Source organism: Drosophila persimilis, unplaced genomic scaffold (genome assembly GCF_003286085.1).
Source record: "Drosophila persimilis strain 14011-0111.01,24,50 unplaced genomic scaffold, DperRS2 tig00000841-arrow-arrow-pilon, whole genome shotgun sequence".
Lineage (NCBI taxonomy): Eukaryota > Metazoa > Arthropoda > Insecta > Diptera > Drosophilidae > Drosophila > Drosophila persimilis.
The window spans coordinates 530,578-595,704 of NW_020825361.1; the positions used below are offsets into that span (position 1 = coordinate 530,578).

The 65,127-nt window shown below is 44.2% G+C and overlaps 5 protein-coding genes across 6 annotated transcripts; 3 read left to right on the forward strand and 2 right to left on the reverse strand.

Moving 5' to 3' along the window:
* The first annotated feature begins 4,572 nt into the window (after positions 1-4,572).
* Positions 4,573-5,387, forward strand: LOC6597540. Its single transcript, XM_002022634.2, has one exon. It carries the CDS (start codon positions 4,612-4,614, stop codon positions 5,344-5,346), a length of 735 nt encoding a protein of 244 aa, XP_002022670.1. The 5' UTR covers positions 4,573-4,611; the 3' UTR covers positions 5,347-5,387.
* Positions 5,388-16,775: 11,388 nt separating this feature from the next.
* On the forward strand, positions 16,776-17,794 carry LOC6597541 (thioredoxin domain-containing protein 9). The gene is made up of 2 exons (XM_002022635.2): positions 16,776-16,956; positions 17,025-17,794. Exons 1-2 carry the CDS (start codon positions 16,780-16,782, stop codon positions 17,496-17,498), a joined length of 651 nt encoding a protein of 216 aa, XP_002022671.2. The 5' UTR covers positions 16,776-16,779; the 3' UTR covers positions 17,499-17,794.
* A 16,423-nt stretch (positions 17,795-34,217) lies between these two features.
* LOC6597542 (zinc finger CCCH domain-containing protein 18) lies at positions 34,218-39,944 on the reverse strand. 2 transcript variants are annotated; one of them, XM_026993477.1, is made up of 6 exons: positions 39,918-39,944; positions 37,243-38,096; positions 35,518-37,180; positions 35,299-35,445; positions 35,095-35,223; positions 34,218-35,012 (listed from the first exon to the last, which is right to left on the reverse strand). In XM_026993477.1, the coding sequence occupies exons 2-6, from the start codon at positions 38,044-38,046 to the stop codon at positions 34,726-34,728; spliced, it is 3,030 nt and encodes a 1,009-aa protein (XP_026849278.1). In that variant the 5' UTR covers positions 38,047-38,096; positions 39,918-39,944; the 3' UTR covers positions 34,218-34,725. The 2 variants fall into 2 exon arrangements, with proteins under 2 accessions (XP_026849278.1, XP_026849279.1); XM_026993478.1 differs by lacking the exon at positions 39,918-39,944 and having other exon boundaries at positions 35,518-36,049; positions 36,146-37,180.
* Positions 39,945-41,374: 1,430 nt separating this feature from the next.
* LOC6597543 (protein ABHD11) lies at positions 41,375-42,711 on the forward strand. Its single transcript, XM_002022637.2, has 5 exons — positions 41,375-41,680; positions 41,762-41,935; positions 42,003-42,235; positions 42,296-42,433; positions 42,505-42,711. The coding sequence occupies exons 1-5, from the start codon at positions 41,414-41,416 to the stop codon at positions 42,650-42,652; spliced, it is 960 nt and encodes a 319-aa protein (XP_002022673.1). The 5' UTR covers positions 41,375-41,413; the 3' UTR covers positions 42,653-42,711.
* Positions 42,712-43,400: 689 nt separating this feature from the next.
* On the reverse strand, positions 43,401-45,745 carry LOC6597544 (protein unc-119 homolog). The gene is made up of 4 exons (XM_002022638.2): positions 45,601-45,745; positions 44,830-45,501; positions 44,581-44,753; positions 43,401-44,376 (listed from the first exon to the last, which is right to left on the reverse strand). Exons 2-4 carry the CDS (start codon positions 45,348-45,350, stop codon positions 44,258-44,260), a joined length of 813 nt encoding a protein of 270 aa, XP_002022674.1. The 5' UTR covers positions 45,351-45,501; positions 45,601-45,745; the 3' UTR covers positions 43,401-44,257.
* Positions 45,746-65,127: the final 19,382 nt, after the last annotated feature.

Genomic DNA, 65,127 nt, shown 5'->3' on the forward strand with positions numbered 1-65,127 from the left:
TAGCATTCTAAGGGCATAAAGCGTACTTATCGGCTTTTCCCCAAGCTGGCTCTCAGTCTCTCGTCTAAGGAGAGACACAGAGAGGAGAACCCGAGACCCGACTAAACAGCGTCTGAAGAGACCTGAACACTGGCGTTGAACTGCTTAAAATACCCAAAACCAAAATCTCGAATGTCCATTAGCATACGACGAATCCACCTAGCCTTTACCCCACTCCACACCCGCTCCCTGCCCATTTCTCCGGGAGAAGTTTCTTTCATTCGAACCACTCGGCAACTTACCACCCACTGTGTGGCGGTGGCGGTGGCGGTGGCTCTGGCGCTGGCGGTGGGGTCTTCGGGTTACCAGCCAACTCTTTGCCTCGATTTCGACCAGCAGCACAGACAGAGATGGAAACAGAAACAGAGAAAGCGAAAGATACAGGGACAGGGACAAGGACAGGGAGAGCACACACATTTGGTCAGGGGAAAATCTACACCATCTGCTACACCTTACACCTAACCCAACAATCCAATTCCAAGAGAACAATATGCTTCAGTGGCAAAAACTTGAAGGCGCTCGGCTTCGGCAACGGTCTTCGTCCAGAATTCCGGGATGGATGGATGTTCTCTGGGAGGAATGGGAGGCAGGGGAAGGATGGCAGCTCCTGGAGGTTAGAGCCATATTGCAATGTATGGCCAGGGCGCATGGAGCACGCAGGCCGTGAATGTGGGACGTGATGCTCGCTCGAGCCGTGCCTTGGCCTCGTCTTCCCCTTCGCCCATACTCGTACCCTGGTCGTAATTTCAAATTTAAATTTAACCTTTTGTCTTAATACGGCCAGGCGAACAAGGAGCACGAGTTTCATCCTTGGTCCCAGATCCTGTTCGGAGAACGGGAGTGGGAGCGGGCATCATAAAAACATCGTCAAGTCAAAAGGATAAGGCTCTCGTCCAAGGGCCCGGGCAATAGAGTTGTACGTACGAGTATGTGAGGAGTTCTCGGCCAAAAGGATTGGTCCATTGTACTGGGGCTTAGACCCATATTATTGAAGGACGCAACTAATTTACGGATTTGCCGGCAACCATACCATACAGCACACACGCATCCAAGGAATTGCTATGTGAATGGATTGGAATGGATTCATATGGCTCAACAGCCACTGGGAGTGCAAGTACTGCTCTGCTGGTCAGCGCACATATCCGTTCCATGGCTGCTGCCATGCTTTAATCAATTCTTTGGCAACCAAGAGGTGGAAATGTAGGAGACCTGGCCAGGAAAAGTTTCAGAGAACCGGAATACTGTGCAGAGGAGGCTGCACGGGAGATTACTCTCAAGAGACGGTTCTCCACCTTCTGGGAGCAGTAGTGTATAGAGAAGATGGACAAAGGGAAGTGCTGTCCAGAGCAAGTGGGTGTAGTCCGCGGGGAGGTGAAGGGAAACGTCCAAAAATCCAAAATGGCCACTTGAGGGGTGAGACATTGAATAATAGAGAACAAGAGAGAGGAGCGAGAGAGTTTTTGTAGTGGACTGGACAACTTGTACACACAAAACAGATGGGTGAAAGTAGGCGGAGGAGGCGAATGGCCACCAGGAGGGGGAGGAAAATCATCGAATGGAAAGGGAACGTGAAAGGGGCAGCAGGAAGCAGGAACAGAATGATGCAAACATAGCGACATCGGAGTTATCAACATAAAAGTCAATCTGTTGAAGGGGGTTGAATGCGAACTCAGTCCGTGCCGTGGCACGCGGGCAAACAAGAAGTGGATGAGAGGGTTGACCAGGCCAAAAGGGGGTGTGAAAAGTGGGTGTGGGTGTGGATGGTGGTATCCACCGAAGGAAAGCCCCATATTGACCCCTTTGTCGGAGGGAAGCTGTTACGGAACCCCCCTCGAAACGCCGAAACCGAAACCAAAACTCGAAGTGAGAACTGGACTCCGGACGTGGGCTCTCCCTCTCACTCTCTCTATTCGCCTCATTCCTTCTCACACTCTTTACGACTCTGGACAAGGACCAGGACCGGGACCAGGACATTGTATTGCCTTGTCGTTAGTGTTAGTGGCCCGGTGATGAACGGCCACTGGGTCTGAAGTGGCTGCCAGTTGTGTAGTGGGCCGCTCTGCGCCCGGGAAGTGGATTGAAATTGTACATATTTCACCTTGTCTGCCTCTCGCTCGCTCTCCCGTTAGCTCGTCGGCTGCCCAGCCATACTTTTGGATAACGATTGAATCGAATCGTACCAGTCCACCCCTAATGGCGAGCACAGAGACCAAAAGCTCCGGCTATCGCGGCCATTACCATTCAACCCTATGACTGGGAGTGGAACTGAGACTGCCTGGACCATGGACCGTAGACTTAGCTTGGCCAACCCACACCACACACCGTTCCACAAACACATTTATGTATAAATGCCTCTCGCCTGTGATATCAAACAGAGCTGGATGGAAAAACATACAAACCAAAAGGTTGGGATAAAGGGAAGACAATTGAAAATTCCAAGCTCTCAGAGTTGAACGGGGGAGCTGCTTGGCTTCCACAATTTCCACTCCATCCGTTGGCTAATTTCCATCTTTGGAACTGTATACATGAATTGCCCCCAAGCAGCTACTGAGCAAGTGTCACCACTCAAACTTCAGGGCTGAATGCGGTTCGGGGTTACCAAAGGTTGTCTTCAAGTTGAACAAAAGTCCCTTCAGTTTTCAGGCTCATACCGTACTTTTGCCAACACTGATTAGTTTATCAATCTACAGCGATCTGTGTACCCCCATGCCCCACCCGCTGGGTAGAAATGTCACCACTCAAACTTTTACGCCGAAAGCGAGGTTCGGTGTCACCGTTTTCCTACCTCTGATGATTTTATCAATCTAAAGCTTTATGTGCTGTCACATCAATTGCCCGAAACCAGCCACTGAGTGAATCTTTTCACTAAAAAGGTTACATGTTATTTAACGGCAGATCGTGGTCACCCGTGCACTTTTCAAGAAACTCAAATAATATAGATATTGAAGTCCTGCTATCCTTGTTTAATCTCTGAATGAATCTTGCCCCAACAAACTGCATGTTGAAAGGTTGATCGGCGTCACCTGCGGATGTTTTTGGGCCACTTGATGGGGCAGAAAATGGCAAATGAACCATAATTTGTCTGACATTCTGATCAGGGCTAATCGGCCCCCCATGTGGATAGCGAAAAGCCCTACAGTCTCTCTCTCTCTCGTGGCTATCTCCGATCAGGGCTCTTCACTGAAGTGATCTCGAGCTGGCGGCGAAAAGATCAAGCGAACAATGCGAATTACCTAATTGATGGCACTTCGTGAAGGGCACTTGACTTGATCAGTGCGTCCGATCAGTTGCTCAATCCGTTCGGAAAACCAAACCCCCATCCCTACTAGGGCCACTGGTAAAAGCGCAATGCCGATCTGTCCGATAAGACTTCGACGCGCACTAAGAGCGATAGAGTGATAATTGCAATGGGCTACGTCCGATCTTGGTGGCTGTCGATCTTAGTGTGTGTGCTGGTTGGTGTTGGTTGGAGAACGTGACGCGCCAGATTTGCGTAATTTGTAAGCACTTCTTCTACCCCTAACCCGCTCCCAGACCCATCCCATCCCGTTCTGTCCCGTTTACCGTCCTACCCCTACGCGGCGCATTAGGTAGGCAAAGGAGCGCGCTTTTGTGCGGATTCATTGCGCATAACTCACACAGGAGACAGGAGACGAGAGACTGTAGCTACCTGGCTATGGGAATGGAAATGGGAATTCAGTTATTCTGTTATTGGGACATCCAAGATCGAAGCGGGATGCATGCGTAACCCTTTCGTAAATCGAGTTAATCCCACAGATAGAGCCAGACCCGAAAACCATCCCGCATTCAGGTACACACAACTATCGTACATACATAACGATTATAATTGCCTCAATGGAAATTATTATCATTTTTCATTCGAGCCTCAGCCTGAGGCCTGAGGCCTGACATCTGCCAAGGGGTTGAGTGTCGCCTGATGGGTCTGGGTCACCATCAGAAAGGGTTCCCGAAGACGAAGACGCTGGCCATGATCGTTTTGCTCGTCGTTTCCTTTGGTTTCCTGAAGTGCCGTCGAAACAATGACCCGAAAATGTCACCGAGAGCACTCTGAGCAGAGGAAATGGAAGCGACTTGGTTCTTCGTTCCACCCGAGGGTTGGCTCGGATCGCACAGGGTCGCGGTCGCATAGGGTAGGGCACATCAAGGTGAGCATGTCACACTGCGAACTAACTGACTTATTCATCTTTATTAATTGAGCAGAGTGCAGGCAGAGAGGGAGCTTTGGACAGAAGCGAGTCCTTTGGCTTTGTTTTACCCCCAGAAAGCCATGAGAGTTCCATGACAAAGCGCAATGTGCCAATAATGGGAAGTACGACCTGTCACATGTCACCAAAACAAAGGCACACATTCCATTCCACAACGAAGTGCTCTCGAGAACAATCGGAGCAATGAAAATCAGAAAGAATGAAAGCAGAAGGGGAATCCCTAGTACTAGTAGCCTCTGGAGTTTCAATTGAAATTGGAAGCTTTAAAGCATCAAAATTGTACAGTACTAAACAAAATTCAATAGTCCACACAAATTTGAAAGGTCTCTTATTTAAAAACCGCACAATGCCAAAAGGAACCAAGCTGCGCTTTGCCCTGATCACCGAAGATGTGCTGGAGAAGTTGCGTCCGAGTCCCGAGCCTACCGTTCCTATTCGCAATGCCGTCAAGGAGGTCCTCAGCGAGGTGATGGCTGAGCTGAATATCAACCAGATGATCGAAGACAAGCTCGTCGAGCTGCTGGAGCGTCGGGGCATTGCCTCAAGCCAGAACACCAGCCCCGGCGGCTGCTGCAGCATGACCGGCCTTGCCCTCACCAAGAAGTCATCCAATTTGGTAGTGCCCATGTGCTCCATGTCATCCGAGTCCCCAAGGCCAAGCGAAAAGCGCAAGCGCCATAAGATTCAGGAGCACCCCCTGCTCCCTTCTGCGACTCATGTGGCTACCAAGACGGGCAAAATCAAGTCCCAAACGACATGCACTCAGCCCACACATCGGGAAGTGACCTTTGCACTTCAGGATACGTCCACACATCGTGATGCTGATGCAGCCGCTAAATCTCGTGATGCAGCCGCCACATATCGTGATCGATCGAATCGCACACATCGGAAAAATACAGCCTCCACACATCGAGATGCAGGCGCCTCACAACGAGATATAGCCGCCTTATATCGGGATATAACCTCGAAGATGGGGCGAGCCGAATTGAAGTCGCCTTCCTATCGGAAATCCCATCCCTATGGCGAAGAGCAGGAGTACGTAAACCCCAAGTTGCTGCGCAAAAAATTAAATGAGAACTAAAATGCCAAATTATCCCTAACAATAAGGAATCATTACATATACCTATGATTATTAATTAATTAATTTTTTCAAATTAAAATTTATTATAATTTGAATATTATTATCTTTGAATGGTCAATCGATGGGGTTCATTAGAGGGATTTTTGGCTAGGGCTAGGGAGAGACTAGTGACTAGGGGACAAGCCGACTAAGAACTATTAAGTTATTATTTTTGTAATACAATTATCAATGTCCCTGCTGTACAGATATAGAAACCCTCGTGAGAAATCAGTCAAAGACTGTTTGGTCATTAATATTGGTCACCCATGTTTATTAATTAAGGAATGAAATCAGTAAAAGAATATAATTTTGAGTCAAAGTATTGAGTATTAGATCTCTCGTTATCGGTATCTGATATCGACTTCATAATTTAATAAGTTTATGCTCTATCAATTATTTTTGAATTAAACTGATATCTTTATACCATATTTAAAAGTATTTCTTTTTTCTGACCCATTTTCACATCTCCTGGGAAATCTAATTTGCATCCAACATTACTTTTGATAGGCCTTCGATGACACTCGATTGTCATGGCTTCCCATTGGTAGGGCTAACTAAATTGCTCTTTACTATACATATTTCCATCCGTTCTAGTTTGAATATCAATTGCAAAAACATTCTCCTCCCGCCCCACTAGCCAGAGAAATAGGCAAAGTGAAAAAATGAATCGCCTGGCAATTGTGAAAATCAGCCTTTTCTATGGGTGGACGTCAGGGGGTTGGAATTTGGACGAGCTTCTGGGGCTTCAGGGGGTTAACAGTCATCGCATGCCCGAAGTCTTCGTCTCTCGCCTTTCGTCGCTTATCGTCGAGCAGCAGACAAGGGCAGAGCATCAATCAAGCGTTTCCAATGAATGGCTATCGACTGAATTAGAAGACCAGCGACGACTCTAACCCCCTCACTATGTCCCACCCCCGACTGCCAATGTCCTTTTGCGTCTTGGCAAATTCTAGAACATCACCAAAAAAAAAAACATTCACGAAGAAGACCCAGTCTCAGACAGGGACCCGGCACGGACCAGGCCATATTTTTGCGGCTTAATATGTGTTAAAAAAAAAATGGAAATAAATAAATGTTAAAAAATGTTTTCCAGGAGTTGGGGCATGACGCGGGGCCCAGGGGGCAGCAGTGGGAGTCAGAGGCAAGACCAAAAGCTGGGGACTGGGGCTTATCGCATGGATGTAGCCAGTGACAGGACATAACATAACCCTCGGTATCTCAGGCGGGCCATGCCATGCGTGGGTGCCCTCCCCTGCCACTGTGTGTGTATGTGTGTGTGAGTGTGACGAACGGTCACCCCGGACCGGAACATCACAGGACATGAGTGGAAGAGAGAGTGAGTCCTAAGAGAGAGAGTGGGAAATCGAGTCAAAGGGGTAAAAGATGCTGACTAAGTACTTTGGAAAATGGTTTACATGCCCGACTCTTGGCCATTGGCAATCCGGTCCGCCCCTCCATACCCTCCCTTCCGACACTGGCCACCCTGGCCACCCTGGCCCTTCTGATGTTCCCGTTTAGCGGTAATACATTGTCATTTATGTATGGTCTGCGACCCCCCGAAGGGGGAGTGTGTTGTGTGGAATGGGAGAAGAGCCCTGTCATGTGCTCCTCCTTTAGCTCCTACGCGTGGTACTGCTTCTCAATCCATTTGCCAGGCCAGTGGACAAGTGTTGGATGCCATGTTTATGTTTTCCCGTTGTCTATCATTTCATTTTTCTCTTTCTCCGTCTCACGGACTCACCGACTCTTTCTTCCGAGACATTTTCTTTTGAAGCCAAGTTCGCGTTTCAAATTTTCTCAGTTCCACTTTGTTGTTGTTTTTCCTGGAAGGAGGAGAAGCGAGTCGAGTCGGTAATATAAAATCCACAAACGCCAACAGAACTTCACATATGACAGCGGTGACAATCGTGGAAGGACCTAAAGGAGGAGCAGAAAATGGAGTAGGAGATGGATATGGAGGAGGGATAAGCAAGATGTAGAAGTGGAAGCAACGACTTGGACCAAGATGAGCGCTGCTCTGGATGTTTGTGATTTTTGAAGCGGAAAATCAAAGCTAAGCCCTGTTCACACTAGTAAGTGGCACTGTGTAGGAGCAGCAGTGACCAGAAGCAGTGACTATAGAAGTAGTAGTCACAGTATGACCAGGATGTGGCAGTGACTTTGGAATTACTAATGGAGCAGGAGTATAAGTAGCAGTATCAGTAGAAGTAACATTTTAAGTAACAGTGGAAGTAACAGTGAAAGTAGCTGCGGATGAAGCACACTGACATTCCCTACTTCCTTTCCCTCTTTGCTGGATGTGCCGCTAGTGTGAACGGAGCTTAAAGCGCGACAGGACGTAGCACTGCCCCATTGTACGCCAATATCTGTGTGTATACCCATATGTGTTTGTGTGTGTGTGTTTGTTGGAGCGTTCGAGTTTCAGAAAATTGCATTTTTTCATATCATTAGGTTTTATTGGTTTCTTCCTGTTAAATATTCCAAAAACTCCCCACGGTCGACGGTCCGCTTTTGTCTCGCATGTTGTCAAAACAACAACACGAGCACGCTCCAAAAAACAACCTGAACACATGCCCATAGATACGCACATATATAGTCATATACACATATGTGTATAGGTGAATGTATATACATATGTATACCGTAGAGCACGCATCATATCATTTGGTAGCGGATCTGAAACTGCGCCAACAGCCCGAAAAGTCCTGCGACAAGAGCCTTGGCAGGACGCCGGCAGCTCCACATGAGCCGGCAACTGCAAGCTGGCGATTTCCTTTCGCCATTCCCCAATCGCCTTCCGCCTTTGTAGTTCTCCTCCCCAGAGCTCCCACCTGGCTGTGTAGAACAATATGCAATCGATTTGCCAGACCCGCCCCAATTAGTGGCCCTCATTGGAGCGCACGCAAAGGGTTCGATTCAGTTCATGACATACGGAGTAGATATATATAGAGAGGACTCTTCACATCCCATTCCATCCATTGACCAACTGCGCAGCATTCTCGCACTATATTTGTCCAGGCAAACACATTATCGACTGTCGAATGAGGGGGGAGTGGGCCAGAGCTGTCGATTCCCATCCAGCACAGGTCGATGCCTATGTAAATATATGTACGGTATGGTATGGTATATGGTTTATGGCCCCTGCCACACGCCACACGCACGGACAGGACACACCCGTTCTGTGTCCCACATCATCGGCCTGTCCTGGCCACAACAATGCAAATAAGACAGCCTCAAATGGAGTCAACTTTACCTGCGTAAATCAGGATCTGCTGCTGTTACTGCTACTGCTTCTGATTGACTGCCTGACGTATGGATGGATGGATGGATGGTTGGTACGAAGTATATACATATATCCCACAGAAGAAGAGCTGTAGCTGGTCAAGAGCGTATTGGGGGATGGGTTAGGTTTCGGTTGGGTTCGGTTTTCGACCCAAATGCAAATAGAAAGAGAGAGTCTGCACAACGTTTCAATATGCCACCAAACGAGAATCCCCCGGCAACAGCCGAACGGGCAAACGGATGGACGGGTCCGTGTACCACCTGCAGTGGGCCCGGGTCGGACCGGTGCTCTCCTGTGGGCCCCCGGGGTCGTTTTGCGCTTCTCCTCCTGCCTCCTGCTCATATGTGTGCTCGGGCTCTCAGAGCTGTTGCCTTGTTGATGATGCGCTTCGGTGGACACCGCCCAACGGAAGAGGAAATGAAAAAAGGCAAGCAGCAGCCCGACTCTGACTCCGACTTTGAGTCCTGCGTCCTGCGTCCTGAGTCGTTGTCGTCCTTGCCAATTCCGCTTGGTTGGTTTGCAAAATTGTTCGAATTGGATACTCTCTGGCGACCAGAGAACGCCCACGCGCGCCGGGCACTGCCAACTGCCTAGCGGGCGGCCATGGGTCCACGAACACCCAACCACCCAGTGCCCCCTTCCCCCAATCGCCCTCCTCCCTCTCTCTCTCTCGCTCTCTCTCCCTCTGTATCTCTCTGTCGTTCGCTCCTTGGCATCCCCATCCTCAGTCACCCTGTCTACCGGGCGGTCTGGGCAGGTCCTTGCCATCGTTTGTCCTCTGTCGGGCATATGACCAAAGGAATCACCAAGCAAGGATGTCTGCGTGCCCATGCGAGGGCCTTCGGTGTGTGTTTGTGTGTGTGCTTATGGCCATGTCCTGCGTATTCATACGTGTATCTGTATCTGTGTGCGCCTTTCTCTTTCTGTGTGTGTGTGTGTGTGTGTAAGTAGTATTTGAAATTTTGCATATTAAAATATTGTCGTGCATGCAAAAGGTCGCTCCTTCTTATTCCAGGCAAAAAGGTGGACGGCGTCGCGCGTTTTGCGCTGCTCTTCTCTCTGCCGGCGCCAGCGTCAGCGACAGCGTAGGCGCTCGCGTCTCTGCCGCTGCACAGTGGCTTTGATCTGAACGGAGTTTTATTTGGGTTCTTCTACTCACAAGAGCAAAGTCACCAAACAGCAGCGTAAGGACCTTAGTTTAACAAAATAACTTTCCATGATCGATAGTTTATTGATAAATAATCGAATTTCGCATGGCTTCTCCTACTCGCAGAAGCTGATCCAGCAAGGAGCAGCGTCAGAAGCATAAGAAAATGTAAAAAATTAGCTACCAATCATCAAGACCTAATCGATAAATAATCGTTTATTCATCAGAATTGATTAATCTAAGAAATATCATCACAAAGGCCTAAGTAAAATCAATTTGATATTTGATCGAAGAGAATCTTGTTAATTGAAAGATCAACTTTTTAGTCAAATCATTTTCTAATCGTTATCTAATTACAGGTTAAAATATTGGTTATGCACACAGGTCACTGGACACTGGTTTGTAGCCCTTCTCTCTTTTTTCGGCCCACTGTGCGTCGTTGTTATTAGAACTGAAACGGACTGTGGATGTGGATGGGTATGCCGCATGGGGGGCATGGGGATGCGACAGCACTGGCAACAACACTGGGACACAGACACATCGCCTGTGGTAACACAATAACGAATTTCCGTAGCAACTTCATCGCCAAGTCCTGTTCTTGCTTCTGCCTCTGCTGCTCACGCTGCTCCTGATGCTCGTTTTCGCTCCTGCAAGTATTGCTGTTGTTGCTGATGGTGATGTCCTGCCTCCTTCTGAAATGTTATCCACATTACATGGTTCGCTCTCCTTCAGATCCAGGTCCGTCTTCATTTGGAACTTTTCTCCGGCTTTTTCCCGTTGCTGTTTCCCATCGCCCATCGCCCATTGCCCTTCTATTTATTTGTTCCTCCATTTTCTCCATTGCGTTTGTTACATTGGCGGCTAAATTCTGGCAAACGACTGCAAGGACAAGGACATTGTGGGCGGGTGTGTGTTAACGTAGGACGAAAGGGAGAGGACCCAGACCATAAATGAAATTGTACACTTTTCCGATGCTGCACTTACAGGCAGACAGACAGCCAGACAGTCAGGGAGACATATAGCTAGACAACACATATGCCAATAATAATAATAATAATTGTACCTAATAATAGAGAAAATAAATACGATAAACAAACAACTGTGAATAGGAAAAGTTGCCGAGCAAACGACGACGTCGCGGCGTCGAGGAATGGGTGTGGAAATAAAACCGAAAAAACATTCTGATTTGTGGGGAATGGTACAAGTGCTCTGGATTCCAATGTGAAAACATACCGAACTTGATGACTCCAGGTTGGATCGGATCTGTCTTCCAACTCTAAGGATGAACCGACAGCGAACCCACTCTTGAATTTGATCATAAATCCTATTGACAGACACGGGAAAAACACTTTTGTGCCATTTGTCGAACGCCAGTTCGATGGGTTCCGATATGTCGATCCTTCGATTGCGTCTTGAGAAAAGGGGCAAAGATAAAATCCGTTACATCGGCCAAAAAGGAAGCAGGAAAAAGGGGAGGGAGGATCGAAGAAGTATCAAAAGAATTATTGCACAAGACATTCGCGCTAGACCCCACCCTAAAAAAGCATCGCATCCCATTCGGAGACGATCCGAGAGGAAACATTTTAATGGATTTTCATTTTCCCTTTTCATTTTTTATAGATCGTGAGAAAGTTGTTAACCCCTTTCGAGGCCACATCCATAATTTATAATGATTAGGTACCGTTTGGAAAGGAGGGAAAGGTAACAGTTGCCAGGCCGGAGCGGTGCGGAGCGGGCGCCTTCTTTTCCAGCGAAAAGAACAGAGAGGGAGATCCTTAAAGGATAACGGAGGCTGTAGACCACGACAGAGGCGTCATCCCTCAGCGAGGGGTCCTTTGCCTGTGGTCCTCCGCCAGCTGTGCCTCCGCCGAAGGCAGGAATGCAGGATAAAAGCCCTCGAGCAGACAATGCCCTAGCAGGCGCAATCCCCTAACGAGATGATTGATCCACAATCGGACCAAAAAAACTAAGGGCTTAGCTCTCGAAAGGATTGCGTGAACTTCTCAAGAGTATATGATAGTATTGAAATCGGAAAATCGCTGAGATCTGAAAAATGCATTGCAAGTTATTGCAAGCAAAATTTCATAAAGTTCTCAAAGGTGCCGAACTGCAGCATTAAACATACTTCAAAGATCATTACTTAAGTTGGAAATTAATTCTTATTCTTTTTTTAAATGTGGTAAAACATTGTGGAAAATATAACTATTTGCCACCCATTGTTAATCCTATTCCATGGTATACCATTCGGAGTCACCCACACCGATGTGGGTCACCAGACTCTCAAACTTCATAGACAATCAATAGACAAAAAATAGACCTAGCCATTGATGGATTACGAATCCAATTTCGTGGTATACCATTCGGGGTTACCTATAAGACTATAAGCCGCATCTGGGTCATCAAACTCTCAAAATTCAGAGTCAATCAATAGGCCCACATAGATCGGTCATCGATGCAGTCGGTCATTAACCTCCCTCACTAATCAATGGCTATTGGGATGTGGATTGACCCCCAGACTCGGAGTGACCCCCATTGTCCACTCGGCACGTAATAAGCGCCTATAATTCGAGCCAATTCATTAATCAACCAATTAGTCAGCTCTAAGTAGTCGCTGCCAAAACACACCATTCGAAACGGAGAGGGAGAGGGAGTCAAGTCCGTGCGAGTGCGAGTATTATACCATAAACGTATAAATATCAATTTGATCTGTCAAATATTGACACATCAAACCCTAAACAAACCAATGACAGGCCCAGCCAGCAGCATCCCCCTGGCGCCGTTCATCTACCCATTTAGCGGCAATTTATGAGCAACAAAACACCCAAAAAAAAAGGACAAAAAATTGGTGGAAAAATAATAAATGAAAACACTGAAACGATGCTCTCGCGCTCTCTCTCTCTCTCACTCACTCTCTCCCTCTGTGTGTCAGACACAGGACCCCAGAATCCAGAATACAGGCACAGGAGCAGGAGGGAAAAAAGGGATTTTTCAGATAATTTCAAGGGTCCTTGACTTTTGGGCCCCGCAATAAGCCAATGAATGATGCTGTTCCTGTTGCTGTTGCTACTCTCATTCCACCGCATTTGAGTCGAGCAATTATGTGTATTATATAACAACATCATGTTTGCAGTTTAATGTCAAAAACTTGGTTTTTTACACCAAAAACTGTTGGTGCGAAAGGTTAGGGGATGCTGGCCCCTGGACCGAGAGGGACCATCCTATTCCTATCCATCTACTGTCCTTCCTACTGGTTTCTCTTCTGTTCATAGTGGATCAGGGTTCAAAGTGCGTGTGAATATGAGGATGTTTTTGTTGCTGGGATGCTGGGCAACTTTTTGCGGTATTGTTAAGGTGTGAAGGGAGCGATTAATGCCACAACATTGGACTATGAGGACAATTGAGTGAGGAGCCCGTGTAATGCGATAAGGCGCCAATACCCGATTCGCAATTATCCCATTGTGATCTCTCTCTCTCTCTCTCTCTGTGTGTCTTTCTGTCTATCTTTTGGGTCAAAAGTGCAGGGCAAAAAAAAAGGGAAAATACAGGAAATTACATTTGAGTTATCCTCCAGACAGGAGCAGGAGAAGGAGGCGCAGACGTAGCAGTAGCCGCAGCCGGATCCGGATTCGGAGCAGGAAAAGCAGCAATTAGTCAAGTGGTTAATGAGTTGAGCGAAATCGGATCGGATAAGGACACAAAACAGCAGCAGAGCTGAGAGAGTAAAAGGATATGATGACTGTACGCACACCTCATGATGGATTTGGGATTTCGAATTTCGGGATTTGGATTTTTGGGCTGCTGCTGTGCATTTTCCGGCACATTGACGAGACTGCAATTGCATTTTCCATTGGTTTTGCGCGTGGGGTGGGGTGTGTGTGTGTGTGTGTGGTTCTGGGATGTGGAAAATGGGTGGGAAAAGGGTTAAGGGGCTTAGAGGGTTGTCCTGGGGCGCAGGATGGCAGGCGGACAATGACAAAAAAAATGCGAAAAATTAAAAAATGGCACAACAGGCAAATTGTCTCTGATTTTGGTTTTTCTTTTTTCGCACTAGGGTTGAAACGAAGGGACGCCAATGGGCGGAATGGAAATGAATTTTTAAAAAAATATTATCAAATACACATATTTAACGATGCTAATGTCGATTACACTGAGAGAAAGTCCACGAGAGGAAAAGTAAAAAAAAAGAAACCGATAAAATAGTGAGACTATTTTTTTGTCCTTTCATATGATTTGAATAGTGTAGAAGTAAGCGATTAAAATCTTAAAGCTCCGTCCCAAAGCTACCACCCGTTTTATTCATAAGATTTGTTTTAAATACAGCTTTGATTATAATATTGAAAGGATCATCAGAATCTGATCTGAAATGTTGAAAAAGTTTGTGGCTAGAAAATCAATAAAATATCATTGATATCCTCAACCTGTTTGCATCTCGTTTTGCTGTCAAGTAGAACTACAGATTACAGCGGAAGTTCAGCCTTCCACAGCCATGCTGTTGACGCCCACTCCCCCCACCACTCCCCACCTCCATCCCTTGGCCAAAGACGAACCTCGTCCAATTCCGTTTGGGATAGCAACTGTCCACAAAAGCCGGCAATACGACGACGAGGACACGGGATATCGATTGCCGATGGTGGCCAGGTGTTGCCGTTGCCATTTGGATAAATTTCGCTTTCGATTTTGGTTTCGGCTTAAACCGAGCGGCACACACATATGTATGTATATTGGCCCATGGATCACCTTCACCCCCCGGCGCCTACCCTACTCTTCCCAATCCCAATGCCAATACCCATCCCGTCCCCAACCCCAAACACAAGGCAACCCCTTAATACCCATATTGTATCTACATACATTTGCATGGCCTCATTTCTTTTCATCCATAATTTCAAATTGCGAGCAAATTTTCCCCGCGCCGCTTGATGTTTGCTTCGTGGCATAGTTTTTCCACACACACACGCACACGCACACACACACACACACACTCGCACACAGGGAAAAGGATTATTTATTTATTACGAAATTTTCGTCATTCGATGCGCGGCTGTGGCGCGTGGAAAGGTGGAAATCAAAGGTGGAAGCGGAACTCGGGGACACGGGGACTAGGCCAGGACTCGACGGCCGCCGCAAATGTCGAATTATTCAAATGATGATTCCAACCCCTCGATGATGCCGCTCCGCGCACCGCGCACCCCAACCCCTCTGTGATATGCAAAAAATGAAAAAATGTAAAAAAGGAGCAGAAGAATGAAATACTCGTACGCACATATAGAGGACACACAGGACATGGACTTGGGCTTGGGCTCGGTTTCAGATACAGGACGCACAGGACATAGGAGATACTATGAGAGGACCAGGCGCGTCGCGTTGATTTTGTGTGCACTTTTTTTACCTTGCGGCAATTTGGTGGCACACACACACACACACACACACACACAGATAGAGGGAGCGGCAGAGGCAGAGACACGCACGTGGTGTAGTGGAAATGGCCCTCATGTTCCTGCCACACTGCTGTTGTTGCTGTTTCCTTTGTAGTTTGCATGTCCCGTTTCGTCATATGAGATCGCGAACGTTTACAAATTTTTCATTTATTCAAAAACAAGAAGCGACCCATCCCCAACTTCAGCCAGAACGAAGGGTTAGATACCCTGAAATTATATTGGAAAAAGAAGCAGTGAGTACTCTATAGATGATAATATTATTGTGGTATACACGGCAGCGATTCCTCCAAAGTTGTGAAATGACATATATGATACGTATTACGTATATATAATGAAACAGAGGAGCCTTGTATAGCAGGATAACTGAGAATGATATAGGCAAAAATATAAAGATTGATTCTACGAAAGCTTTAACAGATGAATAGTAGTGATCGCTTAGTAAAGGATAGAATGCTAAGATGAATCACAAGTTTGGGATAATTTAAAAATATATATATATTATTATATTAGAAGAGATATGACAGCACTAACAAGTGGTCCAAGTGACAAGACAGATATGCATAATGATTGTGGGGTGCTGCCTCATATTTACCATATATTTTTAGTTGTAGAGAATGGCAACCGAGACCGCTAAAAGAGCTTCCATGGATCACATTATTCCACTCATATCCTAACATGTGGTAAGCCAAACCGCATCTTCTAGCGAATATACTTCCAATCAGATATCACCTCCAAATGGACAGATAGGACAGCGACGAGCAGGACTCGCTTGGGCGGCCTATTCATCTGTATGGGTGTGCACTCGCGAGTATTTATGTGTGTGATATGAAAAAGTCGCTTTTAAAGACATCTGCGTGTTTTCCCCTATCCAATATGTGTACTGAACCGTCGTTCCTTTTGCTCTACTTCGGACTCCCTGTACCTCCTATACGGGCACTGGTACCGGGCACTGGTTATATACGTGTCCCTTCAGTCGGTGTCGCCAACCACAGTCCTTATTTGAATTCATTTAATTTGCACCTTGTTGGGCAATTTTTATTTGTTTTCATTTGTTTTTTTTTTTTTTTGGTAATTTTATATACGAATTTCATTGGGCGACGATATGCCGGCTAGCAACATCTGTTCCTTGGTCCTTGATCTGTTCATTGATGAGGCGGCTAAAGGTAGGGGTATCACCTGCATTATCATGCTGGTTGCTAGATAAAGAATTAAGATGTAAATGACGAATACGGAAATGTATGTAGGTGTTGCCATAGAAGAGCACTTCTGCAATTTCAAGTCGGAAGCATTATTGTTTTTCAGGTATATCATTTCTTTTAACTTCATACATTTCTGTATAGATTTTCGGTATACCATATACTGTCTATTTTTTCTATCAAATAGTCATTCATTATTAAGTCGTAACACTTTCATGTGTATTGAGTCGAAAACCCTACGCTTGAATAATCTTTAAATCATTAAAATCTGAATTCTGAATTACGAATTTCGAAAGTTTTTCCTATCTGGACGGCTAGATACACCATACAGCCATGGAAAAATCATTGGAAAATCAATTGGTCAATGCGGCCAAGACGGTTGAGCAGCAGCTAGACGAGCAGCTAGTCCGCTTGGATAACCTGGACTCTGACGACCTGAAGGTGTTGCGCGAGCAGCGCCTGCGCGAATTGAAGGAGCTGAACAGCAAGAAACAGGAGTGGCTCAAAAATGTGAGTCATGCCGCGCTGGCACGGCACCGCTGGAGCTTACCGATCCGATTGTTCGCCTCTTTCCACAGGGCCACGGCGTCTACACGGAGCTGGCTGGCGAGAAGGAGTTCTTCGAGGTGTCCAAAAATTCATCACATTTCGTGTGCCACTTCTACAGAGAGAGCACCGTGCGCTGCAGCATTGTGGACATGCACTTGAAGATCCTGGCCGCTAAGCACGTGGAGGCCAAGTTCTGCAAAATAAACGCCGAGCAGTCCTCATACCTGACGCAGCGCCTGCACATCATGGTGATACCCACGATTGCACTCGTGAGGGACAACAAGACGAAGGACTATATTGTCGGATTCTCCGAACTGGGCAACTGCGACGATTTCTCCACCGAGATCCTCGAGTGGCGCATAGCCCGCTCCGGGCTCATCGAGTACAATGGCGATCTGATGCAGCCGCCCGATGTTAAACGCAAGCCGCGCATGAGCCAGCCGCAAAAGACAATACGTGGCGGCAACGATGCCGATGACGATGACATTGATCTGGATGACTAAATGCAGCCATCCATTCCATACACACCCACACACAAAAATCCACACTCCAAGTATCGGATATCACAAATCAAAACCTTACACATCTTTAGATCTATATATGTTTAATACTATGTTTTCGAACATTATTCTGCTGCTGGCCCATCTGCTGCCCACTCTCATCACCACTCCACACTCTACACATATCGCCTCCACTGACCACTCCCCACTCGACAGTCCACTCTTTGGGTTTATGTGCCTTAATCTTAACTATATCCTGTGAAATGATGTTAATAAAGCCTAAGCTATTATGCACTATATACGCACGGTCTGGAACACCCTCTAACTTTGTTGTAGCAATCATTTGTATACCCGTTACTCGAAGAGTTTAGGGATATATGAGACATGTGGGAGACATGTGGTTGTGGATACAAATCTCGCATCACGCGGTTAATGGTTGAACTCCCCCCAAACGGACCGATCGATTTGTATGAAATGTTTGTACCTTCCTACCACTAGCCACCAGTTTTAAATCGAGATTTCAGTATTTGTCTATGGACAATATTGAAATATTGAATATTTCGCTCATTCGAAAGTGCTGATTGGTGCTATGAACAAAGAATGTCCCCATTGTCATGCGCTCAAAGTCGAAGATAAGTCAGATGGTATTGTGCATCAGGAAAAGTGCAACTACCAGAAATTTAGATACCACAAGAACCATTGAACATTATACTCATTAGTTAAATAAATCAAAAGCTCACATATGCACTGGCCGAGCAGTGGGTATGGGTGTCTAGTCTCTAGGATAGTGGAAGTCTACCATTTATCTTTTCCATAAATCGCATAGTCTCATATTTATCTTTCGTTATGTAGCTTTCATTCTTTCTGTATATATCTCTTTTTAAGCATATATCTCTCATTATAGATACAAATATACACTTCTTTATGTATTATATGTACTTTTCTGCCAACCATAGCTTGTTCCTCCCCATGATTACCCTTCTCACACTCTCCACAATAATCCCAAAATCGAATCCAAATCAAATTTGAGTAAAAGTCACCAAATAGACACAGTCCTCGCACCCCCTCAGACCACAAACAAAAACTCACACAAACAGACTCTTCTTTCTCAAATGGAAAAAGTATACCAAACTGGACCCAGACCCCCAGACATCCACATCCACCAAGTGAAAATAAGTAGAGAAAAGTTTGCATAAATGTCCACAAACATGTGGCCCAGTCCCAGTTCCAGTTGCCTCCATTTTAGAGCTGCTCCATCGAACACCCACAGCCCCATCGCCACCGCACCCCAGAAACTCTTTTATTTTCTTGCCGCCTTTGAGGGGGACCGTGAGGGTGTGGGTGGGTGCCTCCTTTATTCACGTTTCCTCGGCTCCACTCATTGGCATCGTTGGCGACTTTATAAAAATGTTTGCCCTTTCGGTTGGTTTGTTTGCCTACGCGGCGATTTGTTTTTCTGTCCGTCCGTCCGTCCGTCCGTCCGTCCGTCCGTTTGTTTGTTTGTTTGTTTGTCTGTTTGCTCGACTACGTTTTGTGTCGTAAATTTAATGGGTAGCAACAACAACAAAGGAGATATCGAAAAGGAATCGAAACGAATTGAATGGCAAACGGGAGCCATGCAAGTTAACGTACCCAATTCCATTGAGCTCTTATACGAGTTGTAAACAATCTTTGGTTTTCCAAAACGAAAACAATTTCAATCTTGGGCCTCCGCCTAATTGATTTCTAAGATGTACAATCTCAAGCGCCCCCGCCGCAATCCCATTCTTTGACACTCGCCTAAATGGAAAACCAATGTTTGCCCACACCCGGCTTCTCATAAACAATCTCACTCCCGGCTTTCTGCAGATCCTGCACTTTAGGCCTTTTACAGTTCTCTCTTTGGATGACGAAATCTAATACTCGGGATGGCGAAATCAATTGAAATGTTTATAGAAAAACGATTCCCGAAAGGGATCAACGATGCAAAGATCAGAAAGTTCAAATCAGTCTTGATCCAGCAGCGACACCGCAAAGTCTAGCTAAATATTAAGATCGCGCAATCCCTTGGCCCGGAATTCCTTTGTGACCCTCTACTTAAATCTATATCAGTGAAGTTCGAAGTAAAATAAAAACTTTTTAAAAACACAATCCGCTACCGCAGTTGTTTAATTGGCGCCCAACGTGGGGCGACGTTGTCTAAAAAGCACCGAATGATAAAAGTGTTGCGTCGTGCCGAAACCCGAAGGACAATTAATTAATGGAATAAATCCTTCAAAATTAAAAACGCGGAGTGACTGTGTGATATAGATAAAAAAAAGTGAGATAAAAAGGAAACAAACCGGAGCTTAGGGTGTGCAAAAACAAATACAAATACAAATACAAATACAAATACAAATACAAATACAAATACAACGCAAAATACAAATAAAACAAAAAGCTAATCAAGGCAATTCGTAAATACAAAAAAAACCAAAGAAACCCAAAGTTTTTAAAAAAACAAAACCAACAAAACCGACAAAACCAAAATACAAAGAAAGTGAAACGATCAGCGAAGCCAAAGAAGGAAGACCCCCAGAAGACCCAGCTGAGCAAAGAAATTTAAGAAGGAAGACCCGTTCGAAGATCTGCCAAACTAAGAAGGACGACCCCTACCGGATATTTCGTGAGCAAGAGTTGTATTAATAAATATATAAGTTCAATTAGGATATATAAGATTATAAAAACTAACATATAAGAAAAATTAAAAGTGGATCAGCTAACTTTAGATTTTGAAAAACTAAAAATGATTAACTCTCAAGCAAGGACCGATCTCACAGCAGATCTGGTCAAACAATTGATAGCACTTCAAATTTCACAAGTACAAGAGCAAATTGTAAATTTAAAACAGCAAATAGAAACTAAATCCGATCAGGTATCGGATTATCAGGCAGAAACAATAGACGAGACAATAAGAGACGACACCACATTGAAGGTAATAGAATCCCTACCAATTTTTAATGGTGGATTAAACCAATATGTAGGATGGAGGGAAGCTGCAGAAACTGCAGTGAAGTTATATAAGAAAGGAAGTAAGCAATATTATATTGCATTAACAATTTTGAGAAACAAAATAACAGGACCAGCACATGACGCACTGACCAACCACGGGACAGTTCTAAATTTTGATGCCATACTTTCACGGCTTGACTTTGTTTACAGTGACAAGAGACCTATTTACATAATAGAACAGGAATTAAGCGTTCTCCGACAAGGGAACCTTTCAATTATAGATTTCTATAACGAGGTTAACAAGAAAATGACCTTGTTAATAAATAAGACAATAATGACTCACGGAAAGGACAGTGAGATCACCAAGGAATCAAATAAAAAAATTAGAGACAATGCCTTACGCATTTTTGTCACTGGCCTAAACGGCGGCATTGCTGAAATCCTATTTTCATTGAATCCCCCAGATTTACCGAATGCCTTAGCAAAGGTACAGGAATTGCAATCTAATAACATTCGGGCCCAATTTGCCTACCAATTCAGCGGTCCCAGAAATTCAGGGAATAATAATTTTAATACCTTAAGATTCAACCAACGACAACCTAGGACTAACAGTTCACCATTCGACCAAAAAAGGGATTTGCAGAGGAATAACATGTCTTGGGGACAACCCTATTTCTTGGGTAATAGACAACAAAATCAGGCCCCAGAACCAATGGAGGTAGACGAATCTATACAAATCCGGAACCGACAGAACAGCAATCAATTCAGGGGAAATAATAACAATAGAAATTATCGGGAGAATACTAACGGTTATTTTAGGAGAAATAATAACAATTATAGCCAAGCCCAGCATTTTAGGGCAAACGTAGTCCCGAATAATCAGTCTAACGACAATCCAGCGCAGAAACGAAAACTAAACGAAATGTCGGAACAACCGGCTAATAAAGCAATGAGGATAAATAACATTGAGGAGGATCATTTTTTAGATCAGCCCCCGAAGTAGGTCTGCCCTACCTAAAAAGAGTAGACAAAAAAATAAACAGAGAATTAAAAGTTTTGATAGATACGGGAGCAACTTCCTGTTATATAAAAAAAGGAATTTACGACAATAAAAATGAATTACCAATCTATAAGAAAGTTGCTACAGTGAATGGGTTTTCAATAATTAAATATTTCCATAATATAACAATTTTCAACACAAAGCAAGTGTTTTATGAAATAGATGGAATGGAGGCAGATTTACTAATAGGATTTAACCTATTAAAGAAAATCGGAGCGGTTATTGATACAGGAAAGGGGACTTTAAGTTATAAAGACAATGAGGAGAAACTAATATATGACGAGGTCCTTTCTTTAAACAAATTAACCTTTATAGAAGGAAAAACCATCCTTCCGTTGAAGGAATATATAATAAAAAAATATTTTGAAGAAGAAAAAGAAATGAAAAGCGATTCAGTAAAGGTAGAAGGAAGTTTATATAGCTTGGGATCAAAAAATCCTGAGCACGCCGACGAAGAATTATCCGTCAATAGTTTGGGATTCAAATATCCTGAGCCCGCCGTCGTTGAATTATCCGACATCCAAAGTTTTAATAGTTTGGGATTAAAATATCCTGAGCACGCCGTCGTTGAATTATCCGACACTAAAAGTTCGAATAGTTTGGGATTAAAGAATCCTGAACACGCCGTCGTTGAATTATCCGACAATAAACAATTTAAAAGTTTGGGATGCAAAAATCCTGAACGCGCCGTCGTAGAAATATCCGACATTCAAAATTATGCAAATTCTGAATTGAAAAAAATGAAATTGTATAACACAATAACCTACAAAGAGGACAATTTAGAAAATCTCAGAGAGAAAATGGTATCTATCATCGAAGAAGACCATGCCAATATAAATTTACAGTTACCGTTCAGAACGGATATAAAAGGAGAGATTAACACTGAACACGATAGACCGGTATATGGCAAGCAGTATCCATACGCTTATTCGGTTAACGATTTCGTTAATAACGAAATAAGTAAAATGTTAGATGAAGGTATAATCAGACCTAGTAAAAGCCCATATAATTCACCGGTAATAGTAGTACCAAAGAAGGGAGTAAATGAGGACGGAACTCCTAAGCATAGATTAGTAATAGACTTTAAGAAACTTAATGAAAACACTATACCGGATAGATACCCTATGCAAGATCCTTCAGTAATCCTTGCCAATTTAGGTAAAGCGAAATATTTCTCGGCCATTGACTTAGAGTCAGGTTTCTATCAGATTTTAATGAGGGAATCAGATATTGAAAAAACATCTTTTTCCATAAATAACGGCAAATATGAATTTCTAAGAATGCCTATGGGATTGACGAACGCTCCCAGAATTTTCCAAAGGGCAATGGACGATATACTTAGAGAACAAGTTGGGAAAACTTGTCACGTTTATATGGACGATATAATAATATTTTCAAAAACTATAGAACAACATTATAAAGATCTAATTCATATAATTCAGATATTGCAAAACGCTAACATGAAAATTTCACTTGAAAAGTCTAAATTCTTTCAATTGGAAACCAAATTTCTGGGATACATTGTTTCCCAAAATATCATTAAAACAGATCCAGACAAAATCTCCACAATACAAAACTATCCAATTCCTAAAAATATCAGAGAGCTACGTAGCTTCTTAGGACTAACAGGGTATTACAGAAAATTTGTCCGAAATTATGCCACAATTGCCAAACCTTTAACAAAATATCTGAGCGGAGTAAATGGGAAAGTTTCACGAAGGGCATCCAAGAAAGCATTAATACAGCTGGATGAACCAGCAATTGGAGCATTTAATAATTTAAAGGACAGTTTAATAGCACATATTGAATTAGTACAACCAGATTACAATAAAAAATTCACATTAACCACAGATGCATCGGACATAGCAATAGGTGCAGTTTTGTCGCAAGATGGGAATCCCATAACATTTATTTCTAAAACTTTAAGTAAAACCGAGCAATTATATGCTACTAATAAAAAAGAATTATTAGCTATTGTATGGGCATTAAAAAATTTGCGAAATTATTTATACGGAGTGAGTGGAATTGAAATACATACAGATCACCAACCTTTGTCCTTTGCAATGTCGCAAAAAAATCCAAATGTTGAAATGAAACGTTGGTATTACTTCATAGAAAGTTTCACACCAAAAATCATTTATAAGCCAGGCTCAACTAACGTAGTAGCGGACGCGTTATCTCGGATTAAAATAAATCATATGACAGATAGTGATGTCGACCAGACAGAATCAGAATCAGACATAAATACTCAGCATTCAGCAGAGAGTAGTTTCGAAAACGTCATTCAAGAGACTAGCAAGCCTCTAAACCAATTTAAACAGCAGCTACTATTAGCGCAAGGGAGATTCACAGTTCATGAGTTAGTAAGAGTTTATGAAAATACCCGACATATTATTGAATTTGATACGGTTGACAATCTGCTAATCATTTTAAAAGAATTTATTCAGCCTCACTTAACCACAGGAATACACTGCACTTTAGAAGATTTATACCTTATCCAAAATAAGCTAAAGGAAAACTTCATAAATAAATTTCTCTTCACAAGAAAGTTCCTCCAAGATGTAGTAAATTCAGAAGATAAAGCTATAATTATAGAAGAAACACATTGCAGAGCCCATAGAGGACTAGACGAAAATTACAAACAAATAACTAAGCTGTATTATTGGCCAAACCTGCACAAAAAATTAAAAGAATATATAAAAAATTGTGAGATCTGTAACAAAAACAAATATCGGAGACACCCTGTAAAAATTCCAATTGGGGAAGCTCCCATTCCAGCAAAAGAAGGAGATCAATTACACTTAGACATATACTATGCCCAAAACCTAACATTCATAACTTGTATAGATTCTTATTCCAAATACTTGGTGGTCAAGGAAATTCAAAGTAAATTAAACATTGAAAATAAGGTAATGGAAATTTTACAACACTTTCCGTTAGCAACATCATTAATGACTGACAACGAACCAAGCTTTACTTCAGCACAATTTAGATCATTCATACAAAGAAGTAACTTAACTATTTATTATGCTGATCCCAGACACAGCACCTCAAATGGTCAGGTAGAAAGGGTACATTCCACACTAACAGAAATAGCGCGGTGCATCAAGGATGAACTAAATCTAACAGATTATTCAGAAATAATAATAAGGGCGGCACTGAAATATAACCTGACGATACATTCAACGACCAATCAAATGCCATATGACATATTGTATAACAAAATAGAACACAAACATAATCCAATATTACTTAAGGAAGCTCAGACCAAAATGCTTAAGATACATAACAAAGATAGAAGAGAAAAAGATTATAAAATAGGAGAAGTAGTCTATGAAAAGAAATTCGGGGAAAGAAATAAACTTCAATCCCGATACAAAAAGCAGGTAGTTAAGGAAAATCGACCGAATAAAATTATAATCAACAATAGAAACAGAATTATACATAAAGATAACATCAAATATTAAATATTTTTTCCAGAAAATGTATGCGAATATACTAATACTGACTTTTGTTATATTGACGACTGCGGAAGTAATTGACTATACGCATAGTGACTATCTATTGCTCAAAGACGACAGAGACGTTTACACTTATGAAACATACGCTGAACTTTTCCATATTACTAATTTGAGTTTTTATAGAGAGATAATTGATAAAGAATCCAAATATGTCAACAAATCAATTAATTCAGACGATGAGTGGGAAATATCAATGGACTTAAGTCTATTAAAATTAATGATTTCAGAATTAGTTCCAAAACGGAAAGAAAGGGGAATAAATGAATTAGGTACCATTTGGAAATGGATAGCAGGCAGCCCTGATCATGACGACTTTTTGAAAATACAAAATAAAGTAAATGAATTAACTGAAAATAATAATAAACAATTTGTAATAAATTCCAAATTTTTCAAAGAAATTGAATTGCTATCAAATTCATTAAAGAATGTCATCTTCAATGAAGAAACGATACTGAGAAAGCATCGTTTAAAATTAATAACTTTTGACCTACTAAATTTAGTTGATACCATAACCCTCTTAAAAGTAAACATTTTCAATACAAAAATTTTAAATAAAAACGAAATAGAGGACATTTATAAGCATGAAAAACATAATGTTGAACTGTCTGATCTGTTGGACATTGCAACGGTTAAAATAATTCGAAATGCAGATTTAATAATCATTTACATAAAATATCCTCAAATTAAAGATATTTGCAAGTTTTACCATGCAAGAGCCATCTCACAAAATGATGGAATGTTAGTTATAAGTGAAAAAGTTTGTGAATGTAAGGAGAAATACTATTTAATGAATAATTTTAAAAGTGAAACTTTTAACAATTACGCACAAATAAATTTAAAGAGTACCTGTTTCACCAATTTACTTAATGGCTTTAAAGCCAACTGCACTAAAAAAAGGGAAAAAAAACAAAGAAATAGACATCATTCAGGATGGTGCCATATTAGTTTCAGGCAAAAATATCGTAGACAATACTACTTTGTTAGGATCGTATCTCCTTATATTCAACAACACAATTGTAATAAATAATATAAGCCACATAAATGATAAGGGTAAAATTCTAAAATATATATCGCATCATAGATATAGCGATTTTGAATTAGTTGATTATATACAATCAAATGATAAGCAATTTTCTTTTGATAATGTTAATATTTTAAATCCCCTTATAACATTAGGTAATACGGCCTTACCATTAACAACATTATTTTTAATCATTTTGATATTGTTAATGTTATTTTACTTCTGCTATAAATTAACCAAATTTGTACTTATTAAATCAATAAGAATACCGTCAGAAGAAATAGTGGAAAGCAACATTCAAATACTGTCAGAAGAAATTAGAGCTCTATCAGAACTTCAAAATGTATCGGGACGAAACATTTAAGAATGGGGGGAGTTAACGTACCCAATTCCATTGAGCTCTTATACGAGTTGTAAACAATCTTTGGTTTTCCAAAACGAAAACAATTTCAATCTTGGGCCTCCGCCTAATTGATTTCTAAGATGTACAATCTCAAGCGCCCCCGCCGCAATCCCATTCTTTGACACTCGCCTAAATGGAAAACCAATGTTTGCCCACACCCGGCTTCTCATAAACAATCTCACTCCCGGCTTTCTGCAGATCCTGCACTTTAGGCCTTTTACAGTTCTCTCTTTGGATGACGAAATCTAATACTCGGGATGGCGAAATCAATTGAAATGTTTATAGAAAAACGATTCCCGAAAGGGATCAACGATGCAAAGATCAGAAAGTTCAAATCAGTCTTGATCCAGCAGCGACACCGCAAAGTCTAGCTAAATATTAAGATCGCGCAATCCCTTGGCCCGGAATTCCTTTGTGACCCTCTACTTAAATCTATATCAGTGAAGTTCGAAGTAAAATAAAAACTTTTTAAAAACACAATCCGCTACCGCAGTTGTTTAATTTGCATAAAAAATTGCCAAAGCCAAGAGGATGAGGCCCAGGGACACTGCCAGCCAAGGGTTAACTTCGATTAGCCCGAAATGTTGTCATGGCCTGTGGTCGCACATATGTGCCACCCGCCCGGGCGGCGAGGGGTACATGTGGCCTATGGGGGTGGTGGCCTTTTGGGGGCGGGCAATGGGGAGAGGTCTGGTCTCCATGTGCGAGTGTGGTCATAAGGCCAAAGCACAAATAATAACAGTCACGCGTCGTTCTTCCACCACCCACTCCCACTTCGTAGGCAAGAGAAGCGGAGAAAAGAGACTAAAAAGTAGCAGACGCAGCAAAAATAAATATTAAAAAATATAAAAAAAAATGAAAAAGAACGGAAAGAAGAAGTTAGCAGTAGAAGGATTGGTACTTTCAAGCATTCGACTAGATAATACTCTGTAAAATCTTAAAGGCGCTCTCGGACTCTACAATGTCAATAAGTAATAATATATTGCTCTCTCTTCGGATTTTTGTATACTCCCAGATATAAATATATGTACAAATTTTTTATATTTATTTTTACGAATGGTAAAGGTGGCATATACTTATGTATTATAGGCACACCAATATTAATATCAGAAATATATTCAACATTTTCCTTGGAAAATTAAAATTAATTGGCCTAGGAAAATCCATCCATCCATCCGAAACTCTTGCTTTTTTTTACATTGATTTCAGTGGAGAAATTGGATAGGAAATCCTATAAGAAACGGCGTTTAGGTTTTAAATTCATTACTAGCAAAATAATTGACACAGTCGATGTTCCACACCGAGAAGTAAGGAGCCAGAGACCCACGAACGAGTTGAAGGACAAACATAGGACCCGAAACCAAAAACGAAGCAAATCCAATGGAAACACCATGAGAATCCTCGAATGATTGTGGTCCTGCATCTAGCTCTGGGTTGGCGGACAACGTCCCCCAAAAAATAGGGCCATTGATCAAAATTGTTACAATAATGGCGAAAAATCCACCCCGCATATGCAGCGCGCGGACAGGACACATCTCTCGCCCATCCTCCCATCCACCCACCCCCCTTTCACCGACCACGAACACACATGCAAGGAGGAGAGGGTGGAGGCAGGGAGAACGGTCCACCGTCGACCGTCGGTCGTCGTTCCCTTTCCTCCCCCCACCCACACAATGTTTTCCCTGCCTTTCATTTCGAGTCTACCCTGTACTTAAAAAAAAATAACCAAAGAGTATATTGTGTTTTACAGGTTGAGCATCCGAGCTTATAAGTCTTGGAGTCACTGGAATATACAGCATACGAGTATACATCGGAGGTTTTCTTAGTTCTTCCTTACAAAAATACTGCATAAAATCCATTCAGGAACAGCATACATTTTTGTTATATGTGTATATATTTTTATATAGCATGGCAACCATCGGAACAAAGTATCTCAGTGAAATTGCCTTGAATATCCCTATGAATTCTATATCCTTATAAAAAGAACATCATTTGGTAAGGAGCATCCTTTGGTCGTTGCATCACATACAGCATTTCCCACTTGTTTCATTTTGTTCCATAGCGGAAAGCACTGCCAAAGGAAAGCAAATATCGCCATTGCTGTCCGACATGGCAACGGAACGGACAACAGGACGAGAGGACACGGACCTGGTCGAGCAGAGGCTGGAGGGGAGGCAGTGGGTGGGGTGGGCAGGCCCTCGTCTACCATTGAAAGCCTTTTTTGATGGCGGCTGCTGTGCTTCTGCTGCCAGCGATTGTGGTGGTGGTTGCTCTGTTGGTGAGTTGGTGGGTTGGTGGGTTGGCGGGTTGGCGGGTTGGTGGGTTGGTCGAGCAAGGTAGCAGGCGGTTGCTAACGGTTGAGCCTCTGCACGGAATGTCCAAAAGTACCAAGAGACCCGCCGCCACCGCCGCTACATGTGTGTGCCACAGCAGCGTAATGGCCACAGTTGTTGTTATGGCCAAAGTTCGTACGTGAGGGTCGAGCAGAGTCGTCGTCGAGTCGTGGACTCAAATGACGAGGGGGGTGGCGGGTGGCGGGAGGCGGGTCCTGGGCACGTTGGGGCACACACATATAGAGTGGGGCGGTGAGGGAGGTGGGGCGATTCTGGGGGACAACATCTATTCGCATTTGGTCCTTTTTGGTGGCCGTTAGCTGGTCCCGGGGTCGTTTGTACATATTGCATCAAAGAAAAGTTTCTGCTGTTGGAAAAATTAAGCAAGAAAAGTCCTGCAAACAAACACACACACACATGTGGAACTCACGCACACATGGACCACACGCAGTCGCAATGCAAATAGCAAAAAAAAAAAAAAATAAAGTAAAAGTGGTCTGCGAAACGGACAGGACAACGCCAAAGGATATGCCCAGAGACATATATAACATACATATATACATATGTGCATAAATACCAGTATATATTTTCTGGGGTATCCATGCAAATAAGCCTCCCGCAGCAAAACCCAACTTCGTTTTGGCGTTTATCGAGTCAGGACTTGGAAATTGGCTGCCATTTTGATCTACCCCATCCACAATGGCCCAGTCCCCTGGCCAATCTAGCCCAAGAAAACCAAGTGACACCGCAAATAATTGTATCAAAATATTGACTAGATCTTCCGACTGTATCTTCGAACTGAAGCTCTAACCAGAGATGATTCGCAGGGGCAAAAATGATCAGACCCACAAAGTTTTGGTGGGAAAGAAGTAGGGAAGAATTATAGTAAAAATTGTCTTTTGGATTATTATTATTTTTCATTCTTGCACCACCATAAACCCATTATTATAACAGGTGTTTTTCAGTATAACCGCGAAAAATAATACTATTTGTAAATGTTCCTTGCACGTCCATCGATCTTCTTTACTTAAAACAAACAAAATTTACCGGATCACTCGTATCCTTCTCTCCTGGTCTCTTCTGGGTTAATGGAATACTTACATTAATAAATATATAGATAAATATTTAGAGATAAATAGAAAAATTGGCTATATGCAAGGAATAGCAGAAAAACTGAACAAAACTTTGCATTCACTATGAATTATGACTATGAGAAGATCCTCAAAATAAAGTTTATTCGCTGTATAAATTCCCCACAAGAGAATGGACACATTTCAGACTATAAAGTCCGAATAAAAACTCTGATACTGTGTCAAAATTACACGTGCCATCGATTTTCAAAAGAAGTTCTGAAAAACGCCACTAAAGATCTTTAAATTATTGATATTCTTCCAACAACACATTCCTACAGATCACATAAGTCCAGCGCCCCCCCTTGGCAGCCTCTGCTCCAAACCGCAACCCCAACTGTTGGCCTAACCATCGCATCCGCCCCGCCTTCTCCTCTAAGGACGCAATCAGAGCTCGAACCAGTCCAGAGCAGGCGGCCACATCAGGCCCTGGGACCAGGGACCAGGCACAAGGCACCAGGCCAGGGCTGATCTCTGGGACAAAATATTAGTTCTGTCAAAATAAATTTCTTTGAGTAATGTAATCCCATTTTGTGGTCTTCACCCACTGGGTGGGTGGGCAGGTTGGGCGGAGTGGCGCTATTTGGGGGAGTTGGACTCATTTTTTCCCCCCCTCTCCAAACACCACTCCCCCGCCCTCATTCTCGCTCTGCCCCTCAGACCACCCTCATGGCCACATATCGCATCAGGCAGAATATGAACGCGATAAATCTGTTCGTGATTGTTTTTTTTCTTTCTTTTGCCCCACACACACATGTGGGTGGTGGTGGTGCGGGTAGATGGGTGGTTGGGAGGTGTCCAACTCTGTTTGCGGTGTGTGAAAAAAATGGCAACGGAATTCGCTAATCCCAAGGACCAGACCAGACCAGACCAAACCAGAGCAGGCCAGGCCTTGACTTCAGGCTCAGATTGAGCTTCAGCTGTCCTTTATTACACTATTTCCTAGGCTCAGGCCCCAAGATTGATATACATATATGCAGGAGAGGAAGAGGATTGCTTAAGGGGTAGGGGCATGCGGTCTGGGTAGAATGGCAATCGGACGAAGAGTGAGTGTGTGGCAGAAGGAGCAGCGGCAGAGGCAGTGGCAAGGGCAGTGGCAGTGGCAGAGGCAGCGAAGTACGAAGTCGATTACGGACACATGTATTGTCGTTTCACGCACATGAGAAGACGTGACCAGGTGGGTGGCTTTCCAGTCAACCACCCACACCCACATCTCCTCCCCCTCAGAGGAAGTGTGTGTGTGTGTGTGTGTGAGTGTATGTGTGCCTTGGTCGCTGGATGATGACAATATCTCCTGACAGCTTTTGCGGCCGCCTGTGATTGCCAAAAATGAACCACGATGACGGGGAACAGAACACGAAATTGCAAAAAAAAAAAACCAACATTCCCAGCCGAAGCTTTAGATACCCTGACCCTGGTACATCGATTCCATTGGATCTATGGTGTTTAGGAGATATTTAAACGCATAAACAGATCATACAGATATACGGATGTTGCATCCAATGCCATTGTGCTCTGTCATCTCTCAAATAAATGAGTCTATCAGTATTTCTACCAGTTTCATAATAGATTTTTGCTTGGTAATCCTTTCGAGCTGTACAATTCCATATAATTTTGATGGAAACAAATATCGAACTTTATTAATTCTTATCAATTATATTTCGAAGAATCTTCCCTGGCATTCGAAGTCACCCATCTGGAATTATCAGTGTTAGTACGCCCTCTCTTACCGATGCGCATAGGAAGCATAGGCTACATGGCTACAGGCTACAGGCTCGGTTCTCCTCACCACAAACGATTGGGCATAATCGTATTACCCTCTGTAAGGGTAAGCACAAAAAAAAAAAAGTATAAAAAATGAAACCCTGAAATGTAATACACTCAAAGACACACGCACGCACCATGAGCCATATGAGTTGTGATTCGCGGGGCAGGACATTGATGAGGCCAAATTTCTGTGATTCGTCATCCAAATAGGTTTTTGCCCTAACACACACACTCCCACCCACGCACAGACACAGATATATACGGGTGTAAAATTACCAAGCATTACACACACGCATACTCGTACATTTCTAGGAGGGGGGAAATATCTCGGCCATTGGCAAGCTAATGGCCAAGAAAATGCCATGCAGCTGCTGCAGATTTCATCCGCAGAAAAACAGAAATATTTCACGTTCCATTTCCCTCTGTGCTTCACCCACTCGCGGATACAATGATAGGTTTTTTTAATGATATTAATTACTGCACCTTCAAATCGCACGATTGCATTCTGCAATCTAGCTATTAAACTCTTAAAATGCAGCTACTAGCAGTAGGCCCTTGTACATACCAACAATATTATATCATAGTTAAGATAAAAATGATTTATAATAATAATTGACATATTCATTTAACAGAAATAAACGCCACTCGCCGCTAGGTGGCCAGAGGGACCATGAACAGATAGGGTTTAATTCGAGTCCAATAAGAATTTGGCGGAAAACGACGCTAGATGGCTACAAGATGGTTCATGAATATGATGAGAGTCATACGACTCTCCATTGAATTCGCCAGAAAAGAGCAGATGAATACCTCAAAGATGTCTGTCCTAATCGTATGATTATCGTTTGTTGAAATTTAAAGTTCAACCAACAAAAGAACGAACCTTTAGGTGATTTAAAGCCTCTTCATGCATCAAGAAGTATGTTTTTTTTTTAAGTTAAATTGAGTTTTTTTGTATACTCAAAGAGTATACTATACCCGTATATTAGAGTTGTGGTGAAAGTTAATGTGTTTAACACCAAGATGGATGCGTTTCCGACCCCATGGAGTATATACATACATATATTCTTGATCATCATCAATAGCCGATTCGATATAGCCATGTCCGTCTCTCCGTCCGTTCTCCGAGACTATAAGAGTTAGAGCAACCAAATTTTGTATCCTGACTCCTGTGAGTCCTTTTGCCTCCACAAAGGACGAAAATACATATGTGGCATCCACAATTTTGAAGATACGGGAAAACCAAAAACACAGAATCATAGAAAATGACTATATCTACCAGATTGCCGATCGCTTTGGTTTTGATCAGATCATTTTTATAGCCAGAAGGCACAAATCAAAGTGCATTAGGCATGGAACGTACGGAACCAACAAGTGACATCTGGAGATGATGAAATAAGGTTAAGGAAACTTTAGAAATAATCTCAGGACTGCCACTAAAGATCTTCGGCAAACCAACTTCTAGCTGATTATCATAATGAAGAGAAACATTCGATATTCGATTCGATTGAGAGCAATTCGTCCTCACTGACGCTCGTTGATGAAACATTCTTTCATATTTGTTTGGCCAACCAGGAACCAAGGGCCAATCAAGGACCAACTAAGGACAGCGTACTGTCTAGTACATCTATAATTTTTGAATTTCATTATGTTTCAATTGTCGCGGCACTGATACGAGCTTTTTAGCGGTGATGGCTGTGTGCGGTGTGGGATTAGGGATATACCTACTGGGGGGGGGGGGGGGACTGTTTCTTGATACCGGTATTTTTCATCATCGATAATGTCACCAGTAAAAATCATGACCATGAAGCGTTCTACGTCTTCTAATGATCGTTAGGTTCACTTTCTTCTACCAGGTATCGTTGCATGCCGAGCATTTGTACATTTTTGAACCTTCAAATGAATATCTAGGTCGACAGTGAACTTCAGTATTTAATGCTTTGAAAGGATCGTGTTCGAAAAATACTCATTCTTATCGAAATGGGACTCCATCGTATTTGATGGATACATCAGTTAGTTTCGCATAGCTGGTTCATCGTGTGGTCAGATCATTCCAGACAGAATAGCAGATTCACGAAGAACCGTAAGCTGATATTTCTCCTCCAGCTTGTGTACCTGATCCAAGAATTCTGTCTCCATGTTCAGATTCTCCAATTGCTGATTTTTAGGCACAAAAATTATATTTTGAATTGGTAGTGAAAGTGCCTTAACCATGCTCCTGTAAGCCGGAATGTACTCGCAATCAGAATTTAGTTTCCTGCCAAATTCTGGACCCATGTCGGCTCCTGCATTGCAAGACTCCTACTATCGTCTCTCTTACTCTTCAAGAAATGTTCATTATTTTAATCCAGAAATAAATCTCCATGTGGAAGAACAGTGAACAGCTGATCATCATCAGTCGTAAGCTCATTTTAGTAACTCCCAGGAATCCTGTCTCCGAAAGAGCTGCAGATGTTCCCAAAGTTGTAGCAAAGGATTACCGCAATTGAAAGAAAAAACATAACAAACTCCGAGAGAACATTGAAGAACATTATTAGTGTTAGATTTTATTTTGGACCTATTATAAACAATTAATTAAATGTTCCATCATTTCTTGGTGGTAGTCAAGGCGGAGTGAAACAAAAAAAAAGGGGAGGTGTTTTAAGACTAAATGCACTGAAATGTGTATTGTAATTTGAATTGCGCTCAACTGGGTTCCAAGGAGAACCGGGGAGGCATGATATCGAACGAATACGATGCGAATGTAGCGTAACATCTAAGTAGTATATCTTGTAAATAAACAACGCTAGAAGGCCGTTGAGGCCACACCCAGTTTTTCCATGATCATAATAGCGGGATGTAGCCGCCTCCGTTGCGGATACAGGGGTTCCTGCTGAAGATTGCAAGCGATTCGACTTGCGTAAGGGCATTGGTAACGGTTTGGGTTTGGGCTGCGTATTGAAAGTATAAGTGGGGCAACAGTGACTACTACGATAAGAGCAATGAGGAGGATAGGTGGTGGTGCTGCCGGTGCCGGTGCCGGTGGCAATCAGGTGAGCTTTGATCGCTTCTTGGCAATCGCATCCTCGACGGCACGCAGCTGCTTAAGCAGCTCTTCCCTTCTTGAATGCTTGCCGCCGCCATCCTTATCCGTGTCCTTGTCCTTATCCTTATCCTTATCCTTTTCCTTGATCTTATCCTTGATGGGTGAATGACCATGCTTGTCCGGTTCGCCTGAGTGGATTGGCGATGCCAGTGCGGATACCCCCACCATGGTCGATGGCTTCTTAATCTCAATGGAAATCGGCGAACGCTTTTTGGTCGCTTGTTCAGCGGCTATTCAAATGAAAATGAGAAAAAAAACATGATGCAAATTCTTAATTTTACTTTGAGAAACATGCAAGTGGTGGAGACTTACGCTTTTTAATTAATTTACGCTCATTAAGCGCCTTGTCTGTGGCTCGTATTCTCTTCTGCGGTGACTCCAACGATGTGGTCGACGATGAAGATCCCGATTCCGAATCTGAATAAGAGGTATCCGATGAATCTATAGCCCAAAAGGAAACATATGTACCCGAATAAGTTTATCGTTTATAGATATAGATATAGCTATTGCTATTACCTGATTCAGATGAGGTGGAGCTGCGACCTCGCCTCCTTTTGTCGAACTTCTTGGGCGAAGGCGAAGATACCTTCTTCCGCTTCGAGGCGGGACTGGTGCGCTTTTCCAGGCCAGCGGCTCTCTTGTAGGAGGGTGAGGGGCTTGCCTCTGTGGATGGAAATAGAGATTAGCATTCGAATAATGATACCCAAGAATATCCAAAGGATATCCCCTACTTACTTGTCGAGTTTCGGCGTCGACGCGGTATCTGGCTGGGCGAACGCACCGCTCGTCCTGCCGGTGGCCGCCTGGCAGAGGCAGGCACCTTGTGCGAGCCACCGCCACCGCCACCACCGGCGCCGTAGCCGGCGCCGCCGCGTCGCTTGTGGTCCGAGGCACTGCTGGAGCGAGACGAATCCGTGCTGGAGTCGCTCTGAGAACTGTTTGAACTGGAATATGATGTGTTGGATGTGTAGCTCCGGCGGTCACGTCTGCGACGATCGTCCCGCTCGTACGAGCCACGTCCCATCGATTTGGATCTCATCCAGGGATCACTCCACTCATCGCCCCTGCCACTCGCGGACTCCACACGCTGGACGATCACCTCCCGTGCAGGACGCAGACGTCGATCATCTTCGTAGTGTGGCATTCGGTGTGGTGGTAGCTCGCGATATCTGGTCATCCTGCCATACGCATCCACATCCTCATACGGCATCGCCATATACTGTGGCCGGCCGTAACGCTCCGGCGCCGGCGGACCGTACATTGGGTACTGCAAGGGGAAGAGAGCGCGGGAATTAGCATGACTGCCAGTAGATGATGCTGGTAGATGCATGGGTAGTGGAAGTGCAAGTTGCTGCTCACGCACCGGTGCTGGTGACGGTGAGCCGGACGGGCTGCTGTTGTTCCCCCGTTCCTTAAGGTAGTACGGATCCTTCTCAAGCTCGTCGGGCGAGAGGGTCAGGTTCATTTTCTTGTCCTCAAAGTCCATATCCTGCTCCTTCCTTTTGTTCGCTTTCCGCATCATCTCCTTGGCTGTTCGCAGTCCCCGCTCCCAGGCATTCTCCACCACCACGGGCCCATCCGGCAACAGGACAGGCCTCGCCTCGTGATGGTTTCCATACATGCTCGGCGCATGATGCACCGGCGGCGGTCGATGATGCAACGGCGGCCTCTCATTCCGATAGTCATGATAGTCGGCCGGCGATGCGGGATGTGGGGCATATGCACTGACTGGTCGCGGGGCAGAGACACCGCTACTACCGCCGCCGCCTCCGCCACCGCCAGCACCAACGCTACCAACGCCACCCCCGCCGCCAACACCACCGCTGCCGCCCTGCATGGGCACGGATCGAACGAGACCCTCGAACATTGTGTAATTGCCCTTGTCGGTGACACCTGGATGCAGGAAGCGACAGCTCATGCCCCAGGTGCACTGGCCGCGCGTATAAAACCTACAGATAGGCTTCGGTTCTGTCTCCTCGGGCCGCTTCTCATCCTCATCGGACACCTCGCCCTCCTCCAGCTCCTCCTCGTCCTTTTTCTTTTTGGCAGCAGCTGCAATTTCTGCGGCGCTTTCAACCTCCAGTACGCCATTTTTATCGTCATCGCCAACAACGCCGCCTTCTTCGATATCCTTCTCGCCGCCTTCCACTTCGCCATCGTCATCGTCCGAGTGTCGATTGGATGTGGACGTGGGTGACGATGAGGCCCCCTTTACTGTAGTGTTTGTTTGATTGGCTTTTGCATCGGCATTGCCCTGGTCCCTGTCTCTGGCTATGTCCGGACACTCGCCCTCCTCCGCCTCAAAATCGAGAGCATCGTCATCGTGTGTCTTGACAAGATCCTCCTCCTGCAGACCCGTCGATGGCAGAGCTTCTCTGCCATTAGTGCTGTCCTCAGTCTGGAAGAAAAAGTCAAAAGATTAGACCAGGAAAAAGGGGCAGAGCGGTAAATCCATCTCACATTTGATTCTGTGGGTGATCCTCGAATCTCCTGTGGACTGTTTATCCGTGGAGCCTTGCCGTTCAGCTTCCCACCGGCTGCGCCATCCTCCTCATAATCGCCCAGACCTGGCAGTGTGTCATTGGAAATGGCCCCGTCATCATCATCTACATCGGGATGGAGTGAGTTCTTCGACGACGCCCGCTTCTCGTCTGTGTCAATTTCACTCACATCACTCAAATCCTCGTGGCTAATGTTGAGATCCACAGCCGCCTGGTTGTACAGCTGCGGACTGTTGCTGCGGCTTCTAACCGAGGAGAGAAGCGAGTTCTGCGGTGATTTGGTGGCGGCATTCGGTGATCCAACACTGCCCCCCGCCGTCGGTGGTACTGAGTCGGGCCGCGAGTCGGGTCTCGAGTCGGTGTTGGTGGTCTCCTCTCGGTCACGCGGCCGATCGATCACTCCCCGATCTGGTTCTGGGTCCGCTTCGTCCTCGCTGCCGGAACTGCTGCTACTGCTGCTATCACTGACGCTACCCGAACTGCTGCTTGAGCTCTTGTTCTGCAACTTTGACCTTTGGCTGCGGTTCGAGCTGGAACTTGAGTTGGACGAGGAGCTGCTGGTGGAGTCCGCCCGCCGGGATCTGTTCATTGCAGCAGCGGTGGCGGCGACTGCGACGGCGATGGATGTCATATCCGCCGCATGGCTAGACGCGACCTCGTCCGCACCGCCGCCCGTATCCTTTACGGGTGAGTTCGAGCGGGACTCGCTTGAGTTGGACGGGTTCGTGCTGGCTCGTGAGTCATCCGACTCCATGGTGTGCATGGGCTAGCCTTATCCCTTGTGGGGCAGCAGCAGCTCCGTTCGCTGTGTTCCTGGAGGTGCAGAGACGAGAAGGGGGTTACTGGAGGTCAATCGGGGAAAACTTTCGTACACAGTTTATCCATGTATATATGATCGATAACCTTAATCGTCAAGTCGATAAGCCAACCGTCGGACTGTGGGCCGACGCACAAAATGGAGCATAATGGAAGGAAGACAATGGTCTGCGAGCAAAGACTGGGAGCAATGCCAAGATTTTGCATCAGCTACCGAAAAGCTGTCCTATGGCGTTCTATGGATTTTTCGTGGCCACCCGTGGACAGAAGTCGCGCGCAGGGTAAAAAGTACACAGTCTTTGGCGATACGCAAAAGTCGGTCCCAAGAAAGTAAAAGCAAAATGCATTGCTTGGGCATGACACTGCAAACTGATGCAAAAGCGAATGGGGGAAATCGAAGTGCTCAATACTAGAATAACAAATTATATTCCTTGTATTTGGCCAAAGACTGTGCATTTGTTGAAGGATTCTGGGACCGACTCACCTGCCCAAGGCATTGGACTGAACAGACGAACCAAGGAGGCAGCGGGCCGCAGTCAGAGACGAAAGACAGGGAAGAATTGGAGTACCAGTATCCCGCACACTCGTACCACGAAGCGTCGAATAAAAACTAAAATTGAATTTGTTCCTGATGCAATATCTTGCTATTTTAAAGTCTTTGCTGCTTAGCCATCGTAATCGATGATTTGTTGGTTGCCCAGAAGGGACGCAGAACAGACAGTAATCCCCTAGGGATATCGATTTATTCAGGATACAGATATCCATCATTCTAACGGAAACGACAATGATGAGGGTGACCAAAGCAGAACCAAGGACGAGGCCAAGGTCAGGGTCACCACCGTTGAACAGACACCACCCAACAAATATCGATGCGCTCTCGACTACTTAATGAATATCGATTCCCAAGAATGTGCTTGGTGGATCGGTTGCTGTCGAATGTGGTGCTGGTGGTGGCGATGGTTGTGGTGAGGGGTTTTTATTTCTTGGGGGTAAAGGGGGATATAGTTTTTCGTACATTTTTGGTTTTTTGGTTTTTTTTTTTTTTTTTTTTTTTACGTTTTTGTTGAATTCTTACCTTCATTTCGCTTTTAATTTGGTTTATGTTTATCTTTTCTTTCATTTTCATTTCGATATTAATTTGTTGATGTGTATGTGTGTTCTGTGTACCGCTTCTTTCGTTTGTTCTTCGTTTTTCTCGAGACTTTTCGCGAACGTGAGATACGGAACATTGAGACGGATATTTGAGTGAGAGAGAGAGCAAGGGCAAAGCAGCAGCGACCCGTACGGCTACGGGGGGAAACAACGGGTAAAGGAATACTTTACTTTCAATAAAGTCAGAAAAATACAGCCTTTTGCTCTCTTCCCGCTCCAATGAAAGTACACACACACATACACTCGACTCGACACTCGACTCACACTCTCCCATACATATACATTATGGCATGTGGGAGAGACACTACGAGACACAGACACTGTTACTGTTAACACAGAGAGATAAAGTGTGAGAGAGATAGAGAGTTTAACTTAACTGCCGGACTTTTTTCGCACTTTTCGCGACCGACGAACAGACAGAGAAGAGTCTGCTCAAAAGAAAGGGGTCCATTAAGTGTTTACTTTGCACTTAATATTTTACTTTTTCTCAAATATACTATTTACTTTGCTATTTTTGCATAAACCACTTTTCACATACGCAGTTGACTTGAGTTTTATTTGATTATTATTTTTTTTTTTGGGTGGGAAAAATAGAATACTTGAAAAGAAATGAATTTGTTGGTTGCTTTTCGTTGCAATATGTACAATATTGTTGTTGCTGCTTACCTATGGATGGGGACGAATGGGATGAGAGGTGCGGTCGCGGGCACGGACACGCAAGAGTGCCACCAGATCGGCGCCTCTTTCAGCACCGCCACCGGGAATCAATCGTTTTCGTCGATTTCTTCAATCTGTCTGCCCGACTGCCAGACTGTCGTCTGCCTGTCTGCGCGTCGCTTTCGCCTTCAATGTGTGCGCTGCTTCTGGCTGTCCTATGGCTGTGCTGTGTGTCGGATGTCGGGGGCGTTTGGCAATGGGGTTTCTACCCACTGTCCTTGCGCAATTTTAAGATATTGCTGCAGCTTTATTATCACTTTTACCTGAATTAGTTAGCACGTTGTCTTGGTGTTCTTACGGGCAGCCGAGAATATGTTATTCCAATTTCTTCGTCACCAAAGCCGCATTACCGAAAATATGGCCGCATTACCAGTGTGACAGCTTATATTTCGATAAAAATATACCGTCCAGAAATATACCGGAAATATACCAAAATATATCGTCTGATTAAAAAATATTCCCTTAATATAGCGACGAATTATTTAAGTTCCATCATACATATTCCTCGTTTTTTGATATTCTGTCGAATATTACAAGCTAGATATAACCTTCAGCCCTGCCCAAATAAATTTATCCGATTAATGATTAGATTTTCTACTTGACTGGCTTGTTTTAAATACTGCCTTTTATTTGATTTTGTCTAAAAAAAAAAGGTTTTAGCAAAAAAGATCAAAAATATAAAACGTATTCCGTTGTGTAATAGCTGGCTAACTTAGACTCCCAGATCTGCCCACATAATTTTATGCCATTGATTTTCTAAATGACTGGCTAATTTTAGGTAATCCCTTTTCTGTAATTGTGTTTAAACTAGGGTTTAAGCAAAAACATTAAAGAATAAAACGTAAGTGGGCATGAAAAGTTATGTCATTCAAACACTTGTTCCTTGTCAACCGGTGGTCGTATACCATATTTCTTTTGGTAAATGTTAAAACTCAGTTTTCCAATGGATTATATAACTTATATAACTCGATCCCAATGCCTATTCGTGGTCTTTGTAAGTAGAAGATATAAATAAAAAGTTGAGCAAACTATCGTTGCATTTATTAGAGACTGGTATGACAAACCATTTCTCAGTTCTATGATATACTTTTCGCTAGAGTATGGAATGCTCCCAACGGTATAAAACGTAATGCGACGAAACGTTGCGATGAAACCACCACAAAAAAGAGCAAATCTATCGACTGGTACTGCCACCCTGACAGACTTTTTGCGCCTAACAGCACTATTTTCCAAATGAATTAATTATTTGGCAATTAATTTGCCAAAACAAGATCTTCACAGACAGAAATTCACTGTAAATCTAATACATTTTGATTTTTCAATGATGGTTGTATTATGCAATCATAAATTTATCTAAGCCTCTGGTATTTTCATTTTGCTATTGCCTGCAAACACTAGTGTCCCCTCCTCCTCCTCCTCCTCCTCCTCCTCCTCCACAAATAGCGATGCTGCTGGCGAAAACGTTACGTTTCCTGCAAATTTGCAGATTAAACGCAAAATGCCCACCAACAACTGCCTGGGCCACAGCACCACTCTGCGGAGCGACACATCGGCTCTACGCATCCAGCCCCATCGACATGAGCTTCGAGCTGTTTGAGGGCCAAACCAGCGACTCCAGCCAGGCACCGCTCATCACAATGCACGGCCTGTTCGGCTCCAAGCAGAATTGGCGTGGTATCAGCAAAGCCCTGGCCCAGCGGACCAACAGGAAGGTTAGTGGAGCACGCACCCCACCTAACACCACCCACCAATGCGTGTTGTATCAACTCAAAACGTGAATCTTCCATGTACAGATCTACGCTGTGGATGCCCGGAATCATGGCGAAAGCCCTCACACAACCACCCACAACTCGCCGTCAATGTCGAACGATGTGCGCCGCTTCCTGGAGATGCGATCTTATACAAAAGCCTGCCTGATGGGCCACAGCATGGGCGGTCGCTCAATGATGCTCTTTGCCCACAAGTATGTATGTATGTGTGCGGCATGCCCGCCAGACGAAACCACTAAAAAAAACTTCGGTACACCCAATGCAGCCGGAAATGACGGAACGTCTAATTGTCGTTGACATTTCTCCCATTCGAGTGCCCCGCTCCACTGGCGAAATGCAGCGCATATTCGATGCCATGATTAATCTCTCCCTCTCGCCGGATTTGCCCTTGTCCGAGGGACGAAAGCTGGCCCAGCAGCAGCTGCTGAAGGCCACCGACTCGAGTGAAACTGTGCAGTTTATCATGCTAAATCTGAGGAAGGATCCCCAAACCGGAGCGTAAGTAATGCGTCCACCGCAGCTATATAATATCTTTATCTTTCGTTGTCCTACCTTCAGGTTCTCGTGGGCCTGCAATGCGAAGCTGCTGAGCGAATTCCTGCCACGCTTTCAAGACTACCGATCACACTTTGCGTCCCTGCCACCGTATCGGGGGCCAACCACCTTTATTTGCGGCACTCAGTCGCCATACATGAAGTAAGCTTGTTCGGCTGAACCCATGTTCTACGACTTTTGCCTAATCTATCTCCTCCATCCTACCTTTCCAGACGCGAGGACTGGCCGCAGATTCTGGAAATGTTCCCCAATGCAGAAATCCATTGGCTGAATGCCCACCATCTTGTGCACTTCGAACAGCCGCAGCAGTTCATCTCAATTGTCACCGAATTTCTCAACAGGCCTTTGAGTGCCTCATGAAATTCTCTAGCGATTCAAATTGTACAAAGCAATTTATAAGAAAGAGACACCAAAGCACACAATGTTTTCTTCTTGAAAATCTCCGATCGTTTTACAGGAGTTCAACATAGGAGGACAACAGCATAAAATAGAACGAGATAGCAGTACATTGCAACACGGTGCGCATGATCAATGCACTTAACACCCTGTTGGGATGCTCCGAACATAAGATACCTCCGCCTGTCAGATACTAATTATCTTATAAGCAGCATATCTATAATGAGAGAAAAACAGAACGGCATACAGCAGTATTCCTGATCTCTATTAAGGTCCAATTGCCATTATTTTCGTTAGATGTAGATCAGATCTCTAGGATTCGCATATATTTTTTGATAGTCTCCAAGACTACGCCTTCGGATACGCTTCCTTCTGTCGAATCCCACCATACCTTACCTTATTCAAAAACTATTTGCATCAGCTTTATGGCACATAATTAGAATTCAATTCTATTTAAAGGGGAATCGAACGATTCAGAGACCATGATGAAAGGGAATTTAGAGTGCAGAGATGGATGGGACAAAGTCCAGTCGGACTGAGGGTCGCATCGTTGGCCTAGAGCCTTGACAATTTATTGATAGCATCAGAGCCTCAGCTAAATGCTTCCTAATCGTAATAAATTATGTAATCATGATGGATGAATAGCTTATTTCACAGAACAGCTGTTCCCTCAACTAATCAAAGAATTCCATTCAATTTCTGGTTATTTTTTGTTACATTTAAAATGTAATTTAATTTCTCATCCTTGTTCGGCGTATGATTTTCAGATCAGATTTTCCGTTTTCTCCATAAGTATAGTTCGATTGTATGTTTTTGTTTGTTTGTTTTCGTTTTTTCTTGTTGTTAAAAAATATACATTACACAGACACGAAACGAATGCCATGAAGAAGCTTGGATAGAATCCGTATCCCGTATGCTGCATACAAAAAAATTGACAGCAAGGCAAGTGTTCGAATTTTTTTGCTCTTGTTGTTGTTGTTGTTGTTTTTGGGTTTATCCGTGTTTGTGTAAGCATATAATATATATACGTGTATACGTGTGTATATGTGGGTTTTGTTTTGTTTTTGTGTGTGGTTTTTACTTACAAACTAAGAATAAATACATGTAAATTAGGGGGAAATCACATTGCACTTACAAATAATATAGTCAAAAGGTTAAAAATTATCCATAAATGAACACAGTTCTGCGTGCGAGATGGTGTGGGTGTGGGTGTCGTGTGATGTGTGTTCTTGGAGTGGTGGAGTGTATACAATACATCAAACATCAAACAGGAATGGTGGGTATAAACTTTTGTGCTAAGGCTAAAATGGTTTTGATAATGTCTTCAATTTGATGTGTGTTCAGGTGTGTGTGTGTGTGTGTGTGTGGTATGTGTACATGAGAGGTGTTTTGTGTGTTTGAGTGTGTGAGAGAAAGTCATTGATTTTGTCTCACAGATTTTCTTAGTTATTTCTTTTTTTCATTTTTCTTTGTTTGTTTAGTTATTAGTTTTGCTCTAGTTCTCTCTCTTTGTTCATTTTTTGTATTTTGTGCTTTTGTTTTGCTTGGGGCTTTTGGTTTGTAGTTTGTTTAGACGATAATGCCGCCATCGTAGGCGTAGTCGGCCTTGTTGTGCATGACAAGACGATTCTCCACAAAGTAAAAGCTGTCCGAGCGCGTCTCAAAGGGGCTCGATATCATTTCAGCAACTGCAATCACAGGTAGAGAAAGAGAGAGAGAGAGAGTTAGAAGTGCAGTTCCACGCCCTATAGGTCGGGCCTTCCTCTATGTTGTAGCCTTGACCCACAAACACAGAGAGAAGGGAGAGATTTCAGCTTTTTTTTCTTTTTTTTTGGCAGCAGCCCATTGCTGCGCCTGAACTTATGTATGTAAAGTGGCGCACCACTGCCTACCTAGGTCGGGTGGAAGATTAGGAAACTCGTAGATGTGCTCGCAAGTGTTCTTCGAATACGGAATGCAGTAGCCAAACTCAAAGTCAAAGGTTTTCAGCAGGCGATCACGGAAGAAGTGGCGCTCTATCATCCGAAAATTGTTCACTGGCTGACTGCCCACAGTGAACTCGACCCTGGGGAAGGAACAAAGGTTAGCAGCCATGATAGAGACCTATATGTACATATATATGTATATGGGGAGACACTTACGTGGCGCCCACAGTTTTTAGGTTGAGAAATGCCGGAGTAAACTGATAGCGTACATAGCGTCCGGCATTGGGGTCGGCAGTGTCGTCAAGCGATAGTTCCTCGGCGGCGGCCAGCATTGTCTCCTCCACGGACAGACCGTCCGGAAATTGCTCGCTGGGTGGCTTGGCGATCTCAAAGAGCACGGCACCGCTCTCCAGATCGCGTATTTTGAAGCGTGTAAAGTCTATTTCGAACACATTGGCATTGGCCGAGCAGAGGTAGTCGTCCGTGATCTTGGTGAGGTGCAGCACCTCTTCGGGACTGACGTTGGACTCCTCCTTGCGCTTGCCCTCAGCACCGACTCCGCCAGCATTAGCAGTAGCTCCAGCTCCCATCGGCCCCCCGCTGCTGCCGTTACCATCACCGCTGCCCGGGGCGGAGACGGAGGCGGCCGCCGCAGCAGTGCTGGCAGACGCAGAAGCAGAGGCGGTGCTGGCGGAGGAAGATTGCACTGGATTCAATTGCTTGCCCACGACACTCATGGCTGGACGTGGCTGGATGGATCGACTGTGAGGCTGTGGCTGCGGCTAAGGTCTACTGGGTGGTCTCCTTTTGGTGGAATGGCTGGGGTTTGCTCTGCTCCTGGGGTCGCTCCTACTGTGCGCTCTTTGCTCCGGCGGGGCAACGCTCAAACTGCAGCAGCAACAACAGTCGATTAGAGAGGGGGCGAAAACTGCATTAATTAGTGGACAATTAACCCCTGGCTGCACGCAGGGGTGAGCGAATACTCACCAACACATATACACGCATCGAGAGTTGCCATAACATTTGCCAAAAACAACAACACAAAAACGCGACCCAATTTCTGGAAAAGCTCTGTTCTATGTGCTTGTGTTTGTTTTTCCTTTGCTCTTCCGCGCTGTGTGGGTGTGTGTGTACATGCAAGAGTCGGTGGATATGTGTGTGTGTGGATGTTTTCCTTTCTTTGTGGTGTTGCTGCTGTTGCTTTTGAGTTGCTTCAGATCCTGTTTCTTCGGCTGCCCCGTGGCTGCTGGATTAAGTTTTAACTATTGTGGAGAAACATATCCATTGCATATGATCACATTAAGCTATCTAGTTTTGTTTAAATTCGAGACATTCTCTCCTATTTAATAAAACCAAACTGTTGTCTCCAGTATTATCTAGTATGTGTGAGCAGCAGTGTGACCGTATACAAATAATCACACCATGCAATGAAATACTGAAATCTGAAATCGATAAAATTTTTTTCTCAGCTGTTTTTAGCTCAATTAGCGAATTCAAAAATCAAATATAAAGGCTTTTTCCGTTCGTTTTATACTTTAAGTTAAAGAAACGAAATAAGCGGGATTTGTTTTTTTTTTTGTTTACGAAGTAGAAAAAACTGCAGTAACTTGTGCGGCAAACTAAAGGAGGCTGAGATCCTCTGATGCAGCTGCTCCTGGAGTGGCTAGAATTTACTAGCAGGTTACACGCCACATGCGAATCTCCATGAAAGGGCTCCAGCGTTGAAAAAGAAGTCATCCCATGTTCGTTTCATCACTCCAGAGACAATCTTTGATCTACAGCTAACACCTAATGGTCTTTCCCAGAGGTACACCGGTGAACCTGATGAGAAGTCTTTGATCACGTATGTACATCTCGTCGGTGTGAGATGCCTTGATCCATCCATTCGCGTTTTTGGCTTTAACCTATTGCCGCTCTTTTTCGCGCTGCTTCTGCTCTGACGAAAGATTCTTTTGACCTCTGTGAGCTCTCTTTCGGTCGAGCATGACCTGTTGCTGCTTGAAAAACTGCTTTTTGCGGTCTTTTGGCGTCTGGACGTCCATGATCTCCTCATGCTCACCAATAGGCGGTTCTTTCGGGTTCTTTCGGAAGGGATAAGCTGTTCGAGGCATTTGAACCCTTTCTCTGTGCTAGCGGATTATGAGTAAGTGGAACAAAAGGGGAAAGCGATAGGTGACTGGACCAAAGTATTCGACCAAATTCTCATCCAGTCATCAATGCCCGTCGAGACTTGCACGGATATTCTAGCCGTGGATATTTTATCCTCATTTTTTAAAAATACCGATAAAAACGAATTTAGCCCACTCAATTTAAACAGGTGACCAAGTTGAGTTAATCCGCAGAAATAGCAGATATAAGAACTTATTTTATAGTATTGTTTATATAAAAAGGTTTAAACAAAAAAGATTATAGATGAGTGTGTTACAATGTAGTATGCCGATTCTAACCGATTCAAAAAGAGCAGTTGGACTTTCGATACTATCGACTGGATAATCGCTAGAGCTGCGCGCCAGCGAGGAGGGACAAGGATATTTTCTTTAAAATATTTTCAAAAATTAGATTTAATAGATTGATGAAATACATTTTTAATTTTTTTGCATTTGTCTACAATTATTGGGTGTAATATATTTAACAAGTAAATATTATAAGAATATGTTGCATAGTCCCTACCTTTTGTTACCTCAACCATAAAGTATCGCCAACTCCGATGGCCGATAGTTGAATGCAGCTCTGCGTATGAGCCTGTGGTGGGTGGTCACACTCTTGGCGCGCAGCAACTAGAATTTGAACTTGATTCGTTAAAGTTTAAATGTTTAAGTTTAGAATGAGTATTATCTTATTTCCACAAACCTCCCCCAATATGCTAACAAATATACGAATACACTTAAAACTTTCCATACTAGCGCTTTCTTGTGGTTTCAAAAATTGTAATTAAATTCAAACGCACTCAATGGATCCTGTATATTTGCATGACAATCATTTAAATATATTTCCATTTTCTCATATGTATGTATATAATTTGTATGAGCATATTCCAATGCAATATCCACTGCAGCAACAGCAGCCGGATGCACTTGAAACGAGGCCCATCCCAATTGTGGCTGGCAATTAGTTAATGTCCATGAAGATTACCCGAGTCCCAACACAGGCTTCCCTTTCTTCCCTTCCCTCCCCTGCAGGCCACTCAAGTGTCTCGGGTGAGCGCCAGTCGAGTGGTTGCAGCTATAGGATCTGGTCTTGCTTCTCTTGCTTCTACTGGGTTCAAGAGCCCTATCCCATTTCCAACCCAGACTTAAGGGCGCCAAAGTCTGATCATTTCGATTTGGTCTCCATATGTGTGGGTAGGGTAGACAGACGACTACTTAGTATAATTCTAGTTACTTCTTCTTGCTGTGGGCTGTTGCTGTTTCTGTTCCTTCGGCTGTTGTTGCGCCTTAAGTGGGTATTTTAATATTCACAGCCAGAGACAGAGCCAGAGCCAGAAGAGTGTTAAGTTTCAGAGGCCGCATGCACTTATGCCATGTCCGCCCGCCGTCTGTCCGTCCGCTCGTCCGTTTGTCCGTCTGTCTGTGCCTTTGGTTCCACTGTCCGTTGGTGTCCGCGTTTCCTGTATGGTCTTTGCCTCTGTCCCTCTCTCTTTCTCTCTCTCTCTCTGTCTGTGTCTGTTCTTGTGTGAGTGTGTATCTGTGTGTGCGGCAGTAAGAACGTGTTCAGTTCTATCTTTAGTACAGTTTGACTGCTGCAACCGCACACTGACGAGAGGTATACGATGCCATATCCAACCCAGAGACTTGATTTATCCCCAAACACAAGCTCCAACCCACTGTCTGGACATATCCGCTCCTGAAAATGATGGAATTTGACACATCTTGGAAGGAAAAGAGGAGGAGACAGAGAGACCGAGAGACAGAGAGAGAGAGAGAGAGAGGAAGGGTTTGGGGATTTTGATTGATAATCCTTCTGCTTCGTGGGGAAGGAATGTGGCATGAACAGGGCAGAGCTTAGTTTTGCTAAGGATCAGGTTGCAGCCCCAAATCAAAATTGATTCAGACTTCCAATAGGATTCCGATTTCCAGTTTCAAATTCAATCAACTTTAAGATTGGAATTTTGAGGATCTCTAAGAACACACATTTTAAACTAATTCTATAGTACTCTCATTATCCGTATCCAGGACTCTACAGATAGGACAGGATTTTGTGGTTGAATGAACGAATTAATGATCATCGATATAATGTATTTGATTTGATTGTTGGCCTTACAATTTAAGTTCATAAAAGTACGAGTTCTCCCAAAAAATGTTCCAAAGCCGAAAAGTATTCGGAAAAGCGACATTTTTCGATTGCGGGCTGGGGAAGAAGTGGTGGAGGAGGAGAGGTGCATCCATAGAACTCAAGTACCTCTTGTGCATGGGTGTGTGTGTGAGTGCATGACAGGGTATCGAAAGCAAACAGTAGAATAAAAACAACCGAAATCGTGGGCGATAAAATTCGTACTCGAATCGAAGTCATTGTCACTGGCGGGGTTAGTTTCTCTAGCAAAGGGGGTGTTTTATAATATAATGTTAAAATGCATATGTATACTTATTCATGATCAGAATGAACCGACGACATCCTCCTTGTTGAACTGAATTTGCTTGCATTTACTACGCCTCTGCCTCTGCCTCTGCGAATGCCTACGCCTCCGCCTCTGCCACTGTCCCAACTGGCGATGACGTTATGTGGCGGCTGTGGCGCGCCGGACGGTCTGGCAATGCACACGCTCAAGTCTGTCGCCGTCGTCGTCAGCGGTGGCGGCGATGCACTCACACATGCACACGTGGTACTTGTGTGTCTGTATTGTAACACCTCCCAACCCAACCGTCGCACCGTCGCACCGCCGACGCGTTCGTCAAAAGCGCCAACACCACCAAAAGGAAAGAAGAAGCAGCCGCAGCAGCATATAATCTAAATGGAATTTTTGCTTTTGCTTTGCGCTTTGCTTTTTTCCGAACGATTTCTCAACCTAAGATACCAGGCCCCCCGCTCCCGCCCCCGCAACAAGGCTCCTAACCCCTGGGGTCCACAGAGAGCGCAGTGCGACGCCGACAACGCCAGCTTTGACGCCAACGTAGACGTTTTCTGCTGCTGCCGCTGCTGCGCTGGCCAGCCCATTCCACCGCACCTCGCCACACTCCATGCCTCCCGCTGATGCCCTCGTTTCGACCGCTGTGCTCTCTCGCTCACTCGCTCGCTCGCTCGCTCGCCCTCTGTGTGTGCGCCTGTGTTTGTGTGAGTTTGGATTTTTCTGGCGACAGACTGTCTGGCCTGACTCTGCCGCTGTCGCTGTCGCTGCCAAGTGGTCTGCCTCAGGCGCACCGCACCGCACCTCACCATCGCACGTTTGCTTGCCTTTATATGGTGACTGTATGTATGGATGTATATGCATATGTATGTATTTCTATATGTGCACATACAAACTTTTGCTGCTGCTGTATTTTGTTATTGTTCCTCCTGCTGCATGCATGCATTCGTACATATGTATGTACATTCATACATAGATATATAGATTCGTATGTGCGTATGTCTATGGCCGTGCTGATATGGATTCTCAATGCTGTACATAGATTTTTGTGTGCCAATGTGTGCGCGTGCATTGTAGGTATCCCAAAGCCACGCCACATGCACATACTCGTACTACAGTGATCACTGCCACTGGTAATACAGTGATCACGTGACAAAGCTCACCCCTAACCCTCGACCGTCATCCTTATTTGATGTACGTTTAATGTACACGTAAAAAGTAGTCGTTAGGACAAAGTGTGACGGTTCTGATTTAAGCTGGGGGCTCTCTTCCGCCTCATATGTTTGTACATACGAATGTACATCAACCGTACATCAGAATATAAATAATTTTCTTTGATTAAAGCGTTCGCGGATTCTAGGGATGGTTATAATAGGTAAAATAAGTTAAAATACGAACTCCTTTTTGTTTCCACTGGTTATACGGGACCACGAATTGAAAACTTTTGACATGAACATCAAAAAAGCATCGTAAAATTAACGATCTACTCGATGAAATGGATTTCGATATATGTACATAAAAAACCTTCATTCAGAGTACTAAAAATTTCAGTAAAAAAATATACATACATATGTACAACAAATTCTTGCAGAATGTATCATAGAATAATTATCAAATTTTGATTAATCAATAGTTATAAATTGTAGACTAGGCGCTCTTTCTTCTATACAGCAAATGTACATCCACAATCCTCAAACTACTTATACGATTCTGAATCATACACATATGTTCACTGGAAAGTTTGATCGATTGAACATGGCTATAGCTACATCGATCGTACTTTTTAGGATCTGAAATGATCCCTTCAATGCGCTGCAAGTACGAGTTATTCACACTGGCAAAGTATCTTTATACAATTTATACAAAAGGAAATTAGATTCATTCACAGAAGCTCCACAGTACATCAGCAACATACCGCGAAGGCATAAACAAAACAGGGCAAACCGATAGGGACAGCAAAAGCACCAGAGACGTCCAAGACTTGGAAGACTTGGCATACAAACACAATCGCACTCGGAGTCGCACTCGTATTTGTATATATTATGTACATATGTATGTATGTACATACTCTTATGCATTTACATAAATATTTACTTTCAATGAAATGCCCAAAGCTGCAACTGCATTCAAAACGAAGCCAAAATACTCGCATGCTCGCATTACAAGAACACACACACATTGTGGGACGTTGGACGTGGGACGGAGACGTAGGACGTAGTACACCCCTTCTGTACATACGAGCCATGCACTCCCCCCCCCCCCCCACGCATTTGAAGTACAACGACAACTCTCGCACTGAAGAACATTTCCACCTCAAACCCCTGGACAGAACAGATCTGAACATACCAGAATATGACTATGCTCGCCATACCCATATGTAGATTGTAATTTTTTCGTTATCTGACTTCAAATATTGGATTTACATAGACAGTTTACCGAAACCCGAACCCCAACCCCAACATTAGAGCAGAACCAGTAACCAAACCAGCGTCCAGTGGGGTATCCTACGTACAGTAGGCATTTGGAAAGTGTGATATTGGAGGGGTACGTATATTACTTAGAGGGGGGTGGATAACAAAAGCAATATATTCGGTGGAAACAGTGTGAGTGCCAGGGATCTGGAGCATATGTATATCTGAGAAACTTTTATCCAAGACCCTTATCATGATTCTATATCATTAAGGGAAAGGAAAAAGAGAACATTTAGCCAGAAAACAGTTGTGGTCTATAACTTTTGCGTTGATCTTTCTATATAGGGGATCGGCTATGGCTTATCATCTTTGAACAAATGTATAACTCTTATCAAATGAATAGGGACTAGGATTAAAGGTAAGATCTCGGTAAGATTTAACTCAAGACATTTGGTGTTACCCCCATATGATTGGAGGTTGTAACCATCGTTCCATCTAAAAAATACTACGAAAATTATGATAAGCCCCAATACAATCTGAATGATTCAAGGTATAATCAAAATCAATATTCTTTACGTACTAATGTGGCCGCATGATGAGTGGCATAACGGAAACCCGTATCGTACCTACTGGACAGGTTAGGGAATAAACTAACTAAAATCAGAATCAATGACTTCAAGACTTAAAGTCCTCTAGTAGCTGGTAATTTTAACTATGTATATCTTTTGAATCCTGGATCTCTAAGAACACAAAAATGCCAAAAAAAAAAAAGTAAATATATAACTCTGGCTTACACTCTTCACACAGATATCCCCAAGCAATGATTGAGCAATATAACCAAATCAAAACAATCTTATCGCCGATCTTATGCCATTAATCCATCGACAGATCAGGGGAGGCCTCCTCCCCTATGTTAGAGACGTGTCCTGTCTAATACGTAAACCCGCTGACATGGGACTGTGGGACACAAATCATTCCAAAGTATCGTCTGGTCTGGTGCTTTGGTATGCAACCGATCGCGCCACACGTCAGATGCTTATCACTAATCTCTCTCTTCTTCCCGCTATGGGAGTTCTTTTGGGCCGTACTCGAACCATACTCGAAAATGGTTTCGATGTAACGCCTTCGAAATGGGACCCGAACCCGGCTTCCATTCGGATTTGGATTTGGATTCGGAATTTGATTTACGGCCAAACGGCGTTTGGGTCTCATAGATTTCATAATTAGTATTTTGTGTACGTTGTCCCCCGAGTGATAGACACCTTCTACTATGCCAATGGGTTTGGGTATGGGACACACAATAGCTGAGCGATTTATGGACAGGTGTTGGCGATGTCTCCGGCTACTGTGCAGCCGCATAACCATCCGATTGCTCATGCCGCACGCGTACTCAATCCCCAGATATAGAGAATGCTCATAGATAGACGGATGGATAGATTGTATCGGGGGTACGGCTACTGCTGCGGGTACGAAGGGTGCGTATCTAATGAGGTCTACAACTCATTTAACTTTTTAAACGAAAGATATGCCATGCCGCTGACTAAATTATGGCCACCTGCGGTGGCGGTGGCGGTGGCGATGGCAATGGCGATGGCGATGACGGTACCGATGATGGTGACGATGGCTGTTGGCTCCTCCATCTGAATCACCAAAATGTCGCTGAGGATATGCGTAATTCGACAGTTTGACAGTAACCGGATATGGATCCATTCATCATTGTGATCCCAAAATCCCGTATGATCATTAGGCAGCTATGATAAATGTCCCGAAGATTATCGATTCGTATGCAAGGATGTGCGTTTCTTGCGATCGAATCAAAGCTATGATCGCATTAATTCCAAACTCAAAATTTCGATAAAATGCCGAACAGGTACGTCGTCGATCAGAGGCGAGAGTCCTCGATGAAGAAGGATGAAGGTTTATGGTGCGGCCGTAAATGCAAGCCAAGTTCTTTACGGCCCTTAACACAAACCCTAAATGTGGATTACGCTAATATTGTCCCCTAATAAAGTGGCCTGGAACGATGGCCCTGGCTCGCAGGCGAAGAGTATTGCGTCTGATTGGTTTTTCCCACGATTACAATTAGCCGGACAGCGGGACAGACCTGACCTGACCTGACCCTCATGCTGACCGTTCCACTGCCACTCGGAACTGAAGGAAACAGTGGAAGGACGCAGGCCAGCGCTGTGGATTGTGCACTAAGTTGCTTAATCCGACGGGAAATCCAAAACAAATGCGACGGCCTGCACCCGATGATGTGGCGTGTCAAGTTATTGAACTGACTCTCGCACACCGATCCTATACGATCCTATCCGATCCTGAGGCGAGCAGAGGCTATCCTCTACACGTTCCTCAGGTCGAGGCAAGGCGCAGACCTAAGCCAAAGTTAGAGGCACACCACATGTGTGTTTGCGACTGGCGGGAAAGCCCCATTTTAAAGCTGGGCCAAAACGGCAACACATGGTGCGAGCAACCCTCATCCCGGACCTGGACAGGTTCACATTCCATTCCCTGGAAGAAGAAAAAAACAAGAGAACGTGTACGAGAACTCGGAGGACCAAACCAGGCAGGTCGATGGAGAGGAGCCACTTGTCGGGAAAACCTCCAACAAAGAAAAATATCAAGTGGCATTGTTCCTGATCTTTCAGTTAGGAATTCTCAGGGATTCGCAATATTAGAGATTTCTAATCGAACTCCCAGATGGGGTTATGATATGATTTTCTGATGTCATTCTTCCCTATGATGCGATTGCGTTCGATTTTTCCTTTTAGACTTTCAAAGCGGTAAAAAAATATAGATTTATTATCGAATTTTAGAGGTAAAAAAGATAGCCACGAGAGGTAGGTAGTTTAATAATTCTAAGAAATGTTTTGCATTGGAATATCAGCAATTATTTAACTCAATATTTTATATTTATGTGATCTATCGAGGTATTAAAAAAAAAGAAGTGTAGGTCAGGTAACTTTTAAAATATCATTAACATATCTACTGATCTTTTTAATTTGGTAAGCGTTTATTTTTAAAGATATCACTCAGAATCTTTGAATCTATGAAGCTTTGAATCATGCAGAGTTTTATAGTGAAAACATCTAATGATCGTCCCTAATCAGCGATGGTTAATCACATGTTTTTCACAGCTAATTGCACAATCTCCGAGGATTATCTATCTCGGATAGATAGATGTCACCCATTTGTCGAGATATTTCTTTACGATTTTTGAATATTTCGATTGACGCTCTAGATAATAAAATACCTCCAGAAATACCAATGCCATATTATGATAACAAAGTAGTACTTTTAAATACCCTCTCAAGATATTTACAAATTTTAGCCCATTAAATTTGATTGAAGACGAATTTTCCTAATGGGTTTAAGTGGGAATACGGGAATTACTTACCTTTTCATTATTTTTATAGCCTTCTTTCAATGAAATATCAATACAAAAATGCACATACTGAATGTACATATTGTACATTTAGCTTATTCGATAATACAATAAAAGCTTTTCAAAATTAAAGCTACATATATGTAGATTAGGTGGGTAGAACTCTTACCGAGTTATGATCTGAAAAAATGTCATATTAAGGTCTGTATCGTTATGGGCATACTTCAGAACCCATTCGAATTACCCACTCCATAGGGTCTCCGACGAAATCAAAAAGGTTTGCACAAAAAAACACACGAAAATTGTGCAAAAGCTTAAGTCTTAAGTAGAATAGATCAGAGAACTCTTGCCCAACGATCAACCGTTGGCCATCCACCCACACGCGCGTCTCCACGAAGAAAAAAAATTCGGCAATCGCGCTGAAACTGGCAGAAATTATTGCTTATCGAGGTGGAATTTGAAAGCGGATGGGGGTTCCGAAACGGGGTATGGAAATTGGAATGAATGGGGAAATGGAAAAGCAGATGAAAGTGAAAGAACTGTTGAGGGCGCTCATGCACATGCACATGCACAAGAACAGCCAAACATTCGAGCATTTGGGCTCTACATTTTTGTTGACTGGACAGAATCTCGTTGCAAATGTGGCCAAAACCACACACACACACCACACACACACAAAGAATGCATACAATGTGTGCATTTTATATGAAAAATGTGTACGAGCACAACTATGTATGGGAGGAGGGGCCCCCAAAAGCATTGAAAAACAATATGGCCTTATATGGCCACGAGGCTTTATGTACGCGAGTACAGAAGGGAAACCACCGCCACCCAGCATCAAGTTTCTGCAGAAAGTTTCTAGAAATTGGGAATCCTGAAGAAATCATTCTTGGAAAAGGGAATTGAGAACTCAAAAAAAGTCCATAAATTACATAAATTGGTATAGAATTCAGAGACATTTCAGGTATATCTTACACAAGCGGAGTTCTAAGAAGACGCCTGTCTTTGATAAATGATTGGTGAAAAAAATGTGTATATTCAAGGGTGTATACGGCAAGAGAGCGCTTTTCTACCATAATGAATGCTGTTTATTAGGGAAGATGTCTCTTCAAAAATTATCTATCTCCAAGGAATGTACTATCCAAGGAACGTCTTTCCCCAGGAAAGATCCTTCTTCAAGGAAGATCTTGCTCCAAGGAATTTGTTTCCCCAGGAAGGAAGATCCCTTTCCAAGGATGTTCGTCCGAATTGCGTATAACATAGTCCATTTCCGGTAATATAACCTGGGTTTTATTCCGGATAAAGCTTCTTATAATATGGTGCTGCTCTACACGCACGACTTCTTAATTTAGAGACGAGGTTAGTTTGGATACTTAGTTAGTTAGTCAGTAACCTCTAGAATCCATCAGCGTAGATGTGAAAATAAAAAGGAAACATGGGCGAGAGGGCTGGTTGAGGGACTGCTGGAATGAGATTCAGACTTGAAGAGGTTCAAACTACATATGTACATATATACGTATTTATGTTATATGTACAATTAGAGATCTCTCATTAATGAGTGATACTGAACCTAAATTTTTGACCAGAGCTTTCTTTTTTCATGTAGGCGAGCACTTAGAAATGATTTGGCCTTCGATCATTAATTGGGTTAGTTATATATAAAAGAGATTCAGGGATACCAGCACTGATTGCATGAGAAATAACTATGGCCCCTTTCCCAAGATTTATCATATCCATTTTCTATTCCCAATCCATGTTTCTGTGAAGTGTCCATGAATATATGTATGTATTAGACATTTTGAGTGTTATAACCACTAAAATCCCTACGAATAGAAATCCTATATCCATAGATCTCTAAAGTAGAAACAAAGGATCCGTAGATCACAGAATCTTAAGATACATATATCAATATCTGATGGTAAACATGGATGTACCCGTACGTGTGCTCTGAATATTTCCAACTTCCCATTGCTCTAGCCTTAGCTTTCTTGTATATGCATGCCGAGGAATGGCTATGGCTATATCCATAGATCAATATGTTGCATCCCATATCCATGGGATACATTCACACACCGTTGGATAGGCTATAGCCCGATGGAAAATTACCGAGCTGAGTCGCATTCCGCAAGAGGCAAGCGATAGCCGCCCCTTCGAGCAGTGGGCAAGGGGCAGCGGTTAGAAGGGTAGATTTGGAGCAGGGGGAGGGGGAGACCAGAGCGTTAGTTACTTGTTGTTGGCCGGTTACGTGGGGCAGTCGATCGATCAGTTGCCAAAGTCGAGGTCGCGTTCTCCACATAGACAAGCACCCATACACACACGCAAACACACAACCGTACTGCACACGCCTCTATGTATAAGAGTGTGTGTGTGTGTGTGTGTGTGTGTGTGTATGCGTTGCTTGAGGGGGCGAGTAGGAGGGAGTGCACATGCTTGCAAAAACAAAAGCAACGAAAAAGAAATCACAGCAAAAAGGGGCGGGGGGAGTACCACTGCAATAAAAGGGTTGTCAGCGGCAGAGTGAGGGAGACGGAATGAAGAGCGATCGCAATGGGTAATGGTCGAGTCGGGTCGGGTCGGCTTTGGCGTTGGCGGGGCGCAGCGTGTGAAAAGACGACAGCAACAGCAGCAGCAACAACAACGGCGGCCGCAGCAGCAGCAGCAGCAATGGCAGCGGCAGCAACAACAAAGACGACAGTATGTCTGGCAGCGTAGCATGAACTGGCGACATTCTGTCTGGTAGCGATCACAGTGCGGCGTTGCCGAACTTCAGTCGCTCTCACTATGTTGGTGGGGTACCTGTCTATGGCGTGCTCTCTTTATCTCTGTCTCTCTTTCTGTGGGACACACACACTCACACTCACTCTCGCAGAGACAGAAACGAACGAGCGAACGAACGAGCGGCAGACAGAGCGACGACTGCAAATGAACTTCAAGCTGGATGAACGCTACCTCCGACTCCCCTCTCCCGACAGCAACAACCTACGTGCCTGGCAGAACAGCGAACGAGTTCTAGCATTCATTCTCCGACACGTTCATTCTCTCTCTCGACCACACACACATGCACACTGCGGAAACTGCTTTTTGGCGCTTGCTGCCCCATGTCTGCCCCCATAGCCATCTCACTCGCTCTTGGACGAACCATTCGTCACTTGTCGCTGTCGCTGTCACAGTTACAGCAACAACAATAATGTGTGAATACGAAAATAAATTAAATAACATTAGCTTCAGAGGTACACCTTGCCGATGTGCCGCCACTGTGCGGTACAGTGGGAGCAGATGCCTAAACAGCGCTGCTGCCTTTACCGCCAACGCAGACGTTGAGGCGCCGGGCACGGGTTCGCGTAGCTTTCATGCGTCACTCCCGTCAGTGTGAACGTGGCAAAAGCTCATTTAACATCGCAGCTTTCCTTTCCCAATCGAACGATCCTGCAGGGAAGCCATTGAAAGCTCTCTGAACAAAAGCTCTGCTCACAACTTCAATATGGCTGCTGCATTCTCTACCTCAACCCCAAAACCCCCACCCAAAAAACGATCACTCAGTTATTTACAGTGGAATTTCACACCAAAAGGTGCGCGTTTTTTTCTTAACAAGAAATGCGCATAGCATCATCGCCCCGGATGGGCCTCCACCCGCCCGCGCCCACACCTTTGCTCATCGTAATTCCCTTCCTCGCCCGTACCAATGCTTATCGCAATTCCCTTGTCCTTCCCCCTTTTCCCAGCACAGAGATGAGCGATGATGCTTTTTTTGGCGGCGTGCCTCGATCAGGAGGGGCAGCGGAGGGTAGCTGTTTCCTGTGGACCAACCAACCTCAACCTGTTGGTCCGAACCGAGCCGAAGAACCGATGGCAGCCACAGCAGCGAAGAGAAGAGCGGAGCAGATGTAAAGCAAAGCAAAGCAGAGGTAGAGCAGAGCAAGAGCAGTGGTAAAGCAAAGCAAAAGCAGAGGAGGACAGCGGAGATCCAAGCAGATCGTCGCATTGCCAGGGCTGCACTCTAACCAATATATGTAGACACGACTGTGTCTGGCGCCAGGGCTGGGCCATGGAAAATTAGCTAAGCTCCACTCTGTGCTTCGCTCTTGTCTCCCTCCACCGATCACTCACCCTTCGGCCTGACCGACGGGACGGACTGCCGCTCTGTCTGCCGACGTTCGACATCTTTCCAATTGAAAATCGACAACAGCGCAGCGCAGCCTACTGCAAGCGGAGGCGTCGGTGTCGGTGTCGAGTGGACAGCCAAAGCCGGCATACAATGTGGCGCTGCTTGATAGGCAGAAGGAAGGGGCGGGGGCATCACAGGGAGGAGCGGTGCGGTGCGGTTCGGTTCGGCTCGGTTCGGTCAGCTCGACAGACGAGTTATGTATGTGCTGCGGTGTAAAAAAAACCTGTTTGTTTAAACAACAATCTTGTACTAAAAATACAAATGCCTCACACATATACACACATCAGCAGCCGGAGTAGCAGCAGTGTCTGTGGAGGGGGGAAACAGCAGTAGCAGTGGCAGCAGCAACGTGAGCAGAAGAGGAAGAGAGACACTAAGCACTGGCTCCTCTCTCACTCTATCTCTCTCCCCACATTGACACTCACGCGCGCGCTCATTCACTCACACACACAAACACGTACAGTGTGGCGCTCGCTTTATGCTGCTTTTGTGGGTTTGCTGATGAAGGGGAAGGAGAAGAGGAAGAGCCGCCTGCCAGTATGTCTGCCAGAGTGCGCCAGCGTCTTCGATTGCCCCGCTGCTACAGTCGCGTCTCTCCTCTTTCCCCCCTTCTGTTCCCCCTGTTCCTGCTGTGCACAGCTGCATCGTTTTTGTTGCCGCTGCCAAAGCACGTAGGCGTCCGCTGGTGTCTCCGTCCTTTATATCCGCTGCGTTTTCTGTGGTTCTGTCTCATGTGCATGTGCATTTGTGTGTGTGTGAGTACGAGTGTGTTGGTATTGGTATTGGAGGGCTCCCAATATGAAGGAAGGCGCAGGCCCCAGGCAGACCAGGCAGCGCCTGCTTCTTCTGCCTTGGCTCCCTCTTCTGCTACTGCTGATTCTTCTAGTACCCATTTCCGTGAACATGATGATTTCGACCAAATGTTTGCAATGCAGAGAGGGTGCATTATCAATCTAATTTTCTTACCATCCTCCAATGTCTATAGTTTTTAGAGTTCTTTTTATACATTATTTCTAAATATATGTATTTTCAATATTTGTTCTATAGGTCTATAGGGGCTATTTGTACAAGGAAAAGGCTTTTCAAGCTAGTTGCTTTTCCGTCTTGGGGGAAATTTATACCTGTTTCTACATGATTGTGATTTTCGTTTGATTTGGAGCCTAGACCAACAGAATTTCGCAAAGCCGTTTCATTGTAAGGATGGGATACAGGAGCAACAGTTTATATGAAAATGATTGATACACTTGATTGAATATGATGTTCCGCAGTTTTTTCTATTAAATGGAGTAAGATCTCATAATGTGGAGCGCAAAGGGTAGGGTAGCAGAAACTTCGAAACCCGAAGATAGAATTTCATTCCTGTTTCTTCTGGTTCTGCTTCTTCTTGTGCCTTTCTGATTCTTCTACATCTTCTTCTTCTTGTTTTGTTTTACGTTATTTATGCGCTTCGTTCACGTTCGACTGCAAAACAGAAATTGACTCAAATTGACGACGGACCCTCCTCTCGACCCCACACTGCACCCCTCACACACACAGCTCCACCCTTTGGCCAGCGAAAGAATGCCGCGAAACTGCAACCGCAACCACAGCAGAGACGTCGACAGCCATGGCAACGGCAACAGCAACAGAAACAACGAAAACGACTGCGACTGCGGCTAACTAGCGCTGGTCCAAGGCAAAGGCAAAGGCAAAAGCAAGAGCAAAAGCAAAGGCAAAGGCAAAGGCACAAAAGAAACAGGAGAGAACACCTGAAGCTCATGGCAGTACATGTGTGTGTATGTGAAGCTGTGGCGTTGCAGAGGAAGGGCGGAGGCAGAGGCGCAGCAGCATTAAAAGTCAGGCCAAGCGAAGCGAAAACAGGCAACAGCAACAGGCAGAGGAGGGCACACCACAAGGATCCAAGAAATTCCATTTCTTGGAAAAGTTAATAAAAGTTTTGCCTTCGCGCATCGCCTTTCGCATGTGTATGAGTACTGCCTGCCGCAGCCCTGGGCCCCTAACTCCAGCCACCGCCACAGAGCACCTCCTTCTCCATCTTCATCTCCTTCTGGTCCTACACTCGCACACACACACCTTTTGGTCAGCGCGCATAAAAATGCGCCTTCCGATACACTGAAAGAAAATGCCATTCTCTCGATTGTAAGTTTCATCATTTTGTAGATTCAATCAAATGAGAAATTAAATATATTTACCTTTAGTGCCATTTTCGAGGCCTTTTGAAGATCCTTACAGTTTAGAACTGGATTCTATAGATCCCATAAGAAATATGTATGTCTATGTGAGGGAGCAGAGCTTCCATAAGGTCCCTTCCTCAGCTGATTGAGATTTTAGAAGGATGAATGCTTTAAAATTAGCTCTGGAATAGATTACTCTTATTGTGAGAGATTGTGAGATTGTTTAAAACCATCTAGATTTAGTTTTATCATTATATAAATATCAAATTAGCTTCTGTCTGTTCGAGTACATACTTAGTGTATGTGCATAAAAAAGAATTGATTCAATCTTAGAATGGTCATCCACTAAGCATCAAAACGATATACAAAATTTAATTTACAAGAAATAACAAACACAATCCGGCCTGTAGATACGAAACTATCTTTCAGCTTTTTTATTTCAGTGCAGCAACAGCAAAAACAACGACAACGACAACGACGACAACGGCGGCCCAATGTCTGGCCCATAGGGGCAGGCAACAGGCTACTATGACAAGGGGCAGATGCAGGGGCAGGCAACAGGCTGTCAAGAGGTATGGGGGTTGGGGGAAGGTTGGAAGGTAGGAAGGGAGAGGAGCGTCGACCAAGGTGCCTGGAACGACAACGACAACGTTGTCCGTACCCATGACGTTGGCTTTTTGTGGCTGGCTTTGAGCTTTGGCAGGCCGCTTTCTTTTCCAAGAAGAACTATCCATTAGGCGCCTGAGTCCGCTGCGGAATCGTAGTTACCTGGAATTGGACGGGGGACCAGGGAGCGTCGTCGTGCAGCGACCGATCCTTAATGCTGGCATTGTGAATCGTTATGATTGTGGGGAACGAAGTACAAGAAGAGGGCAAAACAGTGAGAATGAGAACTGAAAATCAATATGGCAGAGCGCACCACATTCCCAGTAAGCCCCATCCGGAACCTTGAAAATATCCAACCCAAAAATTAAGCGCTTTTTATCGGTGACGAGAATCGAAACCGATCGACACCAAGAGCCCGATAGCTGTTTTTACATAATCGATAGCCTTAAAAATGAAACGTATCCGAAACGTGATTAAACCGCGGATTTTCACAGGGAAAGGGGGTCAAATATCAACAAGATATCACTATCCAGTCAATGGATAGTCTAGCAGTAGCGCTACAGATTGGAGCTTGAAATATATGCCACCGATAAACGGGTGAGGCGGCACTTCGTGTTCGGTTCCCCCAGAACAAAGGCCCTGACAGATAGTGCCAGATATGAGGCACAGATACTCGTACTCGCTCTCGTACGATTGTGGGATTGGATTCCGCTGGTACTTATTCATCTATCTTCCACGTTTGTTGCACTTTGTAATTCTTGAAAAATTAAAAACAGGAAAAAACAAAGAAAATACATATGTATGTACATGTACTCGTAAAAGGCGAGAGAGAGAAAACTGTTTACAAAATCGATTTTTATTGGGCCGCCAACAAATAGAATTTAGCACTTGAATTGCCTTTGTTTGATGTTATCGCCTGATAAGACCCCTGATCGCATCGCACTATTGGAAGCGGGGACTATGTAGTTCTATACCCTTACTGGGGGTACATGTACGTATGTATAATTATGGTGCACAGATAAGAATTTTAAACTCTCTAAATCGTGTATATTGTACCTCTATTCTGGATCATTGAAACCCGATATACACTTGTTTTTTTTTTGTTTGCAGGTATTACGAGAGTCCCCAAGATCGATTCAGTATATAGTATATATCGTACAATATCTATGTTCAATTGTATGTCTGTAACTCAACCAAATATGACCAAATTGTTATATAATACTGTAACGATCGTTAAGCAGTTATCTTTTATTTTTTATCAATGGAAATCAACTACAACAATCTGCAAGGGTATGTGAAGATTCGGTCAACGGAGCGTGGCATTTTCCTCTAGTTTTTGTTGTTGTTGCTAGTTACGAGTAGAGTGCTCTTCGCTTAGTCATTGGTTAGGTGAGTGTGGGCGGGCGTGCGTGATCATAGGTGAAGAATTTCCTGTTGACAATTTCATTTTATTTCGAAAGTGCTGATGTGGAGTTGTGTGTCCTTAACGCTGGTGTATCCATAACGCTGGAGATCCACAACGCTGGGTATACTTCATTTTGCGCTGGCAACGTTCCTGTCTGTCCGCTCTCCTGTTTCATCGGTTTGTGGCTCTTTCTGTTCCCTTCCACGGCCTCCTGATCTCCCACTCTCTGTTTCTCCTGATCCACCGCACTCTCATCTGGCTCCTCTGATCCCTCACTCTCTCTCTTTCTCTTACTCTCGCTCTCGCGATCTCTTTCTCTCTCTGGCTCTCCCTCTATTGCTCGCTGCGCTCGCGTGTGTGTCTGTGTATTTGTGTGGGCTTATTCAAACGCAGACAGCACGGCGGCAGCGTTGGTCAGGCCCCAACCTGAGGCCCTCGTTCGCTTCAGAGCTGTCCCCCTCTCCAACTCTCCTGCTCCACTCGGCCAACGCTACCCCGTCGGAGCCCTATAGTCTCGCCCGATCAGAGATCATAAGTGCCCCAGCACGTCGTTTGGCTGTGCCTTCGTCTTCGTTGCTGACTGCCGCGCCCTTTCCCCTTTTCCCTTTCCCCTTTCCCTACCCGTTTTCCACTTTAGTTTTTGTATACCCTTTTGCACAGCTGTATTAACACTTTGATTAGGTATTTGTAACGCAAGGAAGGGGTAAACTTCGATGTAAAAGGGTACATATTACCGGGAAAATATGTACATGTACTTTTCGAGAGAAGAAAACAGCTAAAATAGTACCGATCGGATCCATTATATCATATAGCGATTCAGTAGACGCGATCGATCTGCAAGGGTATCTAGCTTCGATCATCGGCATAAGCCTTCTTTTTTGTTATTTTTTAGTTTTCAACTTTTTAATCAATTCATGGGCCTGTCGTTCCGTCCGTCCGTCCGTCCGTCCGTCCATCCGTTCGTCTGTCTGTCTCCCCATCCAAGTGTGTGCCCCCGTGGGTGTCTGAGTGTGTGTGTGTGTGTGTGTGTGCATCTATTGTGTGTATGGGCTCTTCGATTTGTACGTTACCTTTTTTTATATTCAATTTTTATCTCTTTTCCTTCGTCTTTTCCGCCTTTTTTTACCTCCACTTCTTCTTATTCTGATTCTGCTTCTTCTTCTTAGGTTTTTTGTTTTGTTTTTGATAAATCGATTTAGAAGCCGACGGGGTCTAAAAAAAAAGTGGAATTCTTTTGATTTTCATTTTCAACACACAGACACACGAACGCCTTTTGTTGTTGTTGCTTTTGAAGTTGTTGTTGTATCTTTAATTTTGTTTTCGGCATATTTTCGGTTGATTTTTTGTTGTTGTTTTTTGTTTTACTGGGAAATGCATTTAAAAAGTATTCTCTTTTTCCAGGCGCTCCACTGTCACAGGCTCCAATTCCACACCATTCTGTCCCGCTCCCTTACTGCGCACCAGAGCCGCCATTCCATTTCATTCCAGACAATGCGTCGTCTTCGTGGCCCTGCGGTTGTTGAGGAAGGGGTTAAGGCACAGTGGGCTGCAGGGGTTGAAGCAGGGATGGGATGGGTGGTGCATTCTGATTTGGGCGGAGAGGGCACAAACAGGGGGGTTAGAAGTCCAGGAGCAATGGGATTGGGATTGTGAGTGTAGGAGCAGTCGAATGGGGATTAGAGAGTGGGAGTTCAGGCACAGTGGAATATGGGTTGAGATGCAGAAAACATCTCGTCATAGCGACTCTCATCCATGTTGGACAGTGTAATGTTCTGCTCTTGGTGAGTGATGGGGAATGAGCCTGAGA

What these genes read in the sequence shown, in the direction of transcription:
- LOC6597540 (XM_002022634.2), top strand. Translation starts at nt 4,612, where the DNA reads ATGCCAAAAGGAACCAAGCTGCGCTTTGCCCTGATCACCGAAGATGTG.
- LOC6597541 (XM_002022635.2), top strand. Translation starts at nt 16,780, where the DNA reads ATGGAAAAATCATTGGAAAATCAATTGGTCAATGCGGCCAAGACGGTT. An exon ending in AACAGGAGTGGCTCAAAAAT is followed by an intron (nt 16,957 to 17,024) that starts GTGAGTCATGCC and finishes CTCTTTCCACAG; the next exon opens with GGCCACGGCGTCTACACGGA.
- LOC6597542 (XM_026993477.1), bottom strand. Translation starts at nt 38,046, where the DNA reads ATGCACACCATGGAGTCGGATGACTCACGAGCCAGCACGAACCCGTCC. An exon ending in GATCACCCACAGAATCAAAT is followed by an intron (nt 37,181 to 37,242) that starts GTGAGATGGATT and finishes TTTTTCTTCCAG; the next exon opens with ACTGAGGACAGCACTAATGG. An exon ending in GCGTAAATTAATTAAAAAGC is followed by an intron (nt 35,013 to 35,094) that starts GTAAGTCTCCAC and finishes TCATTTGAATAG; the next exon opens with CCGCTGAACAAGCGACCAAA.
- LOC6597543 (XM_002022637.2), top strand. Translation starts at nt 41,414, where the DNA reads ATGCTGCTGGCGAAAACGTTACGTTTCCTGCAAATTTGCAGATTAAAC. An exon ending in TGCTCTTTGCCCACAAGTAT is followed by an intron (nt 41,936 to 42,002) that starts GTATGTATGTGT and finishes CACCCAATGCAG; the next exon opens with CCGGAAATGACGGAACGTCT. An exon ending in AAGGATCCCCAAACCGGAGC is followed by an intron (nt 42,236 to 42,295) that starts GTAAGTAATGCG and finishes TCCTACCTTCAG; the next exon opens with GTTCTCGTGGGCCTGCAATG.
- LOC6597544 (XM_002022638.2), bottom strand. Translation starts at nt 45,350, where the DNA reads ATGAGTGTCGTGGGCAAGCAATTGAATCCAGTGCAATCTTCCTCCGCC. An exon ending in CTAAAAACTGTGGGCGCCAC is followed by an intron (nt 44,754 to 44,829) that starts GTAAGTGTCTCC and finishes TTCCTTCCCCAG; the next exon opens with GGTCGAGTTCACTGTGGGCA. An exon ending in TAATCTTCCACCCGACCTAG is followed by an intron (nt 44,377 to 44,580) that starts GTAGGCAGTGGT and finishes CTGTGATTGCAG; the next exon opens with TTGCTGAAATGATATCGAGC.